Raw genomic sequence first — 69763 nt, forward strand, 5'->3', positions numbered from 1 at the left:
TTTGCTTATGCATACACCCATCACTGGACATGGGTTGCTTCCACATTCTACCTATTGTGACTAATGCCACCAAGAACATGAGTGTACAAATATCTCCTTAAGACCCTATTTTCAATTCTTTGGGGTATATACCCAGAAGTGGAATTGCTGGATCATATGGTAAATCTGTTTTCAGTGTTTTGAGAAACAACCAAACTGTTTTCCACAGTATGTATACCATTTAACATTCCCATCAACAGTACACAAGGGTTCCAGTTTCTGCATATCTTTGCCAACACTTGTTTTCTGGTTCTTTGATAGTAGCCATCCTAATGGGAGTGAGGTGGTATCTCAGTAGTTTTGATTTGTTTCCCTAATGGTTAGTGATCTCTTCATGTGCTACTGGTCATTTGTATGTCTTAGGAAAAATGTATAGTCACGTCCTTTGGACATTTTTGAATACTGTTTTTTTGTTGTTGTTGAGTTTTATGGTTTCTCTGTGTATTCTGGATATCAGTTCCTTATCAGATATATGATTTGCAGATATTTTCTCCCATTCTATGGGTTGCCTTTTTACTCTATGGGTAGTTTCTTTTTATGCACAAAATTTTTAAATTTTCATCATGCCAATTGTGTTTCCAGGAATTTGTCCATTTCATGTAGGTTATTCAAATTTTTGGTGTACAGTTATTCATAATACTCTTACAATTCTTTTTATTTCTGTGGAATCCATAGTAATAGCCCCACTTTCATTTCTGATTTTAATAATTTGAGTCTTCTCTTCTTTTTTTGAAGTCCATCTGCTAAAATTTTGTCAATTTTGTTGATGATTTTGAAGAACCAACTTTTTGTTTTATTGATTTTTCTCTATTGTTTTTCTATTCTCTTATTTATCTTTTCTCTAAGCTTTATTATTTCCTTCCTTCTGCTAGCTTTGGGTTTAATTTGTTTTTCTTTTTCTAGTTATTTAAGTCAGATTTTGGATTTGAGACCTTTCTTGTTTTTTAAATGCAAGTGCTTATAGCTATAAAATTGCCATTAGCATTGCTTTCACTGCACCCCATAAGTTTAAATATTTTGGGGTTTTGTTTTCATTCATTTCTCAGTATTTTGTAATGTAACCTTGTGATTTCTGCTTCCATCTATTGGTTGTTTAAAAGTGTACTGTTTAATTTCCACAGTTCAGTAAATTTTCCAGCTTTACTTTTGTCATTGATTTGTAGCTTCATTCTATTGTGGTTAAAGAAGATATTTTGTATGATACCTATCTTTTTAAATCTGTTGAGACTTAAATGTGTTGCCTAACATGATCTATCCTGGAAAATGTCCCACGTGCCCTTGAGAGAAAGGTGTTTGCTGTTGTTGTTGAGTAGAGTGTTCTGTGTCTGTTAGGTCTAGTTGGCTTATTGTGTTGTTTAAGTTCTCTTTTTCCTTACTTATCTTTTATCTGGTTCTATCCATTATTGTGAATAGGGTATTGAAATATCCAACTATTATCATGGAATTATTTCTCCCTTCAATTTTGTCAGTTTTTTCTTCATATATTTTGATGATCTTCATTAGGTGTATAAATGTTTATAATTATTATAGCTTCTTACTGTATTGGAACTATTATTAATATATAATGTCCTTTGTCTATTTTAAACTTGTTTTAATTTAAAATCTATTTTGTCTGATGTTAGTATAGCCACCTCTCTCTTTTGGTTACTATTTGTATGGAATATCTTGTCCATCCTTTCACTTTCAACCTGCTTGTATCTTTGGATCTCAAGTGAGTCTCTTATAGACAAGGTATAGTCAGGTCATGTGTTTCTATCCATTCTGCCAACATCTGTCTATTGATTAGGGAATTTAACCCATTTACATTAAAAGTATTACTTATAAGGAAGGACTTAATTCTGTTACTGTGCTGTTTGTTTTCCATATGTCCTGTAGCTTTTTTTTTTTTGGTCCCTCGTTACTTTCTTCTTTACTGTTCAGTTGATTCTTGTGGTGAACTCTTAATTTTCTTTTCATTTCCTTTTGTCTATACTGTAATAGCTGTTTTCTTAGTGATTATCATGAGATTACATTTAACATCCTAAAGTTATAGTACTCTAATTTGAATTCATACCTTCAAAAACAAAACAAAACAAAAAACTATGCTTCTTTACAGCTCTGTGCTCACCCTTTTTGTTGTTAATGTCACAAAACATCATCTTTATACATTGTGCATCCCAAAATATAAACTAATAATTATTTTAAATGCATTAGTCTCATAAATCATATAAAACAAGATGTGTTACAAACCAGTTACAGTAATACTAGTTTTTTTTACTAACACTTTTTTCTTTTAATATATTAGTCTCTTAAATTACATAGAAAACAAAAAGTACAAATATAAACCATTGTTATAATAATAACTATCTTTTATAATTGCCCACCTATTTACCTTCATTGAGATCTTAATTTCTTCATATAGCTACAGTATTGTGACCAGAAACAGCAGCCTGTGACCAGAAGCAGCAGTCAATGATCAGAGCACAGATCCCCAATATTTGGAGAACAGGGTTCTTTTTGCCCACCCTGAAGCAATGCTCAATGTGCTCCATGCTGTGTGCAGAGCTGCCTGCCCCATGGCTAGGGGTGAAGGGTGGATAGCTGCTACTGTGCCAAAAGATGAAATTGACTGTAATGAACCACAATTTACCTTCCAAGTCTTCCTCTGGAAGTTGTAAGCTTTCACCAGACTCCAGAGTTCCAAAATAGTTACATCAAACTATTCTGCCAGTGCAATTGTTGTCTAGGTGGGGTACCAGATTCCTGGTGCTTCCTACCCCATTATCTCTCCAGAATCCTCTCCCACAATTCCTACCATTTTACCACTTAAATGTCATTTGAATATAGCCCACCAACTCCCCCATCCCCAAGCCAAGCCTCCAGATGAGACTACAGCCCTGGCCAACAGCTTGACTGTGACTTCATGAGAGACCTTGACAAAGGCTCTACCTGACCAAACTTTATTCGGGCTCCTCTGAGCCTTCTTGACTAGGCCTTACCTTGGCCCCCATCCTTGCTGGGCCTGCATACCCAATTGTAGCAAGAATCCCCTCACCCCTGGTATATGTTTGCCCTTGATACCTGATCATACCCCTCATCCCCTACCCATGATATCTGATCACCCTGGCAGGCCTTCAGCCAGAATCCTATTGTCAGTTAAGCAAGAACCCCCCTAGCCCTGATGTCTCCTCTTAGTAATTTTTCATCCACTGACCCCCTCACTCCACTTATTGGCTACAAATCCCTAGCTGTCTTTTTTGTATTTGGAGTTGACCCCAAACTCTCTCACCTATTGCAATAGCCTTGACACCTATCACAATAGTCCTGAATAAAGGCTTCCTTTCCACTTTAACAAGCGTCAGAATAATTTTTTTCTTTAACAACCTTGAGCTAGAGGAACCTAGCTAAGCCAACTTGATTCTTGACCCATAGAAACTACAGGATAATAAATGTTTGTTGTTTTAATCCTTTAAGTGTTAGGTGGTTTGCTACACAGAACTAGAAACTAATGCATGATGTATCATGGCTATTGTGATGTACTGCTCAAATTCCCCCTCCAGGATTGCGGCCCTCATTCTTCTACTGCCAGGAAAGCTGGCTGCTGGTAGTTTGCAGCTAAGTCCTTCTCCAGTTGTTGCCCTTAGTAAAGAAAGTTACCTTGCACAAAGATATGTCCCTTCCCCCAGAGACAGCCTGCCACCCAAAGATCTGTCCATGCAGGAGTATTAAATCCTGGCCCCTTGATCTCCAGCTTGGGCAACTCTGAAGGATCATCTCAGTTCTAGAGTGCCCTGGGGACCCACTGCAACCTCTGCTGCAACTGTGTCACAGTTCAACTTCTCCTTCTACCCAACCCTGTTTCTCTCATGTCCTCACAGATGTTGTTACCAAAGACTCAGGGACAGTCCCCAACACACCTCTAAAATGCAAATCTCTGCCTGAGAGCATGCTTTCTGGGGACCCTGACCTAAGACACTATGTGACCTGCAGCAAATACTTTACCTGTCTGTGTCTTGGTCTCTTCATCTGCAGAATGGGAGAAACACCAGTGTTCATCCCATAGGACTGTTGGGAGGATTCAATGAGTTTAAGCCCTTGGCATGGTGCCTGCCACACAGTAAGCACACATAAATACTTGCTGCTGTTATGATTACTATCTATCATATCTATAGTATTCCAGGCTTCTCTTTCCCCCATTCCTGCCACCACCCTCAGAAAACCAGCGAGTGCAAAGGTCTTGAGATAGCAGCAAGGTTGGTATGTTAGAGAAATAGGATGGAGGGCATGAGGCTAAAGGAGGAGAGTGTAGGAGATGAGGTCAGAGAAGCAGGCAGATCCCTGTTGGGCCCACGCGGGCCTTGTATGTTGGGGTAGAGTTAGGATTTAAGTCTAAATGAGGTGGGAAACCATGGCAGATTGAGAGCAAGTGAGTGATGTGAGTTGGTACATGATTCTAAAAGCTCTGGCTTCAGGGATAACCAGTTGAAGGGCAGCAGGAGAGTAACTGGGGAAGGCTAGCGTGGTGAGGATCATGAATAGGGAGCTCCAGGACATGTTTTGGTCAAAGAGTTATTGGTGGACTAGATGTGAGGGGTCAGGAAGAGAGGAATTAAAAGAGAGAGAGAGAGAGGAATTAAGGATGTCTTCCAGGTTTTGACTTGAGAAAAATGGGTGGTTGGTAATAACACTGATTTAGATAAGGAAAAGCAGAAGAGCAGGTTTGGGGCAAGAAAGGGAGAACCCAGAGTTCTGTGTGTAACATGTTAAGGGTGAAGTGCTTTTTGGGCATCCAAGTGAGATGTCAAATCAGACCCTGGATGTGTGTTTGGATCCTCTTCTGACTGAGCCATACTGAACATAAGAAGCCTAGGAGGTTAACCACTATACATAAAAGTAGATTAAAAAAACAGATTTCTTCTGTATAGGGAACTATATTTAATGTTTTGTAATAACCTGTAATGAAAAAGAATATGTAAATGAATATATGTGTATATATATATGCATGACTGACATTATGCTGCACAGCAGAAATTGATATATTGTAACTTACTATACTCCAATTAAAAAAAAAAAAGAAGGCTAGGAAGTTATAAATTAATTTAACCTGAGATAGAGTTAAGCTAACTGATTCCTTTGGAAGGTAAGGTTAATATTATTTGCCTTATTTATTAATGACTAACTAAAACATTATAAATCTTTTCCTCTTCTCATAGTCATTGATGAAGAGAACTCCACGTGGCACTGCAGCTAGAGGTTAAAATCTGGCCCAAAGATATCCTAGGGGTCATGACTTTAACACTGAGCATTTCAGTGGCTTAATCTGAGCTAAGATGGAAACTGCCAGAAACAGGTTTATTTTGCCTCCCAGCATGCACTTAGGGATGGATGGATGTGAAGCATCTTGCCCAGTACCTGATACCCTATAGGCACACAGTATGTGCCAATTTTCCTCTACAGAGCCCAGCTGGAACAACTACCACGTTTTGGTACAGCCCCTGCAATGCTATGATGGCTCAAATATGAAATTGTATTTCCTCTAGTCTCTTGAACTATGACTGCTTCTGGCAAAGGAAGGGCCTTCTTACTATAGTCTTCACCTCTTTGTAATAATAATAATTCTCTTTTTAAAAGCAAACATGTATACTTTTTAATATGATTTCAGATAAATTAGCTCATTTAGTCCATAGCCTTAAAGAGAGATGGGATTATCCTCATTTTACAGACGAGAAAAGAAGACAGAAAAGAGAAATGCATGAAATATCTTCTGCAACTTCCACCCCATCCTGGGTTGTGCTTTTCTGAAAGTTTCTTAGCCAGTGGAGGGGAGTGAGTTCACCAGCTGGACTTAAGCTTTCTGACATCTGGGATTCTTTTTCCTACCTGATGCCACATGGAGTTGAAGGGCTTTTTGCCAGGGTGAAGTGAGGACTCTCTGGAACTCAAAATTTGTGCCAAGTTAAGTATTTAACTCTCCTATCTAGAATTCTTGAGCTCATCACAGCTTGGAGACACTGCATTTCATTCAGGAAAGATTCCCAGACGAGCTGAGACAATTCTTATAAAAAGAAAAGAAAAGAAGTCTTGTTACTTTTCAATATTAAGTTTGAACAAGCAAGAACAATTGGAAACAACCGACATGTCTATCAACAAGTAACTGGATACACAATGGAATACTATTTATATACTATTGCTATCATGCAACAAGATGGATGAATTTCAAAGTAATTATGTTAAGTGAAAGAATTCAGACAAAAAAGAATACATATTGCATGATTCTGTTATTGTAAAACTGTAGAAGATACAAACATACCTATGATGTCAGAAAGCTTAATAGTGGTTACCTGGAATGGGAGAGAGGCACAGTAATGAGTGGAGAGACGATTACTAAGGGGCACAAGAAAACTTTTTGAGGTGATGGGTTTATTCATTATCTTGATTGTGCTGATGAATTATGGTGCTTGTATATATGTCAAAACATATCAAATTGTATGCTTTGGACATGTACAGTTTATTGTATGTGAATTATACCTCAATAAGAATAGCACATTGATTATAAAATTTTCAAAAACAGAAAAGTATAAAGAAGGAAATGAAAATAACCTGTGTTTCCACTATCCAGAAATAAAACCTGCTAAGATTCTGGTATATTTCCTTCCAATCTTTTTTCTACACACACACACACACACACACACATTGAGAAGCAATTGTATGTTCAATTATATCATAAGCATTTCTCCATGCCACTAAAAATTCTTCTTAATATTAAACACAAATATTAACAGCTTCTCTATATTCAATCTTTTGCATCCCCCATTATTTAGTTAGCCATTTTCTTATTGGCTATTTCTCAAATTAGCCTGGTCCTAACTTTACACTATTGAAAATACCACTGCCTGGAACATCACCATACTATACCTTTGTCTAAATCTTTGATTATGTCCTTAGAATCTATCACTAGAAATGGAATTACTGAACCAAAACATACTTTATTCTGAATGTAGCTGAAACAGTGTACTGTGTTTAAAGGTCTAAATTTTTGCCCAGGTGATAGAGCTTGTGGTCAATCAGTCTTAGAACTTGACCAAACTGTAGCCACTGAAACTAGATATCAAGTGTGTGTTGGGTTGTGTGGGATTTGCTGATTTTATCTAAGAAGCCTGCCAGCATTAGTCCTTTTCCTGCAAATTCCCTAGTTTTTCTGACTAGCTTGACCTAGCCCAGCTTGGATGAAATGCTAGTTTTTAAAGTATATTATGGGATTTGAAAAGGAACAGGGGCAAAGGACAGGAAGATTGGTAGAAGGAAGTAGCAACACAGTGGCTTTGAATTTATTCATTATTTGGCAACAAAGATTTTTAAAGCACCTACTAGGTGGGACCTTGGTAGAAATCATGCAAGAGTTGCATCACAATGACTTTCTGAGAACTGAGCTAGGGGTGTGGAGCAGCAAAGATGTAGTTTGGAGAGAGAAAGATGAAAAAAATGCCTTTAAGAATTTCACAACACAGTAAAGGTAATTATTACACATCACTTCTAAGATGTCAAAAGGGCATCTCAAACATGACATGTCTTGATCTTCCCCCTAAACCCGTTTTTCTTTCTCCCAGACTTCTCTATTTTAATAAACAATACAACACACTCAGTTGCTCAAATCAAAGATCTAGGACACATCCTTTATTCCTCCCTATCCTGCTGACAGGATTCCAGTCTTTCAGTAAATCCTGTTGAATCTACCTACACAATATAGAAATACCCTATCAACCCAACACTCCACCCTGGTGTAAGCCACCATCGTTTCCATCTATATAGTCTCCTAACCTGTCTACACTCAGCTACTTTTGCAGCTCCTCAGTCCCTTCTCCAAAAGCAGCCAGATTGGTCTTTAAAGCATCAAGCCATGGCAGCTTCCTGGTTAACGCCTTCTGATGGTTTTCCATTTCATTTAGAATAAAATTCAAACTGCTTTCCATGCCCTTCAAGGCCGTATATTTATCTGGCTTCTGCATTTACCTGGCCCTCATCTCCTACTATTCTCCTCCTGGCTCACTGAGTTGCTGCCATGCTAACCTCAGAGGCTCTGCAGTTTGTTGGCCCCTCTGCCTGTATTGCCCGCATGGATCTTGCATGGCTCTCCCTCACTTTCAGAACGCATTAAAAAATTTCACTCTCAGGCCAGCCTTCCGTGAGCAGTCTACCTAATATAGCCATGCTTAACCTCCCCGGTCCCCATCACTGCCACCTTTGAAGGTCTTACACTCTTTTTTGCTTCTTCTCAGCATTTATTTGTCTAATATATTCGTGTGCACATTGTTTGTCTCTCCCACTTAGGCACTATGTTATGTACCATTAGTGCAGGAACCTGATTTTGTTCCCCATTCTATCGCACTGGCTGGAGCGTAAGAAATATTCATTAAATGTTTGTTGAATAAGTGATTAATGAATATCATAACTATAATTGTTTTATTCATTTGTTGATTTGTTTCGCACATCTCTCCCCTCGTGAATGTAAACTCCATGAAGACTGGGATCCATTTTGTTCACCACTAACTATACCCCACTAAGTTCTGAATCAGGACTGTAACGGTGACAAGAGCAAAGCGATCTTAAAGGAAGGTGGGGGGGCGGGGCACTAAAACTGATGGGCAAAGGGAGGTTTCACAGACTAAACGACCTATAAGCTGGAACAGAAACAGAGTAGAAACTGAAAGAACAGAGATTTCAAACAAAATAAAATTTCAAACAGAGGTAATCTCGCGAGGTGTTGGGCAGCCAAGATGGCTTCCGGAACCTGCCGCCACACTTAATATGGCGACCAGAGAGCGTTCCCGGAGGAAGTCACGCGAGAGTTGGATCACAGACAATGTCCGTGAATTGAGCCGGGGGTGTGGAGCACCCAAGATGGAGCCGGCAGCCGGCGGTCCCGGCCCGCTGATCTTGAACAACAAGCAGCCCCAGCCGCCGCCACCTCCGCCGCCGGCAACCGCACAGCCTCCACCTGGCTCACCGCGGACCGGCGGGGGCCTCCTGCCTGGGGGAAAAACCCGAGAGTTCAACCGCAACCAGCGCAAAGACTCGGAGGTCAGGAGCTTCAGGGGGCGAGGCTAGCACCAGGCGGGCGGCGGCTGGGGGCCCGAGCCCGGGGCCACTCTCGGGTCCAAGCTGGGTTTCCTGGAGGGTTCGGCAGGGAGGTTGTCATTTAAAACCAAAGGGAGCAGGAAGCAAGGCTGGCATCCCGGGGCCGAAGGCGTGAAGGCTGGGTCCCCGCCCCGAGTTCCGCCGCCCAGCAGAACCTCCCAGAGCCGGTGTCCGCTCGTTTGCCCCTCTGTGGCCTGGGCTGTGAGCGCGGCCTTGGGTCCCAGCCCTTGGGGAATCTGCTCCCTGCCCCACTTAAGGGGTGAAGAGTCAGTGGTCTGCGTGCGCTCCAGAGGGCGGGAGGCTGCACCCCTGACCCCGAATCATCTTTTGCTTCTAGCCCTGTGGGTTCCGCAGCGCTCGGCGGACGGCGTGTGTGGGCAGGGAAGGGACTGGAGAGGGTTGAAAGGCACCTCGAAGACAGAGCTAATTTGCACTAATAGTACTACCCGCTCCCAAGGTTGCGAGGGGAGGGGGGAGGAAACAGCCCTTTCCACTCTGACCTTAACCACTGCAGATTCAGGCCATGGTTTGACAGTGCCATGGTTTGACAGTGCCTGGTGTTGATGTGCCCAATGCGCCGATGCTGAACTGTTAAAGATCAGAAATATACATTTAAACATGCGTTAGGGCCCAGCAGTCCCTCTTTTCTTGCTAGAGCTGTTCCTCCCGTTCCGTAGACACCGTAGTCTGGAGCTGCCTCGTCACCTCACCCCGAGTTAAAGAATTACTCCCACTGCTTCCCATTGTAGAATTCATGAATGAAGACACACACGTCGCAGCGTTTTAGGGCTTCTTAATCAGCAAGTTCCCAGAGCACTTACTGTGAGGTCTCCTTCATCTGAGACAACCCCGAGGCTGACCAGCAGTCAGGTGCTTACTGAGAGGGAATTCCTCCTTGTCCAGGCATAACGTACCAGGTCATACCAGAGAGTGATGATACTATCTTTAGACACGTGAAATCAGCTTCTCTCAAGCTTTTGTTTTTGTTGGCAAGAGCAGACCTCTGGTAAAACATCAAAATTTGGCAAGTTCCAATCAGATGCACTTTGAGCTTGAAGTGAATTACTTGAAAAAGCAACAAAACTACTCTTTAAGTAGCCCTTGCTTGGTGGACTGATTGGACCGCAGTGGTGACTTCTTAATTTTTCAAGTATGGAGGATTATGAAAATGGTAGGGGTGAATCCACCTTCATCATGAGAGGAGTTCTACTTTTAAAATAAACATTTTCCTAAGTGACTATTAAGTGCATTTTGATGCATTTAAATATCACTTTCTATCCATTAATTTCCATGTAGACGCGACACGTAGAAGGCCACTTCTATTTAACACAGTTAAGCTGAGAGACCTGTGTAAATCCATTTTCTTAAGAGATACTGATGCGGCTCTTTTTTGAGTCATTGCTGAAATCAGTAGGCGGGGAGCCTGAGGAATGCCTGGAGGACAGGGAGGCATATATTTGATGAGAGCTCACTGTGTACTCCATAACTGATTAGTCCTTAAAAAACCTTCAGGATAGATTTTTGTCATCCTCATTCCATAAATGAAGAAACTGAAGCTCAGTAACTTATGGAAGTGTCACTCTATTACCTCTGAATAAGGAGTAGAGTTCTTTGTGATATTCGCTGTTTGTGGCTATATTATATCATTTTGCGGGTGGTCTTTGTCTCCCCAGGCAGATTGTAATTAAGCCCGAGGACTACCTTTGTCTCACCTCTTCTCTTTTCCCAGAATAAGGCTTCCAAGATGGTGTGTCCTTAGTAATCACCTATCCCCAGCAGTAAAAAGATTCTCTTTGTCATTCTCTCTTGTGTGTGGGAGGGAAGCCATTTCTGTTCAGCTACTGCCTTCTCTGTCTGGTAATTCTCACTGCAGTTTGAGAGGAGGGCGGGAAGGCTGAGGGTGTCAATACTCATTTTATCCTGAGCTCTTGATAGCCCTCTAACCAGAAAGAAATGAGGCTTCCAAAATCTCAGCACCATATGAAATGGTCATTTCACTGCACAGAATTCAGAGAAGCTTTAGTGTTCATTCATCCAACAAGTATTTGAGTCTAAACTATTCATTCATTCAGCCATTCATGCCAATTAGTGTGTTGGGCATTGTGAAATCATTGGTGAGCAAATGTTCACTCTCAGGGAACTTAACAGTCTCATGGGGAAGAGGCAGACACTAAATAAATACATGTGTGCATATATAATTATGAATTATGATAAGTGCTCTGAAGGAATAGTGCAAGATACCCTGAGAGGGCTTATTAGGCAGACTTGAGCTCCCCCAGGAGAAAAAATATTGTGACAAAACATCAGAAAAGTGAAGACAATGACGTCCCATAACACAACAGTGTCTCTGGAAACATATGTGTTTGTCCCTTTGGAAAACACTCACAGTTATCTTTTGCATAACTCTCCTGTCCTCAACAGGGCTATTCAGAGTCTCCAGACCTCGAGTTTGAGTATGCTGACACGGACAAGTGGGCTGCCGAGCTCTCGGGTAAAGCACAGCCTTCCTATTATTTGGGAATACCTTTTTCCTTATTGGTCTTTAATAAAATTAAGAGTGAATGTCGTTTTGGAGTTAATCCCCCCCCCCCCCAGTTAGTCCTAGTAGTGATATGTATATATAAAACATGTTCATTATTGGAGTCAAGCCCTGTGTATCTCATAACTTTGGCTTGTCCTTGACTTTTATGAAGCACCTCTGTGTGGTCAGCTCACTTGGCTGTGGCCCAGTCCCAGCGTGGACACTGATATTCCTTGGCCATACACAATCCCCCTGACAGTGGTCTCTCCTGGAACAGGGGGTCATGAGGAATGCCAGGAGGTGTGCTTGCATCTGTGCACGTTTGTCGCTGCTACTGCTGCTCACGTGTAATATGAAGTCAGCCTGAGCTGCTTCTCTAGCCTCCACAGTACAAGGCCTATTCTCGGGCCGCTTGAGAGACACATGTTCATGGTGGCGGGCAGCCTTTGGCATGGCATGGTGGGCTCGATGTGCTTCAGACTGGAAATGCCCGGGTTTGTGCCTAGCTGGCATTCTGGCTATCAGCTACAGGGGAAGTCAGCATTCTCTCCTTTGTGCACATCAGGGCACTAAGACCCCCTTAGTAATTAGATAGTGTAGTCCAGGGGTCACTGCAACTCAGGGACAGCCTAGAAGCAAACACCTTCCCCTCTCTGCTTCATGTGACACCTGCTGTGGGACATGGACCTGGAGATGATGAGACTTTGTTCTTAACAGAGCTTTACAGCTACACGGAAGGACCAGAATTCCTGATGAATCGAAAATGCTTTGAGGAGGACTTCCGGTTCCATGGTGAGATGATTTCCCCCACTTCTTGGCTCCTTTCCCTTTGCATCATGAGAGCTGCAGGGCTTCTCTTAGTCAGCTGAATGACCTAAGTCATCCTGGAGAGACCTGAGAATCCTGCTGAACCATGACTATTCAAGGCCAGTTGTGACATTTAGAGTGGGCTTGTAGGTACTCTGGTGGTGGCTTTTCAGAATGTGAGTATTGGGGGGAAAACCACGTGATTAAAATTGCACCCAAAGTAGCTTTGTTTCAGTCTGGAAATTCAGATTCATAGAACAGTGTGACCTCATCCCGTACATAGAGAGTAATTTATCTTCCTGAGTGTTCTGGTCCTGTGGCAGTCCTGAATTTTATGGGTTAACATGGTGTCCATTCCACTGTGAGGATGTTTCCAGGCTCCAGTATAAATGGTTTCTCACTCGGCAGTGACAGATAAGAAGTGGACCGAGCTGGACACCAACCAGCACCGCACCCATGCCATGAGGCTCCTAGATGGCTTGGAGGTCACTGCCAGGGAGAGGAGGCTGAAGGTGGCTCGAGCAATTCTCTACGTTGCCCAAGGTACTGAGTGGACACCCTGGTACCCCCTTCAGTCATGTTGCCTAGTCAGATACGGGCAGGGACTTAGTGAGCTGTGCCCTGTGTTTGCAGGCACCTTCGGGGAGTGTAGCTCAGAGGCGGAGGTGCAGTCCTGGATGCGCTACAACATCTTTCTGCTCCTGGAGGTTGGCACATTCAACGCTCTGGTGGAGCTTCTGAATATGGAAATAGAGTGAGTTCTTCTGAGGGACTTGAGTGGAGAGAGGGAGGCCAGGGGCAGAGGGACAGAGCTGGCAGAACTAACTAGTTTTGAGAGGGTTATATGGGCCACATGGGGCTGAGGGGCTGGTCCCAGGCTCTGTTCTGACCAGCCAGGTGGAATAACAGGGGAGATGCTCACCCAAACCTTGAAGACTAATGAGGGGTCTTGCAGCTCACTAACACCAGAGATCTCTCCAGACAGTGCAGGTCCTGCCCAGGCCTACAGTGCCCCTCAGAAGGAAGCCTCTTGTTTTGAACTCTCTTTTGAACCTGCAGACTCCATTGTGTTTGCTCTGCAGGTTTCCCCTCAGCAGGAAGCCAGGCACAAGTCTGACACATGGGCTCAAACAAAGCCTGCTCTAGCCTGTGTCTCCGTTAGTCTCTTGCTTGGTGGGCAGGTCAGCTGCTGCTGATCTGAGGAAAACACCATCAATTATAAAAGCCCTCTTGAGATGCTTATATGCCCCAGGCATTGTTCTAAGGACATTACACATACTAAGTTATGTTAATGACGGACGTGCTAGTACCATCTCCATATTACAGATGAGGAAGCAGAGAAGATTGAGTGTCTTGAGTGACAGAGAAGTTGAGTGTCTTGCCCAAGGGCACGTAACTATTAAGTGTTAGAACCAAGATTCAAACCTTGGCAGTCTGGTCTGGGGCCTGAGTCCTTACCCACTGAGTCCTGTGGGCTTTTGTGCAGTCTGGGTACATAGCATAGTGTTTAATTCCCCTGTTGGGCAGCACTTTGTCAGGGGAACCACTTCTCTTCCTTCCTGGGGGAAGGCACTGACTCTCACATCTCTCCTGCAGCAACAGTGCCGCCTGCAGCAGCGCGGTGAGGAAGCCAGCCATCTCCCTGGCTGACAGCACCGACCTCAGGTGAGGCGAGCGGCAAGCCTGGGCTCCCTGAGCTCTAGCCAGAGAACAAGATCAGAGCAGGGCATGGGAGGATGCCTTTGGGTTTCCTCGCTGTGTGTGTGTTCCTTCACACCCTAATCTGCACACACTATAATCTGCAGGTGCCATGTGCCTGGTGTGTGATCAGTAGGCCCTACTGAGGGCTCTCCCCTAGGTAGGACCCTGGGTTGAGACTCCCAAGGAAATCCAGGGTGAAGCCACTTAACAGAGCCACAGTGAGGTGAGGCCTCGTGCCCACACTGCTGCCAAGAAATCTGGTGCTGTAGCATTTTGCATCCGGATGAAACACATGATGTGGCTTCTTGTGCTCCCATGTTTTTGTGCACAGCTTGGCCCCTGTCTACGTAGGGCTAGTCCTGACAATTCCTGGTATTTCCTGGCTGCGCCGGAAGTGATAGCGACTGCTAAACAACAAGATCAGCTTCCCATTGTTGTGAGAATTAGAATCTGTCTCTTTTTGTGAATATGGAAGTTTTCAGACTAGATGTCCGTGGTGTTCCCCACACTGTAGTTAGGGTCCCTGGCCATTGCCCTGCTCCTGCTGATTTCTACTCCATCACTTCCTTGTTCTCACCCTGACCATCCTCTGCTTTTTCTGATCTGACACCCGCTTCCACGGCTCATTCCTGCCTCTGTGTTGTTCTCATTCTGGGAGGCTTAGGGTAGTAAGTGCTTTTGGCCGTTCCTGTTCGTATCCCCCCATTCAGCAGCCATTTATTAAGCACCCGCTTTGAGTAAGCGCTTTGCTTGACCCTAGAAACACAAAGTAGAAGACAATCTGGTCCCAACCTTTACACCACAGACAGAGAAGGAAGCACCACAAGGTGCTCTGTGGGACTCTGTTTTCAGTTTTGACTATTTTGTAGCCCTCCCCCAGCACTCAGCCTTTGTGCACAGGCTTTTCTCACGTAAGCAGGGATGTGAGGAAACCAGGGGTGCTCCCTTGATCCCCCATCCTGTTCTGTTATGAGCTGGCTCTTGTGTCCAGGGTCTTGCTCAACATCATGTACCTGATTGTGGAGACTGTTCATCAGGAGTGTGAGGGTGATAAGGCCGAGTGGAGGACCATGCGACAGACCTTCAGGGCCGAGCTGGGTAGGACTCTGGGGACCCTGACTCGAGGCCCTGCCTGGGAGTTGAGACTGGGAGGCTTTGGGAGGGTCCTGTTCCTGCCTGTGATCCTGACACCTTTCGGCCGCCTCCAGGTTCCCCGCTGTACAACAATGAGCCATTTGCCATCATGCTGTTTGGGATGGTGACCAAATTTTGCAGCGGCCATGCCCCTCACTTCCCCATGAAGAAAGTTCTCTTGCTGCTCTGGAAGACAGTACTGGTGAGCACTTCCGTGTAGGGGCAGGAGGGAGACTTCTCACTGTATATTCTTTTGAATATTGAATTATATGGATACATAACTGCTTTGGTTTAAAAAACATTCTAAGAGAAGCTTCCTGAAAGGAAGTGACAAAAAAGTGTCACTTTTGGCTCACTGCAGCCAAAGAGGACTTGGCCTTTGAGTCAGAATAGACTGTTGGCTCCCTGATTCCTGGAAGCTGTTTTCTGCAGTCATAGAAAACCTTCTCCCAGACAGCTACTCCTGGACCTGGAGTTTGTGAAGTGATTTGAGGTGGGATTAGAGCTGATATAATTGGGGCCCCTTAGTCAGAAGTCCTTTGAAAGAGGCAAGAATGAGTCCTGAGCCTGCATTTCCCTCAGGGTCTACTGTGAAACCTGACTCTTTTTCTAGGTAGAGAAGGGCTGGGTCTGGGAGAGCAGGCTGACCAGCGCCCTTGGCCAAACCAGGAGCCCTTCCCCTCCAGGAGGAGCGACCTGGGAAGAAAGTGGAGCTGGAGTCTGGACTCCTGCTCTCCCTAGGACTCGCCTTCCCTTTCAGAATGGGCCAGCTCTGCAGAGCCAGGGCTCAGTGAGGTTAGGCCCTCTTTAGAGTGGTCTACATGTTTGATCTTGGCCAGATAGCCTGTTGGTTTCTCACGAAGCCTCACTGAAGCCAGAGAGGAAAGCTGAATTGCTCAGAAACAGTGAACTAAGCAGCCTAAAATTGCTGAACCCTACTGGGATTTTGCTTCTAGGGTGATATTTAAAGGAAAGTTTTTTGGTTTTGTTTTTAAATTTGAGCATCCAACAATTTGACTTTGAAAGACTGACATGTACAGCTTTTGAAGTATTTGTGTGTCACCTACTTTTTTAGGTACTTGAAGCGTCAAGCATTCCAGGCCTTTTTTTTTTTAAATTTTTTTTTACATTTTTTAATTGAGTTATAGTCATTTTATAATGTTGTGTCAAATTCCAGGGTAGAGCACAATTTTTCAGTTACACATGAACAGACACATTCATTGTCAAATTTTTTTTTCGCTGTGAGCTACCACAAGATCTTATATATATTACCCTGTGCTATACACAGGCCTTTTTTTTCTTGAAGAGTTTGCCGTACATACAGAGCTAAGTGTGTCTGTGCGCTAGGGCTCAGCCAGCCTGTGTGTCTCCCCTCCTTGCTCCCTTTCCTCCTCTCCCATGCTGATGTCGCTCGAGTCTCCTGTGGGTGGATTTAGTCCCCTTGTTCAAAGGTTGTGTAGGTCTCTGCAAAGATGTGGGTCATGGTGTCATGAATGCTTTGGAGCCTGTCACAGACAGGGACCTGCTTACCCCGGTTCTGCACCCGTCTGTGATGCAGTGCACGCTGGGCGGCTTTGAGGAGCTGCAGAGCATGAAGGCCGAGAAGCGCGCCATCCTGGGCCTCCCCCCACTGCCTGAGGACAGCATCAAAGTGATCCGCAACATGAGGGCTGCCTCTCCACCAGCCTCTGCCTCCGACCTGATCGAGCAGCAGCAGAAGCGGGGCCGTCGGGAGCACAAGGTGAGGGCAGCAAGGTCCTTACAACTCCTGAGGGTTCTAAGGTGCACATGTGTGGTGGCATGGTCCCTGGACAAGTGATGTTGTTGGAAGTCCCCTCTGATCAGCAAGGCAGAATGAATGCCTTTAGGACAGGGACACTGTGCCCAGCCCAGGGCCCAGTTTGTAGTGGGTACTTGGGATGTGACACTTTGGAGGGACTTGGGTAAGAACTGATGTGTCACTTGGGCCCATCCTTGACTTCCTTTCTGGTTTTTCCGCTGCTCCTGGCTCTCTTCCTGCCACCTTTCTGTGTGATCGCTTCTCTAGCCTCCTTGCCCCCTTCCTGGTTCATCAGTTGGCTCTTGGGGTCTGATCTCCCTTCCTTCTGCTCTCAGGCTCTGATAAAGCAGGACAACTTGGATGCCTTCAACGAGCGGGATCCCTACAAGGCTGATGACCCTCGAGAAGAGGAAGAGGAGAATGATGACGACAACAGTCTGGAGGGGGAGACGTTCCCCCTTGAGCGGGATGAGGTGATGCCTCCCCCACTGCAGCACCCCCAGACCGAGAGGCTTACCTGCCCAAAGGGGCTCCCATGGGCTCCCAAGGTCAGGTGAGTCTCTGACCTCCCAAACGCTCTTAGCTCCTAAAACCAGAGCCCTCACACCCCTAGGCCTGGGACCTGGCCTGAGTCACCACGTGAGGTCCTGTGTAGGGCCAGGCTGACCTTGGCTCTGGGATGAGCCTCTCTTAAAGTGTCCAGTGCTGGCCCGCGGATGTCGGGGTGCTGGCCTTGCACAGAGAGGCCCTTGTGTGGCTCTTGAGTCAGTAGTGTGGGTTAGTTCTTGGTTAGACGTGATGCTAGTGAAGGGGAAATACGAAAACATTAAAACAAGGTTATTGAAGCAAATCCATCTCCACTCACCCTGGGGTTGTGTATAGTTATTAAAAGAAAATGATAGATTACAGAAGAATTTCTTGAGAACCGTAATTAAGATGTTTGAGGTACATGTGTGAATCAGTGGATGTGAAGGTACCTGGATGTACAGAAATTGTATCTGTTTGAAAGGGGACCAAGTTAAGAAATAGGTGAACATATGAAAGGTTGGAGAAGTCATTTTCTTGATCTGTGTTGGGAATACAGAGCAGGTCATCAGAAAATGCAAGATAGGCCGATTATTTGAGACAGGAAAATATGACTCATATGAAAAAAATCAGTAGCTTATAGCTCTAATTGTAAAAGTGTTAAATATTTGAGAAATTCTTTTGACAAACTTGTTATTAATATCTGAATAGAGTAAGCTTTTAAGCTTTATGTGTCACCTTAAGTTTTTGGGTAAACTGTTTACAGATATTTTCAGATTATTGATCCAACAACATTATGAAGAGTAGCCTGAAGATTTCAGTTCTTTTTCTTCCTTTCAAAAAAAAAAAAAACAATTGTGGGAGACCTTTCTCTTCTGGCTTTACAATTTCTGGACAGGCTATGTTTTATTAACCATGAGACCTTGAAATAACATTTAAGAAAGCCGCACTCTGTTCCTTTGGCAGAGAGAAAGACATTGAGATGTTCCTTGAGTCCAGCCGCAGCAAGTTCATAGGGTACACTCTAGGCAGGTGAGTGTGATCTGAGTTCCTTTTGAAGAAAGGGAGCAGGAAGTTCACTCTCCCGGCCTTTGGTGTTTGGGGACCCAGGCTTAACACAGGGCCATTGTTGTTCTCCAGTGACACCAACACCGTGGTGGGGCTGCCCAGGCCAATCCACGAAAGCATCAAGACTCTGAAACAGGTAGGTGGCTCTGGGTGAGCTTTGGGCCTAGTTTGGTCCCCAGGGAGTAAAGTGAGAGCAGCCCTTTGGGAGAAGCCTTTTTAGACTGTTGCCTGCCTGAAGGAAGCTAGGGTGGAGGAATAGGCAGACTGGCAGTACCCTTTAAAACAGTTCTTTATACGTTTTACTTACTTTAGCTGAGCTTTGTGGGGTACTTACTGGGGGTTCATTAAAGATTACATTACCTGCCAATCGGAGTTTTAAGGAGCCTAGTAAATAGCCTCCCGTTTCCTTGCCCAAGTTCTAAGGCAACTGAGTTAGAGGAGTAGGCAGATGGAGGTTGAAATGTCAGCTTTATTGCCCATATAGTGGTTGGAGAATGGGGCATAAGAACACAGCAGCAACAGGTGTCCTGATAGCTTACTTCAGAATTAGGCAGACTCACCTACCCAGACCCAGGCAGTGCTGGGACCCTGCTAAGCCTGGTCAAGGAGCAGAAGAAGGCACAGGCTTTTCTTTTTCCTTAAGAGAGAAGAGAGAGAGAGACTGGGCCGGATGTCCCGTTCCTGCTCCCACAGTCACCAGTCAGCGAGGGGGAGGAGAGAGTGGGAAGGGGCAGGGAGAGGTTGGGAGTGTTTTGTACTTGGATGTCCCTCCACATGGGAGGGACCATCACGAGCAGAGAAGAGGTGTCTCCTCTAACAGCATGTCTGGAGTGTTAATGTTTTTGAAATATATTTTTGAAATTTGTAGGACTAAGTGGGCCTTGTGCAGCTAGGCTCTTTGAATACCTGATTCTGAGTACTTGACTGCTTGATTCTGCTTATAAGTTTTTCTCCTGTCACTGTAGCTCTCTGAAAGCCCCTTTCTCTCCTTTAATTTGCTTTTTTCCTAATCCGTGTGTGTGGTTTTTTACACTGGTTTTAAGAGGTGGGTGCCCACATAGGAAAGTATTTTGGGTTTGGGACTTTAGTTCAGGATCTGTGTGGTGACTTAGTCCTCTCTGAGTAGGTGGTGTTTCAAGGAAATTGTGTGGGGACTTTGCCAGGTGTGGGTGTCTGGCAGGAGAATGAAGGATGCTTTCTCCAGCGCCTCTCTCCCTCTCTCTCCAGCACAAGTACACGTCGATCGCAGAGGTGCAGGCGCAGATGGAGGAGGAGTACCTTCGCTCTCCTCTCTCGGGGGTGAGTTGGCGGCCTTCCTCAGCCCACAGGATCTCACAAAGTGCCCCAGGACTACCTTCAAAAAGCTCCCAGTCTAGCTCCCGCTGCAGGGGCAGCGTGTGTCAGGTGCAGGGCTAAAGAGCAGGACTCTGAGCCAGCCACCTGCCTCTGAATCCCAGCTCCACCACTTGGTGGGCGGTGACCTATATGAGGGCCTGGATCTCTTTCTGCTTTCATTTCCTTGCCTGCTCAATGGGAATGACTGGAACCTTCTTCGTAGAATTGTGGTAAGGATTAAATGAGTTTTTACAAGTGCCAGGCATGTTGTCTTAGTCGTTTGCCATCATTACCAACATCATCACTGGCATCCACACTCAGACATTCTCCTCCAGTCAGCTGGCGAGCTAGCTGGCTCATGAGATCGTTGTCAGGACCAGGCTTTGTGCTTGTACCCATTGTGCCCATTGCGTTGAAAGGGAGAAGAAGAAGTCGAACAAGTCCCTGCAGAAACCCTCTACCAAGGCTTGCTCCCCAGCTTGCCGCAGTACATGGTGAGTGCTCGTCCTCTGAGTACCCTCCTTGAGGGTGCTCTGTCTCGGCCCCTTCGGGGGGTTGTCAGTAGGTGCCTGCCATGGGATCAGCCTCCCCCCTACACTGGCCTTGAGAGCGTGCCTGCCGGTGTCCCTAAACCCCTCCTGCTGCCTGAGCACCTCCAGAAGGACCAGCTCTTAGGGCTTACTTCAGACCCTGGGCTCATACGTGCTATCTCGGTGGTCTGCTCCTCCCCAGATCGCACTGCTGAAGATCCTGCTGGCTGCAGCTCCCACCTCAAAGGCCAAAACAGACTCAATCAACATCCTAGCAGACGTCCTGCCTGAGGAGATGCCGTGAGTATCAAGTCTCAAGTATTGTACAGAGTACGTGTGGTTCCTGTGAAAAGGAGCAGGGCAGGGTGGAGGGGAAAGGGGAAATGTTTTCCTTTCAGTCCCAGTGTTTGCTAGATTTTTTTTGCTGTTGCTATTCTTTGTTTTGTTTTGTTTTTGTTGTTGTTTTGGCTTAACTTCTCTGCAGGTTAAGTTTAAGGTATTCCTGGCTCAGAAGGAGGAAAATTTACTGGGTTAAATATTTAGTTTTACTACTTAGGGAAATGGCTTAATCTAGTTGGCTTGGATTCTAGTGTAGACTCTGCCACTGAGTGAACCCCTGAATGAACTGGGGAAAGGCATTTGCTCCTCTGTAAAATGAATTGGGGTGTGTTTGACATTTCCCCAAATGTTCCCTCAAAAGCTATGTGTTAGGGACATCCAGGATGTATAGTTTTAGCTTCTGGACAAAAATCAGCCAAACTTGAGCTGGGTGTAGATTCTTTCCTATTTGCCGGTGAACTGGCATCCATAATATTTCTGAATGTCTCAGGGTGATAGTGAAATCCTTAGGGGTTCTTCCTCCCTGGTGCACTGACCTCATCTTTTTGATGTGAGTACAAACCAAGATCATGTTCTACTTTGAGAAAGACCTGGGCCTTGACCCACTCTCTTATCAGTCTGGCATTACCACCTAGCTCTGAGCCCAGCTCCCTGGTGGCTGGGCCCCTGGAGTCTGGCGATGATAGCCAAGTGAGGGAGGAGGCAGGGATTGGCTTAACACCAAAGGGAGTATCATAGAGCACCAGGCCATTGTGATAGTCCTTGGAAAGAGGATTCCAGAGTCAAATTGTATCTCCTCTTAGAAAGATTTATAGTAAGAACTCCTAAATTAAGAAACTGATTTAACTCAATGCTTCCTAAATTTATATGACTCCAAAACCCTTTTTCCCCTTAATATGAAACATCTCAATACACTGAGAGTCTATAGAATATACTTTGAGGAACACAAGTTCATATGGTGGCAGAAGCTTAGGGGAGATCTTGAAATGAGAAGTTCATTTTTGGAGGAAAAGCAGGGAAGTAGGCCCAGAATGTGTTTGGGGCATCACAAGGAAGAAATAAATTGTGCTGAGCTGGATTGCTTGGGATGTGGGTGGGAGGAGCCTGGCCTAACCTCTGAGATGTCCGTAGGGTGGGTGGTGAGGTGGGTGCTTTGCCCAGAGAAGGCTCAGGAGCCCTATCTCTCCTGGGAGCACCCTGAGAGGGCTGCTGCACATGCCGCTGGCTCACCCGGGGGATTGTGCTTCCAGCACCACAGTGTTGCAGAGCATGAAGCTGGGAGTGGATGTGAACCGCCACAAAGAGGTCATTGTTAAGGCCATTTCTGCCGTCCTGCTGCTGCTGCTCAAGCACTTTAAGTTGAACCACGTCTACCAGGTACCTGCAGCATCTTCCTCCTGCCCGCTGGGCCAGGGCCTCAGGCAGGGCTGCTCCTCCAGCCCCAAGGAACAGAGGCCTTGGCCTTCAAACCCCCTTGAGCTCTGCCTGAATGTTCTAAGACACAGTCCTCCAGCCAAGGTCTTTTTATCACTGGAGGAAGGAGGGTGCATCCCAAGGGGCATGCTGATTTTTTTTCTTGTTGGTTTCAGTTTGAATACATGGCCCAGCACCTGGTGTTTGCCAACTGCATCCCTTTGATCCTCAAGTTCTTCAATCAAAACATCATGTCCTACATCACTGCCAAGAACAGGTGATAAGGACCAGGGATCAGGAAGGGGTGGGTTTGGCCAGATGGCTGGGCTCCCAGCTGGCCTCTCCCACTGAGCGCATTCAGCACCCACAAGCCAAGTGTTAGGACACAGAGATGAATGACGCACAGTCTCTGCCTGTGGAGGACGCCAGTTTGTCAAACTGAGTCTAGCTATTAGTGACAAGTGACTCATCTGTCTGTGCCTGGGTGGAAGGGGGCTCATCCTGGGCTCCAGTACTGCCGTGCTGCCCTCACTGTCCTGTGCTTTTTTTTCCCTTTCCTTTCTTTTTTTTCTTTCTCTCTCTCTTTTTTTTTCCAAGGAGGAGACTGGTGGGGCTGCCTGCTCTCTCAGAGGAGCTTGGCCATGTGCACTGTATATAATGCCTTGTCTGCTGACTCTTACCCTCCACCCCCTCACCTGGGGCCAGCTGTACTTGACAGTGACCGCTCATCAGTGTGATACACCATGGGCTGAGCTGTTAGCCAGACACAGTCTCCAGGAGGGGCTTGGCATAAATTAAGTGCCTTGAGAAATCTCCCTCTCCAGCCCCAGATTTATTGCTGTGAGGGAAGCAGCGTCTCTATCCCTCACAAGAATACAAGCTTGTCTCTGGCTACAGAGGAACCTCACAAGTTCTGTTGTAGCAGGTATTTCGCTGACTTATAGCTGGGGAAACCAGGGTAGTGCAGACAAGGTAGATTCCTTTTTCTGCTCCAACAAGTGAGGCAGAAAGGCAGGAGCCAGCTGTTGCTCATGGTGGGCACCTGGGTTCTCTTGCCCTCTGCAGCATCTCTGTCCTGGACTACCCTCACTGCGTGGTGCATGAGCTGCCAGAGCTGACTGCCGAGAGTCTGGTGAGTAGCTAGGCTCTTCCCTGGTAGTCCCTTTGGCATGAGAATTGGTGGTGGAGAGCCTGCCCCGACCCACACAGCAATAGAGGTGTCTTCACAGGTGAAGTCACTGTCAAGTGCTTGGCATTTAAAGCACTGTAATCGCAGAGAAGGGTTGAGGGAGGGACCTTGCAGAACAGAAAGATTTGGTTTAGGGATTTTTTCTAAACCTAGGAATGTGGTCTTCGGGCTGCGTCTGACCCAGAGCTCACCTGCTCGAGTTGTTTCCCTCTGCCCACTCTGTAATTCTTTGGGGCCACAGCTCTGAGGGAGCCTGGGTGCCCCAGGTAGTGGGGCCTGAAGCCACAGCCCCCAATATCATGCTCCATGTTCCCTGCAAGAAAATTCTAGGGAGCGCCCTCTGCCCTCTGCCAGCTTCTGGGATGGAGATCCCCCTGGGCCAAGAAGAGGAGAGGAGAGGGTTGCTGGTCCAGGCATGGAGAGACCCAGCAGTGCTGAGATGATACATGTGAGGGCCTCTGAAACTGCTGAGCACCTGCAGCTGTGCAGGTGATGGTTGTTCTTGGGTTTTCCCTGCAGGAAGCAGGTGACAATAACCAGTTTTGCTGGAGGAACCTCTTTTCTTGTATCAATCTGCTTCGGATCTTGAACAAGCTGACAAAATGGAAGCATTCAAGGACGATGGTGAGTCAGTGCAGTCAGCAGGTGTGACACCTGGAGCTCAAAGCAGAGCACCGCATGCTATCCTGTCCCCTTCATGTGGGGAGCTTGCTGCTATAGCCGCATCTTTCTCACCTCACTTTCCTGTAGCTACATCCTTGCATTTTAAGGGCTGATCCCTGGTTCCTTGATGAGTTGAACTGGAAGCTGGAAGCAGCTCAGTCATCCACTGAAACAAATCCACATGTGCAGAAGGAATTATCTGTATCCTCTTAATTTCCACTGGTAACAAGCCAGGGTTCTGCAAGGCTGCTTAACCCTGAGTCTTTGGGGTGGGGTGGCCCATGAATTCTCTGAAATTGTACGTATATGTACATAGGGATATTTCTGGTGAGGGTATTCATAGCTTTCTTCAGATCCCAGAGTGACCTGTAATTAGAGTGACCAACCATCTAGATTTGACTAGGACTGTCCTGGGTTTAGCAGTGGAAGCGCCCTGTCCCAGGAAACTCCTCTGTCTGGGGAAAACTGCGACAGCTGGTGACTCTGCTCATAACCCCAAAAGGGGTTGCAGCAGGGTGGCAGTGCCAGCATTTGTGTCTGCCCTCAGCGTGGGCCTCCCTTGTGCCCCTTCCCAGATGCTGGTGGTGTTCAAGTCAGCCCCCATCTTGAAGCGGGCCCTGAAGGTGAAACAGGCCATGATGCAGCTCTATGTGCTGAAGCTGCTTAAGGTGCAGACCAAGTATCTGGGGCGGCAGTGGCGAAAGAGCAACATGAAGACAATGTCCGCCATCTACCAGAAGGTGCGGCATCGGCTGAACGACGACTGGGCTTACGGCAACGGTGAGGCTCCGTGCCAGGCGGCTGGAGGTGGAGGGGACGAGGTGACAGCTTTCTCTCTCTGCTCTAAGCTTCCCTCTGAGGAACCTGGAAGAGCCCAGCTTCTGCTTTTGTAGCATCAGGATGGGAGCTCTGGGAAGGACTTGGAGAAGCTGCCCAGGCTTGGCGTCTGTGATCACCCCTCATTCCTCTTGGTGCCTCCCCTTGAAGTCATTGCTTTTCCAGAAATTGTCACAAGACTTTTTCTGTCCTCTCATCCTTTCTCCTTCCCCCCCGCAGTTGCCTTGGTTCAGCATTCTCGCAGCTCCTGATGGCTTCACTGCCTCCAGTTGCTTTCTCTCCGTCAGGGCTTCAGACTTTGCCCTAGTCATCTTTTTAAAATGCAGAGCTGCTGGTGGTACCTCCCTGAGTAAAATCCTTCATTACCTTCTGATTTCCCTTAGAATTAGAACCAAACCCTTAAAGCATTTAAGGCCCACACATCGTCCCTTCCTGTCCTCAGCCCAGCCTCTGTCACACCCAGGGCTCTGGGCATATGGGGCGCTCAGTGCATATTGGCCACATTGTCCCCCACTTTTGTTCCTTCTCCCGGCAGGATGCCTCCCCTACCCCCTCAAACTGTTCTGTATTCGCATGTGTTCCTCGTCTTCCCCCACCCCCGGCAGCCACCTTGGCTTCCCGGGCAATGTGGGTCTTCCCGGGGCTCCCTGAGCATGCTGCCTCACCCTCACAGTTCCTGGCCCCAGCACCAGGGCCACGGGGCTGCGTCTGCACTCCCAGCACCCTGTGAGTTTATGTGGAGTCAAGGTGGCCCACAGCACCTGGTCAGGGCATTGAGAGAATGAGCAAACACAGGAATCTGCAGGTTCCTGCTCTGAGAACCAGAGAACCAGGGAGACCGTGACTTTCAGGGAAGCATGTTGTCCCTGTGGCTTTTCTTCACCGGCTCCATGTAAACTGCAGCGTAGCCTGTTTCTCCATAGATCTGGCTTTTCCCCTTTGACCTGACTTTCCTTTGTATCTAGGAAAGAAGTCCTGTCAGTCTTCCTGAGGATGGGGCTTGGGGGGTTCTTGCTCCCAGTTGACAGTCAACATTCCAGGCGCAGGCCAGCCTGGCCCTGAGCTGCAGTCCACCCAAGGGGAGCTGCCACAAGGGCTTGGCTCCTAACCATGTCTTCCTGCTTTGTCCCAGATCTTGATGCCCGGCCTTGGGACTTCCAGGCAGAGGAGTGTGCCCTCCGTGCCAACATCGAGCGCTTCAACGCCCGGCGCTACGACCGGGCCCACAGCAACCCCGACTTTCTACCTGTGGACAACTGCCTGCAGAGTGTCCTGGGCCAGCGCGTGGACCTCCCTGAGGACTTCCAGATGAACTATGACCTCTGGTTAGAAAGGGAGGTCTTCTCCAAGCCCATTTCCTGGGAAGAGCTGCTGCAGTGAGGCTCCAGAGTGGGAGACTGGAAATGAAAGAAGGGGTGATCTCAAGGTACCCCAGGGGCTATCCTGGTTCCTTGCTGCAGTGCTCCCATTGCCCTCCAGGTGGCGGCACAGCCCCACCGTGCCCTCCTGAGCCAGCCGTGGGCTGGTGGGCCAGTCTGGATCTGGCCTTTTGTTGATTCCCAGTGTCCTGTTCAGGAGCGGTCATCTCTCTGCTTGGGATCCTCTCTTTCTTCACTCCTCCCCAGGCTCTTCTCTTGGACATGATTGGTTGCAGCTAATTTGTCATTTGGCCTAAGGCTGGGAAAAGCTGGGTGGACTGGGAGTGCATTACATCTGAGTATCAGGGGTCATGCTGACTCTTCCTGAGACATGCAAATCCTTGGCATGTCAGCTTGCCACGGCCAGGGCTTAGGGTGAGAGCCAGGACCAGAAAGTCAGAATCTTGGTTTTGCTTTGGGGGGTTTCTTATGTCATTCCAGCCTTCTGCTAAGTTTCATCCAGAAGCAATTGCAAAGGCTCCTGCAGCTGCCTCAGTACTTTTTTGGACAAGGTTGGGGTAGGAAGAGAAGCTTCCCTTAACCAGAGGTGCCATTTACTTTTTTTTTTTTGGTTTGCAGGGGTCTGTAAATACCTATATATAAATCTGTGTGTGTTCTCTTGTGTCCTGTTGGGGAGTTTTTAATGTGTTTGTGTATTCCGTTTACATTAAAAGGAAGCAAAAACAATGTCCATTGCCTTGTCTGTGGGAAGTATGACCCCTGAATATCTCCTCCAGGTCTAGAAAGTGGGGTTTTTTGCCAGCATTGATAGGTCACCTTCTTGTCCCCTGCCAAGCTGCCCACCTCTCCTGTTTGAAGGGGAAGGGGAGGGGGAGTTGGCACTTATCCAGAGTGTTCTTTCCACACACGTCTGGTATCACTCCAGGGCTCCCAGCCCCCAGGGCTCTGGGTTGCTGGAGTGGTAAGTTGTCTGCACTCCTGGGTTTGATGTAATTGCAGTAGGAGCCCCGGGTTTCTCTGGATCACACCCCTGAGCTGGCCTCAGCCAAACCAATTTCAGTGTTATTGAGAGAGAGACCAGGTCAGAGAGAGGATCGACTGTTCTGGGCCCTCACTGGGGCAGGTATTTGGGACTGAAAGGAAACTTAAGTGCCCAGGGCCTGGGGAAGCCGGCCATCAGGAGTCCTAGGAAAGAGAGTGTCGGAAGGCCCAGGAGCCCTCATGGCGGAGAGAGAAGCCAGGAACACCCTGTGGTCGGTGTCAGTTTGAGGCCCCCTGGAGCCTGCACCTGGCCTTCAGATCCCTGGACATGTCTGCTGCCACCTAGCTCGATCCTGAGGCTCTGCTTCTGAGGATCTTACCATTCTGATGCTGGGAAAAGGCATGTTCCCTTTTCAGAATTGCTTAAAATTCCCTTATCTTACCCATAGGCCAGGTATAGGGGGTTTTAAGTCTCCAAGGGATCTTGACTTACATTCTGGGGGAAATCTTCCCTTTGTTGGCTCCTGCCTGCAGTGTCTGCCTGAGGAACCTCAGTCCAGGCTTGGAGCTGGACCTCCAGCACAGGCCTTGATGTGCCAGCTTGATTAAGAGCAGCCTGGACAGCAGCCAGCAGTGTGCTCCTTATGTAAGTCACATGGCCTGTGAGATGGGACGGCCCTGTGATTGGCCATTTCCCACAAAGTGACTTGCACAGGACGAGGGAATTTGACACAATTCGTGTGTGCATGATGGATTCTTTGCTGTTTCTTACTAGGATTGATAAGAAGTACTAACCTTGAGATTGCAATTTGGGTAAGATGGATTTTCATGTTCTTATGCCACCAGGCTGTCTGGCTCACGGAACCTATCTGGCTGAGGCTTTGTCCTCCTTCCCCATTTTTGATTTCCCTAGTCTTTCTTCTCAAGCTTCATTTTAATCAGAGGTGCCATTTTCCTTCTTGTTTTGCAAAGGTCTTTACATATCTCTGTATAAATCTGGGCAAAATGAACACAGAATATCAAAGCTACAAGGGCCACAAAGCCTGGGCAGGTGAGTCCTGCGTCCCTGGGCCCAGGGCTGGCCCGGGAGGGCAAGTGCTTTACCCCGGCCACAAAGTATGCTCGGAGCAGATTGGTTGTTCAAAGCCAGGCCTTTGTGCAGAAATATCTTTGGAGTAATAGCCCTGGCATCACACCTGGGAGGCCCTTCTGGCCAGGCCCTGTTCTTGGTGCCCTGAGTGTCCAGGGGAACAGGACCCCATACTTGCACTTTCCTTGACACGCTCAGTCAATGGAGAGCTGGACGTAAAAGTAAGAGCAATAGTGTGGCAGTACCCAGACAGACATCTGCAGGGCCACACAGGTCCCATTGGTCCCAGCCAGTGCCCTCCTACTGGAGAAAGTGCTGGTGGGGGGTGGGCCTGCAGTTGTTGAGGGGGAGTCCTGGGGGTGGGGGTGGGCGTCCAGCATTAAGAACAAGGGCTCCAAGAGCAGATGCTTTGTGCTCATGTCCAGGATGAGCCTGTGGCTGAGGCTGGAGCAGGGGTGAGGTATGTTCTCCCTTTGCTGGATACAGGAAATGCCCAGTTCCTGGTGATGCTGGGCTGTTCCTGTCTGGGGCTGCAGAGGGTCTGCACTTTGGGGTTGTAATTCAGGCTGATGTGTAAATGGTTGGGGAGGCGGGGAATGAAGACTGTATGCCTCTAATGAGAAGCATTTCCTGATGTGGACTGAAGCTGGAAGCCTGGACTGAGGGTGAGCTGGCTAAGACCCTCCTCTTGCAGTCTGGTGTCCAGGCCCCTGCCAGGACCAAGTGTTAGGACTTCTCTGGGTAGGCCTCACTGGAGCCGAGGAGCCTTAGCAAAGGGAGACCGAGCCTAGCACCTCTCTTAAGTTGAGATTCCAAGTAGGCCCACTTCCCTTTTCCTTTTCCAGAAGGGCTGCCCAGAGCCCCAGCCTGGTGTTGGGGAAACATTGGGCCTACGCTGAGGGCTGAGGTCGCCTCTGGAGTGAGGCTGGGGGCAGGGGCATCTGGAGACCTGGGGGCTGTGTCTTAGGGGTGAGATGCCTAGGGTGTGGAGGAGGAGGGGAGGATGGGAGGACAGCTAATGGGAAGCAGGTGGAAGGGCTGCCCTAGTCCCAGCCGGGGGACAGGTCGGCTGGGATGGCCCAGTCAGTGGGAGAACCCATCAACTCACAGATAATCCTGGGGAACAGGCTCCGGGATGCCCATTCATATTCATTATGTGTGAAGTGGGCGGTTGTAAAGTTAGCTTTCTCTTCATTTAGCTGTCACTGGACACAAAAATATGAGCTGTGGGCAGATGCCCCTGGATGGGAGCCAGTAGCTGGTCCCTGGCCTCCCTGTGCCCTCCCCCACCAGGGCCTCCCTCCGGCACAGGGCCTGCTCCCGGCCTCTGTCCGCCTCTCCTGCCCCTGCCTCTGCGCGTTACTCTCTGACTTGACTTTGTTTTCATCTCTTGCCTGTCTCTTCCCCAGTGCTGCTTCCTTTGCTTTCACAGCTCCTTCCCTCTTCCCTCTTTCTAAGCTGTGGGAGAGGGGGAATCACGGTTGTTCTTGAACTTCTATCTCTGGCACCCAGAACAATGCCTGGCACAGGAGGCACTCTATTTGTAGAACAAACTAATCTTTCTCTCTGCATCTAACTTTTGTGAGAAAATGCAAAATTTTGCCGGCCACTCCTTACATCAAGAAACTTCTAGTGCAGTGGTCTTAGCCCTGGAATTAGAAGCGTGGGTTTGCACCACAGTTCATTATTGACCAGCTGGGTGAAGGTGGTTCTGCTCATCAGTGGTAGCTAGGTCTGCCTCTCCCTGCTACCCAGACTCTTCCCTTCCTAATGGACATGGGCTCACATCTGGACCTCAGAGCCTCCGATAGAGGAGAGAAATCACCAGAAGCCAGGCCCTCAAATGAGGGAAGGGAAGAGAAGGAAGACACTGGTTTCCTCTAGGGGATGCTTGAGTCTTGTCACAGTGACTATTTTGGCCGGAAAAATCCCACGTGATGGGGGACTTACGCCCTCCTTGGAAATAAGCATGGTGCTGGCGTCTTTGTGTGCTTGGGTTTCTCTGTGCCTGAAGGAGGAGGCCCAGGCTTGGGGGGCCTGGGCTGCTAGCTGAGGCTGAGCTGCTCTGAGCAATGTGGTTGTGTTTACTGGGAGGGTGGGAAGGTGGGAGGGTCAGGCCTGCTTTTTTCCTGCCTTCCAGGAAGATAAGGCAGAAAGCGCGGATGAAGGATAGAATGGGTAATACTCTGAAACCACAAGAAAGAGTCCTGGCTTTCGTCTCTGCCCTACTGCTCAGACGTGCTCCTGGGGCGTCTGAGAGCAGGGAACGGCCCCACCCCCACTACTCCAGGGTCCCGGCCAGGGTAATTCAGAGCCCTCCGTGGGCTCCCCGGACTTCATCCCATCTCCTCTCCGATGTCAGTCCAGCTGCAAGCTTCTTTCAGCTTTCTCACTCCCCTTCCCACCCCCAGTTCTTCCAAATGAGTCCAGCAGCCCTAGAACCAGGCTTTCCTCCCTGTCTCCTGATACCACTTGACCCCGGGCAGGTGACAGAGCCAGGCATGGCATGCATGGGCTTCGAGGGCTGGTGACAGGCCCATCTTCCCCTAGCCTCTGGGATCCCTGCCTGGACCCTGTCACAGACCAGCCCTGGAGCAACCACGTGCCAAACCCTGAGGAGACACAATCACTTGGTATAAAAAATACTGCCACCTTTATTATAATGCTGGGCAGCACATTTTTTACAAAAGTATCTTTACAAAAGTGGGGGTTGGGATCTCAGGGGCTGAGTCTGTAGAAATCTGTTTTACCCTTACCAACATCCATATAGTAAACCAAGGGATCCTACAGTTTCCATGACATTGCTCTGGCCTGCTCTCATGGAAGAGAATCCAAGTATTTGGTGGTTTCTGGTGGAATTTCTGCCCCTTGGAGGGGGAGGAGGACTCCATAGCATGTTGCTGGAGGGAGCACAGGACAGGAGTAGAGATGGCTGAGCAGGGGAGAAAGGGGCACCTTTTACAGGGACCTCATTTCCAGGTCTTTGACGCTGGGTGCACGCCCCCTTGTGGTGGGAGGGGCCAGTGAAGCCGGCCCTAGTGATCATGCAAGGCCCTGGTTTCCCCTAAGTGGCAAGGAGCTCCTATTTCAACCTGTGTCCTCCTCTTCTCATCTTCCTGCATTCCCTGAATGAGGAGTCAGTTAAGCTGTTTCAGCTGGAGGGATGACAGGTGAAGTCTGAAGGAAGCAGGGCAGTATCTTCCTCCTCCAGCCCAGAGTTTGGGTGAGGGGACCCACTCTATGGTAGGAAGAATCCTACCCGTTTGAAGCCTGCTCTCTCCTGGACAGCCCCACCTTATTCTAAGAGAAAAGACTCTGTAGCTTTTCCCTGCGGAAGCCTGAGGGTCCCAGCTGCTCTGCCCGGGCCTCCAGGAACCATCTGGGGCTTGGAGGCAGAGGTGTGTCCTCTCTGGCATCCAGGCCGGGGTGGGGTGGGAGCAGCTAGGAACAGAAATGGGGTTGGGCAGCTCAGTCTGCATGTCCACGCAACAGATCACGTGGTCCAGTTCAGCAGGCTGGGCGGCTCCTTGGGCTTCACCCTGAGTGAGATGAGGCTTGGAGACTTATAGTCGTCATCTGGGGAGGGCTCAAAGCTGTGGCCCCCTAGAGCGGGGGAAAAGCTGTGGATGGAATAGATACCAGGGTGGGCTCCAGGAGAGGCTGGCACACCCATGAAGCCAGCCACATTCCCATGAGAGTGGGAGTACGGAGACATACATGGGGAGGGGATGCCCTCTGGAGACACGAGGCAGGGCCCCCCAGGGCTCCCAGACCCTGGACTGGGCCACAGGGAGTTCTGCAGCTGAAAAGAGAGAAAAAAGAAGGCCCATGAATCAGGAGTCCCAGGGGCCACCTTCCTTACCTAGAGACCCCCTCTTTGTCCTCAGGGCTTCAGAAACTTTCCAAGAAAAGTCCACTTGGTCCAGGTCTAGTATCTGCTCGCTCCTACCCCCACTTCTCCCAGTGGCATCTCAGGAGGCCCCTGCCATTGCTTCTCAAAATAGGAGTTCCTTCAGTGATTCCTTTGTACCAGCTGCTCTGCACACATCATTCATGAGACTGGTAAGAGCCCATTTTGCGGAGGAAGAAGTGATTTACCCACAGTCACATGCAGCCCTAATGCTGCTCCAGGTCTCCCCAGGGCCAGAGCTCATACGTTTGCTGGCCTCCTCACAGAACCGTCAGGCCCTGACCCTAGTGCAGAGGGGGTCTCACCTGGGGATGGCTGTCGGTTCGAGGCAGCACAGAGATGTCATAGGCAGACGTGAAGGGGTTCCGCCCCTCCTGGATCTTCCCATAACGTTCACGCTTCCGCCACTTGGCTCTGCGGTTCTGAAACCAGACCTGGGGGCCGGTTGGGGGAGGTTAAGGGGGTGACTGATAAAGCAGCCCTGAGGCATGGAGCCTACTGGGGAGAAAGCTGACGGTTGTGTCCTCCTGTGGGGAGGTGGGGAGCTGGCTCAAGGCTGGAGGATCTTGAGTTGCAGGAACTTGTAAATTCACATCATTCTCATGGCCCCGGGGGGTTGCTTGGGATGGGGCCTAAGAGAGGCCCAAGCCCAGAGGGGGTTTATTGGCCCCATGGGCCCTCCCCAGATCCCCAAGCTGAGTCACTCTCTGATTCTCCAGCCTGGCTGTGTCTGGTAAGGGTGTTATTGGAGTCCGTGGCCTCTGGGCACTTCCTGGGTGTACCAGTGCACAGATGTTGTGTTTCTAGCCTCCCCACCTCATCTCCTTTCCCAATATACCCACCTCACCGCATCTGAGAAATCTTAAAGATATTTCTGTTCAGGTCCTAGTCCTGCTTAAATCCTCAGTGGTTCCCTGGAGACATCAGCCTAGACAAGGCCCTTGGCGATGACCCCTGCTCCTTTCCTTAACAAGGCCCCTTGGCACTGACCCCTGTTCCTCTCCACAGCCTCATCTCCTGCCAGGTCACAACACTCGATTCTTCATAGCTGCCTCCCACCCCAGTTCCCCTCTGAAACACTGCTACATCTTGCCTCCCTGCCTTTGTTCTACCCATCCCCTCCACACGTCTGAAATGGGCACCTTCCACTGGACTTTGAAATACCCCAGCATTGTTCTCATTGTACTTACCACATTCTAGTAGCATTATCTGCTTTGGAATCTGTCTTTCCCATTCACTTGTGAGCTCCTGGCAGGTGTGGGTGGCATATCTGTGTGCTGTGCACGTATCTGGGATGGATTTGTCGTCTGGTATATGCCCTATGTGTGTTGGTGCACGCATTTTGCATTTCTATCATCTAATAAACTTTTATGTGTCAGGCTCTAGGCTAGACATTGGCAATATCAAAACCAAACCAAACCAAAAAGGCACCTGATTTCCAGGGATTTAGCTGGGAGCCACAGCAAAAGAAGCTGTGTACGTGTGTGTGTAAGTAACCCCATCTGAGTCCCTCACTCCACACGCTGCCTCTCATGCAGGCAGGAAAGGCCTGACAGTTCAGAAGCTGGGTGCTCTCTCAGCCCCTAACCCGGGTTGCAGATCCAGGAGCAGGCCTGGGCTGGAAAAGGGCACACCACCTACCCAGCTGCCTGGCTCTCCTTCCTCTGTTCTCTCTCCCTGCAGGCAGATGAAGGAGCCTGCAGCTGCTGATCACTTTCCTGGGAATTCTTCCCTGTCACCACCAGCTCTCCCCTCTGTGCCCTGAACCTGCCCCTGCACTGTCCCAAGTGGTCCTGTCACACCTCTCCATGGGTGAGGTCTATGGGTGGCGTCCGGCTCTTGTCAAGCTCCCTATTCTTGGGCCTCAATCATGGGGGAAGCTTCTGGACTAGGTCTGGGGGCCTTGTGGCCACCACTCCACCCTTTCAGGGTTGAAAAGGCCTAGAAGAGCAGTGGGGCGTGTGCTCCGCTGCCCCAGGGCACTTCCATAGGGGCAGCTATTCAGAACCAGCTCCCTCACCCTGTTTCCCTCCCCTTCCCCCTCTCTTCCCTGGCTGAGGCTTGCTGGGCTGTCTAGAGATGCGACATTTGGACTTCCATGGCTTATGTAATCTGGGGTTGTCCCAGTGCTGGGCCTCTTACCCTCATGGCCCCAGGCCCTGAGGAACCCTGGGGAGGAAGTCTGTTTTGGGTGCCACCTGGTAGGAACATGGGAGCAGGAAGACCCAGCAGAGAAGGGGAAACAGCGCAAGCTCCTCTGGTGCTATGTTGGATCCAGCTGTAGGGCCTTCTCTGCTAGACTGTTGGTCCCCACATTCTGCCAGTGCTGGCTCCTACCTCACCCTGAGAGCCTCTGGAGGGCCCCACCCCATGCAAGGTGTGATAAGAATGAGTGCTGCCCCTACTCAGTCTCCTCTGCTGGGAGAGGGACTGTCCTCTGCTTAAAGTTCGCCTCCTCACCTTTCCTGAGAAGTCCAAAGCTAACCCCTCTCCCGGCGCCTCCTGCTTGGCATCAGGGAGCCTGCTGCGTATCAAGCTGGTTCAGAGCAAGGCAGCAATGACCATCTACCTGTTGGGCCAGACTCTTACTGAAGCCTCCTTTTCCAGCCCCATCTCCTGCCTGCCACCTTTCTCACTTCCAGCATGCCTTGGACATGGAGTCCCTTCTCTTCTCCCTGTCCTAGCATCCCTTCATCCTCCCACCCCATCCAGCAGTGGAGCAGGCTGGGCTCCACCCTAGTGAAGCTGGCGACAGCCTCATTCAGGAAGCCCTGGGGCCTGATCTCTGTTGGGGAGCGTTTGTCATGGGCACGGGCTCCTGACCAGACTCTCCGAGCCACGGTCTGGGAGTTGGCAGGACTGAGGTCACTGGCTCGGGGTGGCTTTAAGCATCACTGATCCTGAGACCCCTGACAGGGACCCTCCCAATTTCCAGTAGCTACCTCTGGAGCAGCCCTGATATTTGTTTAGCATTTCGCTGCTTCCAAAATGCTGTCACATCTGTGATTCTCAAAGGTACTCCTTATGTAGGTATTACTATCATTCTCTTTTCCTAAATTGGGAAGCCAAGACTGAGCCAAGTCACCTGTCAGCTAGTAAGTGGCAGAGTTAGGACTCCCACACAAGTCTTTTGACTCCAGGAGGCTGTCACCCCCCCTCCCATGCAGAAGCCTCAACTTGGGCTGCAAGCCTGTGGCTGCAGCAGAGCCAGGCGTGGAGGGGAGCCCAGGAGGGCCAGCGGGGGCAGGCACTGGGAAAGGCAGCTCTGTGTGGTGCCAGCGTCCACCTCTCCCAGCCTTTCCATGGCCTGTCTCAGTCTGGATGGTCGAGTCAGCCAGAGAACCCTGTGGCCGGGGTGCCCTCACCTGTACCCGGGCCTCGGTTAGGTCCGTGCGCAGAGCCAGCTGCTCCCGGGCATACACATCAGGGTAGTGGGTTTTCTGGAAGACTTTCTCCAGCTCCTCCAGCTGGAATGTGCTGAAGGTCGTACGGTTACGGCGCTTCTTGCTCTTGTTCTTGGCTAACTCCATGGAGTCAGGGAGTCCTGGGGACAGAGGGACACGTAGGCTGGCCAGGCAGGGGCCTGGGGAGCTTGGCGCGTTAGAGGGCCTGTCTCTGGGGTCCCCTCGGCAGTCCAAGGGCAGCTGGGGGAAGCTGGCAGCTTTGGAGGCCTTCTCCTCAGCTGCAATGGAAAACACAAAAAGGAGGATGGAAACCGAACCAGGGGGTTTTGTGGGTGGAATAGAGGGAGGGGGAAGAACGTTGACGCTTCAGTCCCCGCCTCCCCCTTCCTTTTTCCTCCAAGCAGCCACCCTCCAAGGGAGCCTGGCATTTGGAGGCCTGCCTTTGGAGCCTCCAGCTGGGGAGGGGGCCCTGGGGAAGGCTATGCTCTGTGGTCTGGGTGGATCTGCTGGGGCCGGAGGGGGGATTCATTTCGGGGAAGCACTCTGTGGTGGCGTGTCCCACAGGGTGTGGAGGTGCCAGGATTGGTGCCATGGCAGGGCCTAGCATGGGGGTAGGAAGAAGGGATGGGGATGGGGTGGTTGACACTCCCTGCCTCTACCAGGAAGTGCCTCCTTGTCCCTGACTCTGCAGGTCCTGGTTCCCATGCCTCTGCTCCAGGACTGGGCAAGGGACAGGGATGTTCAGACCACCTATGGCTGATCTGGCTATGCCTTATCCTCTGAACCCCAAGTTTCAGGACAATGTCAAATTCCCCTGCCCTGGGGTATGAGGGGCAAGATGGGGCAAAGAAGCTTCAAGAGGGATTATCAAATTCCTATGAAAATGTAGAGTAGAGGACAGGAGACAGACTGTGCTCGGAGAAGGAGAGATGGGGGACAGTGTGGAAACAGGGCACAGCTCCATAGCCCATCATCCTCGTCATTGTCTACCCCCTCCCTTCCCGGGAGTTTATGACGGCTCTCTCAGTGCCCACAATTAGCAAGCAGCCCTGCTCTGACGTGCTAGCTCTCACTCAGGAAGCTAGGTGGAGCCCGCCATGACTGGGGCATGGTGAAAAATAGGTCACCCTGATCACCCCTCCCTCTCCCTCTGGCGAGGACCCCCAGCAGCGTAGCCATGAAATCTCTTCTCAACGGTCCCCTGGGATGGCAGGAGGGACGCCACAAAGACGGGCCACTGACTCACACAGCCCCTTCCCTGGCCCCAGGCCCATCCCCGGCGGGGGCCTGGCCCCCAGGAGGCCCAGTGAGCTGGCACCAAGAGGCAGTTTCTTTCCCAGGACTCGGTGTTGGGATCACAGCTGTGGCCGGTGGTGGGGAGGCCAGGACCGGAGAGATGAGCTCTGGGGTTCTGGGTCTGATGAGTCCCTGCCTGCATTGTGGTGGACTAGTCAGGCAATGTTCCCCTCGGTTGGAAGATGGTTGGTGACCTCCCAGGACCACCCAGGCTGTGAAATAAGCTCGGCTTCCTGAGTGTGTCCTGGAAGTCAGGGAGAGTCAGGCAGTGCCTGTCCTCAGACCGGTGCATAGTGACAGCCCAGACGCCAGGCTTCTTTCATAACTCAGGTGGAGCATGGGGGAGAAAATGCATCAGTCCCTGACTTCTATTCCTGGGTAACACATTTCCGTCCTAGGGGTAGTTTCCTCTGGTAGGACCTGAGTAAGGAAGACTGATTGGAAGTTGAACCAAATAATTTTAAACGGTCAGAAGGCCGGGGAGACTGGAAGGAGACACTGCACACATAGCAGGCCTGAGAGGGAGGGGTCTTGGTATCTTGAATTCAGAGGGAGAGGCTGCAGGGCTCTAGGCAGAAGCAAGCAAGGGTGGCTCAGGGATGGGGGTCAGAGGGGCACGGACATCACCACAATAGGCTCCCCAAAGCTCTGGGCTTGCTTATCTGCCTCTTGGGCCCTCCATCTCTGTCTCAATAGGAACTGCCCAGAGTAAGTGACCAGATTTGGGGCTCTGGGACTTGCCTTCCTGACCTTAAGCCACCTAGCTACCAGGGTAAGGGATGACAGTGGAGCAGGACTTCTCGGAATAGCCATCCCCAAAAGGGCCAAGCCTTCCAGCCCCTGCTGACCACCTGTGCCTGCACATTCTACAGCCCTCTCCAGGGATCACAGAACTTCTCCCCTCTTCATTGCCATTGCCCTGAAACAACCTCCATCTGCCTGGACTCCAGCATGAGGGCAGCATTCCCCATCTAGGGGGACAGGGGCATGCCTCATTGAACAAGCAGCCTCTTGAGGAGCAAGGCCCAGAAGAGAAAAGAGATGGAGGTGGGATAAATGGAGGGCAGCAATCAAAGAAAGGCAGCGCAGGAACAGAAGCTGGCAGTTTTAATCTATGCTTGTCAGGCAGAGGCCGCACTGCAAGGCCGGGAGCGTGTTTCAGGCACGCACAGGCTGTGTGTGGGAGTCACTTGCACCTGGTGGGCACATTGGGTCGTTAACGGGGTAGTGCTCACGTTGGAAACTGGAAGCCTGGAGCTCAGCACTGCGGTATCCACGGCCTGGACAAATGCAGAACCACAGCAGCAGTCTGTCAGGACTCAAAGACAGGAGTAAGGACAAGCATCAGCGGAAATCTGTCCCTGACTCCACTCCCAGGCCCGGTGCACTTCCTTACACCCAGGCTGCCAGGGCCTTCAGCGGTGGCGGCCCCAAAGCGGCACCACTCCGCCGCCAACTGGGGGCCCCATTGTCCCCCATGAATGGTGTCCATTGACGTCGCAGGACCAGCCATCCGGCTTTCAGCTTTCGCAGCAGCCTTGCTCCACGCACGCCCTTTCCCAAGCGACCCGCGCTCGCTGAGGCCTGGGCTTCCGCAAAGCGCCAGAGCTGGTGTGGGCATACGCTTCCCTTGTAAACCCCAGCGGGGCCTTGGTGCTCTCTTCCTAGAGGTTCCCAGCCTTGGTCTAGAGGCCTCAGACGGGACTGACGACTTGGGACTCTCCTCTAAGTCCGCAGCGGCACCGGGGAGCGCGGCCCGCCGGGTTATTCGTCTTAGGGCTTCAGCGGCGGGCGCGCTCGAGATCAAGTAGCCAAGCTAGGGGGCAGACTGGACGGCCCCCGGCAAAGCAGGAAGGAACGGCCAAACACTTCTCCCGCCCTCTGAGCAGCCACGCGCAGAGGGCGCGAGGGTGGCTGGCATCGCCAGGACGCGACCGGGATCCAGACCAGAGCTGGCGCTCTCTGCAAAGGGCGGCCGCAAAGGGCTCGAGAAGAGCGCGGTGCGCCAAGCTCTCAAACGCGCAATTGCTCAGCCTCGGAAAGATCGCGCCGCAGCTGGGGAGCAGCTGCGCGCTCACTGGTCTGAACTGGAAACGCTCAGAGCTCGTTATTTTAGAAGCCGGGAAATAAGGCGGAATACCCCTTTGACCAACATTACCCACCAAGCAGACTGGGCAGCCCGAGTCCCCGGAGCCGGCCCTCCCTAGCAGCGCGGCCGCGCCGCAGGGACACAGGCCCCTCGGCCCGCCCGCCGAGTTCCGGCCAGGGCACCCGGGAGGCCAGCGGCGGCTGGGGTCTCTACCCAGGCTCCGCTCGCACCCGCCGAGCCTTCTTTTCGTTTGGTCTGTTTGAATCATTAATTTCTTTCTCCCGGTTGTTCCATTTTATTATTTTCTACTCTTTTTGGATGTCCCTTTTTTCTTTCCTTTTGTCTGCTGCTCCTCTTTTCGTCCGTTCCCTCCTTCTCCATTTACCCGCTTCGTTCGATCCTCCACTTTTTTTTTTTTCGTTCGTTCTTCATTTATTCCTTTCCGTTCTGTCCAGCTCGCCGATTGCCTTTTACCTCCTCTTCTTGCCTTTCTCCTCCGTTGTTTTGTTCAATTTCCTTTTCCTCTTTTTGGTTGTTTACACTCTGATTTTCTTTCTACGCATTTCGTTGTTGTCACCCTTGCCGTCGCCAGGTTCCTCCAGCCGCTCGTTCTGTTTCAGCGCTCTCCGCAGTTTGCGCGGTGCCGGGGCAGGTCCGGCTTTCAGTGTCCCGGCGGTCTGTCGCTCCCAGCAGGGACTGAGACCCGCGAGGTGGGTCGTGCCCGACGCTGCGCGCCGAGCAAGGCTGAGTACCTGTTCTCGGCGGTGCTCAGGGCGCTGCGCGTTCGCCGCCGTCTGGCTGGGATCAGAGGAGCCAGACCAACTGCTTCTCATTAAGTCCCAACTGTGGTTTTTATCAGGAGAACCTTTTTCAAAGGGCACAGACACGAAGCTCCGCGGACTCGTTCATTTCCTCGCTGACCCCCACATACCTCCCCTACACATTCCCACCGCCCCGACTAGGCGAAGGCCCGAGCTGCCCGCGAGGCGCCAGTGGGGCGGAGGCGGGTTGGGGCCGATCTCGGAGGATCAGGCTCTGGGCCTAAACTGAGGGATGCGGCAGCAGCAGAGATGAGGCGGGCGCGAGCGCGGACACTTCCACGGGTCAGCGGATGCAGCGGGCTGCGGACCCGCCCGCCAGGTCCCTGCATTCAGGCGCGTTCTTGGAAACCGCGCCGTCCAACTGGCCTTAACGATTAGGGCACCGGCCCAGAAGCCGACGGTGCCCAGTGTTTAGGCCCGCTCCCGACGGCCCCCGCGGTGACAATCCAGTGAGAGGAAACCAAGACCGCAAGAAGAGTGGCCATCGCCGTCCGTAACGACGGGGAGCCCAGGTTAGTCTGGGAAATAAGGAAACAGTTATTCCGTATTGAGAATGGCCTCGGCACTGCAGGACCAGCCGCAGCCATTGCGCCGAGCGCCTAAGGCGTAGGCAGTAGCGCCTTTCCCGGGGGAGGGCAGGCCGCAGCCCTCGGCTGAGTTCAGCTTGGCTAGTGAAGGTCGGGGCCCACCTCGGGGCCCTCAGCGGGCGCCAGACACAAAAGCCGCGCTTCTCTCCCCGCATCGGGGCCAAGAGTTCAGTGTGGCTCCCAGGCCCTGGGCCGGGTCCGGGCTTCTGTGTCGGTGGCAGTTCCAGCCCAACTCTGGCCAAGCATGATGTCTCCTTCCCGGTTCCAGCCGCTTTCGGGCCCGACTGGGCCCCGGGCAGTCGCCGCTCCACCCTCTCTCGACCTCCCGCCTCCCGTTCCAGGCCGCCAGAGGCACGGATGGCTCTGACACCCGCACCGCTCTGGCTTTCGCCCGGGACCAGCGCTGGTCTGGCTTCAGAGGGAGCCGTGGCGAGAAGCGAGAGGAGTAAAAAGTTAAGAAATAGGCAAGCGGGAGAGGGGAGCGAGGAGGCCCCGGCGGGCCCGGGGAAGGAAGTGGGAGAGTGGGTCGAGGCTGCGCGCTACGCCCCGCGCCGCGCGTTACCTTCCGCGGGTCCCTCGTAGAAGTGGCCGCCGTTGAGCGCCGGGCCCGGTCCGAGGTCCTGCAGGTACTTGGCGGGCGGCTTGGCCGGCTCCGGGAGGTAGGGCTCTAGGGGTCCGCAGGCCGGAAAGCGGGTCAGCCGCGGGCCGCGGGGCGGCGCGGGGTGCAGGTGAGGCGCGGAGGAGGGGGTTCCCTGTGGGCCTGGAGGCTCGTCCCCGGCGGCCGCGTAGGGGCCAGGCCCGGGCCCCACGCCGAAAGGCGCGCAGCGCTCGGGGTCCATGCCGGCTCGGGGCGCACAGGCCGCCGGGGTTTCGGGGCTCGCGCTGCCCGCGCGGCCTGTGAGCACCCGCCAAGGGGGAGGGACCTGGGCGCGGGGGCGCGGAGCCCCCGGGAGCGGCGCGCGCCGCGGGGGGCGGGGGACCGGGGAGGGGGCCTCGCTCTGACTTAATGCTGGAACCATCCACGTCACGTGCGGCCCGCGCAGGTTAACCCCTCGGATCCCGGGAGCCCCCAGATTCACTCCAGTCCCCGTATCAGAGGAAGTTCGAGAAGAGGGGGAGGGAGCCACCCCCTCTGGAGGGCAGGGTCCCTTTTGTCTATCCATCTTGGTGAGTCCCTTGTTTAGAGCTGCCCCCTTAGCCCTGATAGCTAGAGGCTCTTGCTTCTGGATGCGGGAGGCTGTTCGGGGTAGAGTCCCCCTCCACTCGCAGCAAATACTTTTAGGCCTGGTCTCTAGACATTGCCTGGGATGGTGGCCAGGGAGCAGGTAGGGGCCGGGCTGGGATTTTACCTAACTCTTTTCTGGGAGTAGGAAGAACGTTGCCTCCAGCAAAAACACCCCCGTTGGAAATCTCTGTTTCTCACCGGGAGAAGTGTCATTGGGAGTGTTGTGTGGAAGCAGCTCTAATCTGGCAATGGGGGCTGGGGAGGTGGGCACTCTCATTAAGTAGCTGTGGGACCTTGAACTAGCCACTTAGTGTCCTCATGTGACTGCGGAGGTTGGACACAGTCAATCCTCAGAGTCTTTCTATATATTCCTGGTGGGTTTCAGAAGCAGAGGCAGGGCCAGAGAAGACAGGGGTCTCGCAGGGGCAGTTCAGGACTGAACAGAGTCCAGCAGAGGTTACCACTGAAGCAGGTGGAAGAGTACCTAGAGGGTTTTGTGTTTGAACAGCAGGCATGGAGTGAATGCCTTTTAGTGGCAAATGAGCATGAAGTTCCTGGAGACCCACTGGAGAGAGTCTGTCTGCAGCTCAGACCTCAGGGCTCTATTGCCCCTGGCCTGCCATTTTGGAGGAGGATGAAGGTGGGACCATATCTCCTAAGTGTTGGGTCTCCCTAGCCAAAAGGAAGCATAGGACTAGGGCAGTAGCTTAGAATTTCTGACAAGTGAAACACCCTCCACCCTACTGGGAAGCTGCAGAAATACCCGAGGGCCCTAGGACCCTGCTCACTTCTGTGCATTGAGGGACCTCTAGGTCTGGGTTACACTGATTTTATTTTCAGTGCCTTCAGAGACTAGCGAGAGGGGTGGAGAGTCATCATTTGTATTTCATTTGAATTCTCAATTTTTAAAGGAATCCAAGAGGCCTGGTGTGAACACCTCCCTCTTCCGCTGGGGGCTTAGAGGGGGGTTTCTTGGCTGTCCTCAGCCAGAGCTGGGCTGTAAATCAAGGCCAAACAGGAACCAGAAGCCTTGCATCTCACAAGTAGTCATTAAGCCATTATTAAACATACCATAACTTCTCTGAAGCCTTATTGGTTTAAACACCACATTGGAGGCATTATGGCCATTAGGGCCCCTAATCACAGGCTGCAGACTGGCACAGTGAGATGGCAGCACCTGGGGCTGCTATTTCCAGCCAAGAGGGAGGCTTAGCTTGGAATCAAGCTTCCTCTGTGGACTCACCAGGGGGATCCATTCTCTTGGATCCAGTGGATCCCAGCTCTGTGAAACCAACCTGCAGTGGTTTCACTTTTGCCCATTGATAGGATTTTTCAATAGTTATTGTGTTAGTAAATCCACTATACTTCAATTTAAAAAAATAGTTATTGGGTTAGGGCTGTGATATCGTTGACTGTTTTAGGCATATGTTATGTCAGTTCAGGATCCCTCTTCTGTTCCACAAAGTAATCAAGCAGCTTATTGTGGAAGGTGGAAGTATGACACAGGAAAAACATCAACAGTTTAAACAAAGCAGCCTAGCTTAAATGCCAAGTGTTTTGCCTCAGGTGATAACCTTTCTGAGCCTCAATTTACTCATCATAAAAATGGGCCACACACATGGATGAGGGATATTGGAGAAGCACTTGTTTTGATGGATGTGATGAACTATGTTTACTTAAGAGATTATTATTATCATTAAGAGATCCAGAAACTGCAGCCCAGATTTCTGGGTTACATCACTGAATTGGTGGAAGGCTCCTGTCCCCAGACTGAATGGACCAGAATTTGGGGCTGAGCAGAGAGACTTAGGGACCCACACCCCTTCTCAAGCCCAGAAGGCCCTCCTGCCATTCTCCCACTCTTTGACCAGAATTAATTTCCATGCCGAGATGGTGTTGCCAACTGAGCTGAGGCAGCAGGAAACCACAGATTACATTTCAGTTGAGTAGGTAGATCGGGTTGCCCCTCTGAGAGGGTTTTCTACCAGGACCATGCAAAACAGGGTACTTAGAAGAGCCATTCTTGTTAGTGCAAACTCTTATCTTTATCCATATAAGGTCTGGGCAGTTTGATGGGGCAGGTGCATAGAAAAAACCAAAAATGAAACCTCAGAGTTACTTAGTTTTCTTTCTTAAGAGGGCTGAGAGAATCACAGAGGCCCTAATTTTACAAATAAAAATAATAGCTAAGACATAGTACTTACAGTATGCCAGGCACCATCTAATGTATTCTCTATGTGTTAATTTACTTAACCCTCACAACCATCCCAGGAAGGACGCACAATGATTACCCCCATTTTTACAGAGAGAGATTGAGGCCCCAGAAGGAAGCTGTTTGTCCAAGGTGAATACCACTTAGTGGCAGAACCAAAACTTATGCTCAGATTAATGGTCTCCCACCCGACACCGACAGTCTCTGTCACATAACAAAGCTGAGATCATTTGGTGCACCTCCTTCTTCTCCCAGAGGAAGGTCAGAATTTCTTCCTGAGAGGGAAGTTGAGACCAGAGTGGATGGGGACACAGTTGGTCCTAGGTGGAGCTGAACCATGGCCTTTCTGATCATCAAGTGACAGTTTACCAAGACTCGCCACGCCCAGCTGTGGTGGAGGGTGGTTTCTGCTAAGCCGAGACCAAATGAAACAGAGCGTCTTAACACCTGAGAGGTTTTATGACCCCCAGATGTGGGGCAGAGTTTTAAGAGGATATGTGAGTTGGTGCTGTTTAATAACCAGTTGAATTACAAAAGCGTTTTGTCACTGATGTTGTGTCCAGAGACTCAGTAAGATGGACCGATAGAATGATCCAGATAATCCTAGGTCCCATCATGAAAAAAAAAAAAAACAAAAACCTAAAAACTTTCCACCTGCTGAGAAAAATTACTTTTAAAATGGAAATGATACTTACTGGCTGTTTCTCTGCAACCGTTTTACACTGGCTGATTGTTTCATTCGTTCATTAAGTAGGAAGACCCACGATGTGACAGACATTTGCTGGTAGTCGAATACAGTAGAGAGCAAGTCAGATGTGACCCCTGCCTTCATGGAGTGTACACTTTGCTGGGATGGAAATATCTCCTTCACAGTGGAAAAAAAAAGTTTGGATATGAATTAGAATGGAATCTGGTCTCCAGAGCAGAGTTCTGGTTTCTAGCCTCAACTGTAAGTTCATTTCTTGAATTAGGGAGACATCAGTCTGAACTATAGCTTTCCTTTCCTTTCCAACTTCCCTCAGCCTACACTACACCACCCGAAGGCAAATGTGCTCCTTTCTCTCCCGGTGGATGTCCAAAGGGGTCGGAACAACGGGAAAGATGAAACCTCAGATCTGATATTTGTTTGACATATACGAAACTTCCTTCCAGACAGGAAGAACAGTTGCTTTTTTTTTTTCTTTGAAGGCAAGACAGTCGGGACTACTCTTGTCCTGTTTAGACTCTTAAATCCTAAATTGATCCCTATGAAAATTCTGGGTTGGGGAGCCCAAGTAGATTGTTTCTCATTAGTGACATTCTTCCTGGAAGGTCAGGCTGAGGAATGGTAAATAAACCTTCAGATCCGGAGCTTCCTCCTCACCCATGATATTTGAAAGAAAGGGGTGGGGGGTGTTTGAAAAAAGCAGCTTTGTGCTGTGGATACCCACAATTCTTGGCTATGATTCTGACAATCCAGCCTGAAGTCTGTGCTTTGGGGTTAAATTTCTGGGAAGTTAGGGGGCTATTTTTTCTCTTCCATTGATTTGATCCGTTTCATTGGGAGATCGACTTAACCTGTCTGTACCTCAGTTTCTCCCCTAGAAAACTGAGAGGAATGATTCTGTAGTTCAGCTCTTCTGGCATGAATGAGACAGTGTTCACAGCGATGTTTCTTGAGCCTGACCACACCCCCCTCCGCCCGAACCTGTATTTCTCTGCTCATTCTCTCCACCCGCCTACCTAGGGTTGGGTTGGTTTGGAACAGGGGCCAGAGAGGTCGAGCTTTGCCTGGGATGTGGCAGTGTCCTGAGGGCCTGATTCACCCTGATGTCTGCCTTACAGCCTTTGGGTGAAGGTTAATGGGTTCTGTGGGAAGTGCAGGCATGGGTCAGGAATAGTCATTTTGTGCGGGAATTTTTGATGAACTCTTTCTTAGTATAAAACAGAAGGGGGCAGTTTTAGACTTCCTGGCAGTTTTCACACTTTGATCAATTGATTTTATATGTTCATTCATTCAAGCACTTACTGAATGCCAGCCATGTGCCAGACAGTGGGGCTGTAACATTGGGAAGGGACTCAGAGACACAAACCACTTATTCTCAGGGCTTTTCTACACCAGCAGGAGAGACACAGAGCAACAGGCATGTATATAGCAGGGCGCGTTGTGCTGAGGCGGGAGAGCACAGGAAGCCGTGGGGGCCATGAGGCGGCACCTGTCCCAACCTTGGGCAGGGGCAGCTGACCATGGACCGCTCCCAGGTTGCATCCTGAGAGCTGAGTGGGGTGGGTGTGTGGAGGGGGGCGAGGGGAGAGGACAATTCCAGAGAGAACTGCCCAGAGCTGAGAAAGAGGAAGCCAAGTTGGGGAACTTGGATTTGTTGACTCTTGCTGGGGCCTGGGCAGTTTGGGGTGGGGCGGAGGAAGACAGACAAAGGCGGAGCAGTCCACAGGAATCAAGGGAAACTCCAAGGGGAGGGGAGGATGGCTCCACAGGCATCAGTCCCCAGCATCGCCCAGTCCAGCTGCAAGCACTGGATTCGCTAGTGGGAGATGTAGAGGAGGAGCCGCAGGCCCTAGAAGTCTCCCAACACTACGTGGGAACCCAGGACCCACACCCAGAGGGCAGATATTAAGAAAACATGACGACAATAACAGCAGAAAGGACATCTGCTCTTGGGAGCCATGAGGTGGAGAGCTGAGCGCGGAGGGGCAGGGGAGCTGCGGGATGTGGTGATGCGGGCAGGTGGGTGGTCTTGTGATGCAGGGCTTCGGCTCTTACCGGGAATGCTGGTCAGGGCACCCCTTGAACTCATTTCAGCAGGAAATCCATTGGTTCCAGAGGGTAGATTCCAGATTTGTTATTTTACAGGGCTAACAAGTATGTAATTATCACATTTGGGGCCCTTCAAAGGAAATGCAAACACACAGCCCTGAACACCCTTAGAAATGTGAGTGGGACCCACCCCAGAGTTCTGGATGGAGCTCATCACCACGTCACACGTACATCCATTCCAGCCTAGGGTCTGCTCCTGCCCTAGAGGAACAGAGAGGGAGGAAGTGAGGGAAGACTGGGCCTGAACCTTATAAGAGGCTGGGAGAAAAGCAAGCAAAGAGGGTGGAGGGCCTCTGCCCAGCCTTCTCTGAGTCCCTAGAGAAGGAAAGGGAGCAGGATGGTTAATAAAAATAGTACCCACCACCCAGAGAACACCTACAGCGTGCCAGGCAAGCACCATCTCATATCATCTTTACCGTGTTATAAAGTCGGTATGAATATTCCCATTTTACAAAATGAATAAACTGAGATTGGTCTGTGTATTAGTTGTTTAATGCTGCATAACAACTCACCCCCAAAATTAATAGAATAAAACAACAATAGTCAATGACTGTGGGTCAGGGATGCAGGAGCATCTTGGCTGAGTGTTCTGTCTTGGGTGCCTCATGACCCCAAGTCAGACATTGGCCGGGCTACAGTATTCTGAAGACTGACATGGCCTGGAGGGTTTGCTTCCAAGGTGGCCCACTCACATCGTTGGCAGGTTGGTGTTGGCTGTTGATGGGAGGCCTCAGTTCCTCCCCATGTGGGCTTCTCCCCGTGGCTGCTTGCGGGTCCTCATAACCTCCAGCTCACGGTAAGTGAGCAAATGACAAATGACCCAAGAGACCAAGGGGAAACTGAGGTGCTGTTTATGGCTCAGCCTGGGAACTCACATACCATTACTGCTGCCGTATTCTACTGCCATACAAATCAGTCCTTGTTTTGTGCAGGAGAGGATTCCACAGTGTGGCTCCTCAGGGGCTGCTCTGGAGGCTGGTGACCACAGACTGGTTCAGAGAACTGCCCATATCCCCCTATTGCTGAGTGCTGCTGGGATTCAAACCCAGTTTGCCTGACCCCAAAGGCAGGGCTTGAATGCCAGATGTTGGGTCTGGAGGAGTGGACACATTGGTGTGTTAAGAAGGGGAACTGAAGGGGCATGTCGGAGTGCCTGGCAGGCAAGTGGCAAGGCCCACTGGGCAGTGAGAGCCACACTGCCTGCCCTGAGGGACACTGGGGAGGTCCCCGAATGGGACAACACGTGCCCTGTTGTTTTCTGTATCCCAAGTGTTCAGTTGTCATGGCAGGCAAACTCCTAGGGCGCTCCATCAAAACAGTGAGCTGATATCCAGGCTCCACGGGGGCTCTTCATTCATGTGGGTGAAGGAAGAAAGCAGACTCACCTCTAATGTGAGAAGGGTATTCAGATTCCCTACTCACATTGCTGTCAGTGTAGCAGAGGGAACCCTGGCCTTAGACCTTGAACTGAGTGATGGGGAAGGGAGATGGTGTGGAGAGCCCACTGGGAGTTAGGTCTGAACTAGGCATCTACACTTTAAAATTTTGGATAATCTGCTCCGAGGGTAGCTATTATGATTTCTACTTTACAGAAGAGAATACAGAACTCAGAGAAAAGAAGTAAGTTGCCCAAGCTAACATATACTTCCTAAGTGATAGAACCAGGAGGGCCCCAGGCAGGTGGCCTGGTCAGCTTGCACCAGCTCCAGCACGCATGCTGCCTGGGTCTCAGACTCGCCTGCCCTCAGTCATTCAGGGGATCTGAGCACTCAGTGAGGCAGAGACCATGCTGGGAAGAATTGCGGGAGGAGAGGGAGTACAGCCCCACTCCAAGACTTCTTCTCCTGGAGAGACAAGATCTGGACATAGGAACAATGCTCAGTGTTCTAAGATGACCACTAAGGGTGACAGAGGCTGCACTTGCCAAGGAACAGATGTGAGAGGGAGGGGCTGGTGCACTCGGAGGTCACCTGCAGGTGCAGAAGGACACTGCTGGGTGGACATGAGTGCATCACCACCGATCCCTGGACTCCTCACTGCACACCCTGAGGACCAAGGTGAAGGGCCAGCAAAATGTGGGCCACTGGGGAAGAGGGCAGCTGCTGAGCCTGGGTCAAGGGGGCAGGGTGTGTCTGGGCACAGGGAGCTCGGCTGCCTCCTGCAGGAGGGTTTGGGGAAGGAGTAGCAGACAGGACAACAGATAGGCTGTGCTGGACCAGAAGGTGGCAGGTGCAGAAAACAGAGCCTACTTTCTTTTGGGCAACGGGGAGCCATTGGAGAGGATTGAGAGGCACTTGGAAGAAGGCCTGGCCCACAATAAGTGTTCAACAAGTGTTAGTCTTATTACTGTTGTTGTTGTTACTCAGCAGGAGAGTGAGAGCTGTGCTTTGGGAATACAGTTTAGGCAGCTTGAGCACAGTGATAGCAGTAATGATGGTACCTAACATTTGTTGAACACTTACTATGGGCCAGTTCTTGTAAGTATATTACCTTATGTACTTCCTTATGAGGGAGGTACCATTATTTCTCCAGACGAGAAAACTAGGGCACAGACAGAGTAAGTAACTTGCCCAAGGTAGCCAGGGGACACAGTCAGCGTACAGGAGAGTGGTCCAGGCATGAGGTGACTAAGGCGTGACTGGGGTGTGGCTGAGAAAATGAAGAGGGATGATGTATTTATTGGGAAGGAATGACCAGACTTACTGCCATATGGGGGGATGGGGTATAGGGACTGTCAGCAGCTCAGAGAATGCGGCTGCAGAGACAGACAGGGACAAGGCTTCAGGGAACATTTTGAACCTCTGAGCCAGATTTCCATCCAGAAAGGGATCCTTCCCTCAGTACATTTTGTCAACTGTAAAGTCAGGGTATCTGCAAAGTGCCAGGCTACTAGCTGGACTTTGGGGCTCTCCTTAAGGGGCTGAGGGAGGAGGGCTCTGTGTGGACTTCCCAGGCTCTGGAATTCTATGATCAGTGCCATCCTGGTGATGGCAGGGGGCATACCAGGTCCTGAGTGAGAGTGGGCCTGTCTGCTGGCTCTGTTGCCCTTCAGAGAGCCCTGGCTGTGAGACCTCATGTGGGGTTGGAGGTAGGGAGCAGAGCGCTGGAGTTGGGATGATTTCTGGGAAGCAAGAAAGATGCTTGGGGTAGTGGGGAGAGCAGCGGAGAAGACCTTGTTCTGAGTCCACCTGTGGAGATTAGGGAACGCTGGTCCCTTTAAATGAGTTGGAGGGGGCCTGAGTGCTCAGATGCAGGGGAGGTGGTTCTCTCCACAAAGCTCTCAAACTTTGGGATCAAGATGACGGTGATGATTTTAGAAGCTGCTCCTGCCTTTGGGGTGGGGGCACTATGCCAGGCTGGAGGACTGGGATGGGGTGTAGAGGGTTGTTTGTCTGCTGTGGGCATCTGAGGCTCTGTTGGTGGAGGGTGAACATAGTGTGTGCACGTGTGGAGTATGTGTGGCTGGGTCTCCTGATTCGGAAGACGCCTCAAAGCCCTGCATTTGCTTGGGGGGCCCCTTGCAGCATAAGTCAGCAAGCCCTGGATTTTGCGGGGTCCTCACGGGGGAGGATGTCTGTAACCACACGCAGACTCCAGGACGTCTAGGCAAAGGCATTTCTATAGGCACATTCACACCAGATCCATTGGACAAAGAGACCGGATATTTTGCTGCTTGATAAACTTCGTAAAACAGTGGAGCTGAGTGATTTTGCTGCTGCCTGAATGGAAGTATTCTAAGAACCCATGCCAAGAAGATAAATAAGGCCATGGCTCCAGGAGAGGAGCTGAAACAAATGTGCAGCGAGAGGTACATCAAAGTAAAACTAGTTCTCCTGACGACTGGGGCTCTGTGTGTGATGAAGCGCGTGCGCGGATGTTGGGGCAAGTGTTTAGCAGACACTAGGCTACACGGAGGGGCCAAAAGATGGACCCTGGGCTCTTGCCAACCCCTCGGAAAGCAGCCGTCTACACAGCAGGCCTGCTTGAGATTTAGCTAGGATTAGCCCCAGCCCTGCTTGGTACAAAGGGAAACCAGCATTAGCCACTGTTGGAGATTCAGGCCCTGTAGTCAGCCAGCTGGGGTTAACTCAAACTGGAGTACGTGTGCTGAGAGGGCAGGAATCCCTCAGTGGGCAGGGTGACCAGTCCCTGTTGGCCAACAAAAGATTTATCTGCACTGATGATGGGGTAAAGCTTGAGTGTAAAAACATCGGTCCTCTCACATTTGGTTCCAAACAGCTCAGGGGGTCAGGGGGAGATACAGGGCATGGAGATGGAACAGAATGTTAGATTTGGCATTTAAACACCATTTAGTCCAAAGGTTCTCTGATCCACAGGCTAGGAGCAGCAGAATCCAGGAAATTGTTAGAAAAGCAAATTATTGGCCCTGTCTTAGACCTACTGAGTCTTGGGAGAAACTCTTGGGGTGGGGCCAGCAATTTTTATTTTAATAATTTTTTCTTTTTTTCTGTGTGATACCAATGCAGTCTGCAGCTTGAGAAGCACTGATCGAGGCTGTCATCTTCATCTAGAAATGAGGGAATGGAGGCCTAGAGAGGGAACTTTTGCCAAGAGCATAGAGCTAATTAGGACACAGCCACTTCCCCCCTTACCCATATGGTCTCAGCTATTTATTTTGCAAATAACATGGGGGGGATTTTAATAAGTTTTTTCTTAGAGGCAATTGTTATGTGTTTATATATTTTCCATTTGTTAATAAACTATTTAGATCAGCAGTGTCTCTGGGGCCCAAACCATGGAGTTATTGGTTGTAAAGTTTAGGCTCGAGGAAGGAGACTTTTTTCCCAGTTTGGCCCCAAGTCCAGGCAGCCTGGTCACGTTCCTCCAGCTGCCCCTAGGTCACCAGCACCTTCTAGGTCGGTCTGTCAGTCGGTCATCTAGCCCAGCTGCTCTCTCTGTAAGGCACCACCAACCCCATCGGCCCCATAGGCTCCCTTCGTGCAGATGTTTTGGTCAGTAATCCCTCCCTCAGTTTGCCGTGCCAAGTGAGGGTGGACGTGGCGGGCTTAGTTTTGCCCACTGGCCTTCTCTGCCTTCCTGAGAAGACCTGCCTCTCCTTCCGGCTCTCACAGTGGGCCCAGCATGTTTCCAATATTGCAACAGTGTTTTCCCTAACAGCGTAATGCTTTAATGGGGCAGATTTGCTCTCTGTCCGGGAAACATGTGGGCCCTTGTCAGATGCCGTGGAAGCGAGTTGCCCTCCATCACGGCCATCTGGTCATCTCTTGGGGCTCCTGTCCCTGAGCTCAGGAGAAAGGCAGTTTCCTAGATCCGGTGGTGTGAGGAGAATGAGGGGCCCTCCGAGACTTTGGGGTGAGTAACTCTTCTGAAAGAGCAGAACCATGATAGATAGCATGTTTACATCAGCCCAGATTCCTGGAAAATTCATACAGAAATTCTGCTGTAACCTGAATTTCCTAGCAAAAGAGGAAGGAACCACTTTGCTTTGTCCAGTAAAAACTGGACCTTACTGAAGGATTTTAAATGGGAGAGAGGTGGGGTGGGAAGGGGGAAACCCATTCTCATCCTCCTCCAAGGCCTAGTTGGAAATGGCTGGCAAGAGGGTAGGGGGAGGAAGCCCAGGGCAGGACAGCGTCCCTGGCACCTCTTGTTAGACAGCTTTCCCTGTCCCCTAACCTCAATAAACCAAGCCCCTGCCCTCCTGGAAACTTGACTTTCTTTTCCTGAGCCCTGAAATTTCTGAAGCTGGTATTTCTCACCTTCAGAGAGCTGTGACATCCTGGGATGTCTTGTTTGATTCACCAACCTTTTCCTCCGCTTCTCCTGCCCAGTCAGGGGTCCATAACCTGCAGTTAAATAATTAAAGTTAATTAAAGTTTATTTCATTGTGAGCATTTCACAAAGACCTCGAGATAATTGGAGTTTCCCTAGAGCGTTGCAAAACCAGGTTTGGAAATGTCAGATCAAGAGGACATTGGGCAATGGATGATGGAAACAGGAGGAAGAAAGAGAGAAAGAGGTGGGAGGTGGGGGGTCGGGGTGGGGTGGGGGTGGGGGGAGAGACAGAAGCTTTTGTTTCCACTGGGTCTCCGGTCTGGGCTGGAGGACTCTAGCAAGTTTAACAGTGATTCAGTCCAAAAATGGTTGATTCCGTTCTGATGTACGGGTAACAGAGATAGAGACACAGCCAAGGAGAGACCGAAAGAGACACACAGAGAGGCTGTCCAGGTCCCCCAACGGGACCACTGATAGAATCATCCCAGAAAGAGACCTCTATGCTCTATTCTCGATTGTTTCTATCCCCTCTCCAGCTCCCCAATCATACAGGATTTTAGAGAAGCCCCTCTTTATGAACGCGAAGTCCTCTGATTTGAGTTAGGCCCCTCCTGCCCCCGGAAGATTTATTTTATTTAGTGGTCCACACCTGAAAGTAATTGAGTCTCTCGGCATGGATACAGGGGCTGCGGAGGGAGAACGGATTTGGGGCGGAGGCTCCCAGTTCCTCTGCCGCTCCGCGCCCTGCGCCTCCCGGAGCTCCTGTTTCCCGGTCGCTTCTCAACCTTGGCGCGGCCTCCCGCGCTGGCGTGGCGGAGAGAATGGCCTGGGGCGCGAGTGTGGGGAAGGAGGGATACGTGGGGCGAGCGGGGGCTGCGCGTGGATGTGGGTAGGTGGCAGCGCCCAGCGTCGCCCCCACCCCCCACTGTCATGCTACCGGGCCCGTTGATCCCGGTGCCTTCGCCATCCGTTAGAAATTGTCGCGCTGGCACAGGAATCCCCTCCCAAAATGGGAATGAGAGATTGAAATAGATAAAAGCATTCAAAGTTTAATGTCAACATCAAATCTCTATAAAACCAGATCAAAGGGAACAGGCGGTTGGTTTCTTCCCCGATTGCCGGGGACCTTGGGGCTCAGGGGCCCCGGGGGTCAAGCCCTCGGCCGTCCGCGCGTTCTTCTCTCCAACCGGGCCAAGTATTCCAACACCGCAGCGCGGGGCCTGAGACCCGCCGGGGCGCAGGCGAACGGAACCGGCGCGGTGCCCGTGAACCTAGGGCCTGCTGAATTGACAGCAGTCCGCAGGTTGTCTGCTGCGCAGCCAGGCTCTCCCGGAGCCGAGCCGGAGGCGGCGGGCAGAGAAAACGCGCGAGCCGGGAGCGCAGCGAGAAGGGTCCGCGACGGACCGAAAGCCCAACGGGCGGCGGACAGGCGGGCGGGTGCCGGCTGCTCCGAACCCACCGCTGCAGCGCGCGGCCCGCTCTGGTCCGGGCAGCGGGCCGGCCGTGGTGAGCTGCCCCACAGCGATTTGCCGCTTTCGGTCGTTTGCGCGCGCGGAGCCGCGCGGGCTTCCGCGCCTTCCCGGGGTTCTTGCCGCGCGGACCGTGCGTTTGCTTTCGTTTTCTCCTGCCCTTTCTCCATTCCTTTCTTCCATAAACATATATGTGTGTGCTTCCCCTTGCGTTTCCAGAACGATTCTTCTAAGATAAATGACTAAATGGAGCTTTCTTCTCGTGGTCACTGGCAATTTTTGCGGGGCGGAATGAAACTCCCGGGTGTTTCCAATGAGAGGTGAGAATTGAGCTCTTTTCTAATTATAAACCTTCAATCTAACAGAGCCATACGACCACAAGAAATATGAATGAAGATAAACCCTCACATCTTGAGGATAAATATGGTGAACTTTATTAGTAGCAAAATTATAGTCTCTTTCTCTCACTCCACATAAAAAAGAATTGTAAATTACCGACGTTCTCTGCGTGTATCAGTTTTATGTGCTGTAGCATTCCACCCTTCCAGACATAAATTTCCATGTCTGCAGAGCCTGCTCATAGGTAAAACCACATGTCCGTTTTGTGTGCCTGCGTACGCTGGCACAGTAATCTTGCCGCCACGGACAGTTCATGGTGATGGACTTTGGGACGAGAGTTCCTGGATGGGCACGCATGGAGGGCCGTTTGTGTTTGGACACCTGGGAGAAATACCCAGGACTCATAACGGTGCATAAACCAGCCAAGGAGGAGTTCACCTCATACATAGTCTGAAATTACAGGAAATTCAGAAGAAGAAAAAGGGCAGAAAAATTAAAGAAAGGCCAAGGAAAAGAGGTTGTTGCTGTGAAAGAAAGAAAGAAAGAAAGAAAGAGAGAAAGAGAAAGAGAGAAAGAAAGAGAGAGAGAAAGAAAGAGAGAAAGAAAAAGAGAGAAAGAAAGAAAGAGAGAAAGAAAGAGAATGAAAGAGAGAAAGAAGACAAAATGTAGAGAGACAGATGCAGTGCTGAAAGACACAAAAGGGATGGAAATTCACAACAAAGGGATGGAAATGTCACAAAAAGACAGATTAGGAGAGGGAAACAGGGAAAGGAGCGAGAGATAGAACAGTTAGGACAAGACATATATAAAGAGAGATGGAAGGAGAAGAAAGACAGATGGAAGGAGAAAGAGTCGGCACAAAAAGATGTAGAAGAAAGGCATCAGGAAGGATGGAGAGACAAAGAACTGGAGCCCAGACTGGGGGTGGGGTGGGGTGGGGTGGGGTGGGGAGGAGAAGATAGAAGCTTTGGAAGCTGGGAGCCTTCCCAGGGCTAGGCACCTCCCCAGGGCCTCACTTCTCAGATTTCCCCAACGCAAGGGAAATCCAGGGAAGCCTTTGTGGGCGCCGTTTGTTTGCTCCAGACCCGGATCTGATGATGCCGTTGATTTGGTTTTTAAACAGTGGGTTTGCAGCCTCGTGGGCTGGGGCAGGGATCTGCTAGCCATCCTTAAACCTGCAGATTGGATTGAATTTCGGCCACTTTGATGGTCCTGTAATCGTCTCCCAGTTTTTCAATTTCCAATCCCCTCCACCCGGCTGGGGGTTGAAAAGGGACTTTAAAGACGCCTTTGATAACGTCTCACGGTTACATATTTCCATAACAATTTTCTTTACCAGATCGTTATGTCTGATGCAGACCCAGATGTTCTGGGAGAGAAAAAGGGAACCAGTCCTCCTGTCCCAGCCTGCCTGGCACTGGAGACAGGCATGGGGAGGCAAACTCAAGTGCGGCAGGACCTGGGACCCTCCTCCAGCCCCTCTCTCTGCAAGAGCGCCCCCTTCCTCCAGGTCTTCCTTGGCCACACTTTCTGAATCCTCCCAGGGCCAGGGACACATAGCTCTGGCACTAGTGTGGCTTGAGATGTCTTTTTTCCACCCAAACTTCCCTGTTTTGGATCGCCTTCCATGCTCTCTGCTTGGTGACAGTTTGTGAAGTTGAGAAACCGCTCCACACTCATGTCTTAGTAGGGCAAATTGATTCCAGGTGCCCCTCTTAGAGAATTTTAACAGGCCCTTCTGGAGACACAGTGTCCTTGAGGGTATCAGGAGACTTTCCTTCCTCCTCAAACAAATATATTGAATATTACTGTTCGAATGCACTGTGATGGAAGCAAACCTCAATCTACTATGTTCTGCCTGTAAGGAGAGCAGCATCAGCGCTGTTGGGGAAATGGGACATGTATGCAAATAACTTGTGTTGAGGGCTGAGTGCATGTGAAGAATGCAAAAAAGAGGTGTAATAAAGTGGCCGCAGCAGTCAAAGGCAGCACGATGACGATGGCTGGGCACATCTGGGAAAGCTTCATGGAGGAGGTAGCATCTGGAGAATGTACAGGGTTAGACTGCCTGGTAATGGGGAACAGTAGGCACCGTGGTAGACTGACGAGGGAGAAGTTTGGAGGGAGAGGCAGTTTTTGGTGCCCTCTCCCCAAATCAGGCCTGGGTAGTTATTGGAGCAAGATTCTCTCATTCAATTCAGTTCACCCAACATTTGTTGAAACAGGGCACCAAACTGGGCATGTGCTGGGCACTGGGGCATAGGAATGGAGGAGACATGTTCCTGCCCTCCTGGGCCTAGAGCACAGTGGTATAGATCATTGTTCTGCAGAATTCTGAGGGGCTACTCAGGGGCACTGAGACAATGAAAGGGGAAGCCAAGCAGGCAGCAGCCAGCCCCCACCCCCTACTGCAGCCAGAGCTGTCCCACTTTTCATATACTGAGGTTCCTATGACATTTCCTTTAGAAGTAAAGCGGGGCTCTACTGCTTAGAACGAAAGAAAGAAAGAAAGAGTTCTGGTCAAGAGGGCGGAGCGGTAGGACCAGGAGCTTGCCTCTCCTCGCGACTACAACGAAACCACAACTGAAAGCTAAATAACCATTGAAAAAGACTGGAATCTAGCAAAAAAGATCTTCTGCAACTGGAAACATAAAAGAGGGAACCACAGCAGGACGGTAGGAGGGGTGTGCTCGCGATATAATTGAGCTCCATACCCCCGGGGTGGGCGACCCACAAGCTGAAGATTTGTTAAGTCATAGAGGCCCTCCCACAGGAGTGAGAGCTCTGAGCCCCACGTCAGGCTCCCTAGCTTCAGTCCTGGCATTGAGAAGAGAAGGAGACCCCAGGACATCTGGTTTTGAAGGCCATGGGGGCTTGGCTCTGGGAGCCTCACGGGACTGGGGGAAACAGAGACTTCATTCGCTTGAGAAGCGTACATGGAAACTCGTGTGTGCCAGATCCAAGGGCAGAGGCAGTGATTTCATAGGAACCTGGGCCAGACCTGCCTGCTGGATTTGGAGAGTCTCCTGGGGACATGGGGGATGGCTGCAGCTCACTCAGGGGACATAAAAGCTGGTGGCAGACATTCCGGGAATGTTCATCCACATGTGCTTTCCTGGAGGCTGACATCTTGATTGGATCATCAGCACCAAGACCCAGCCCCACCCAAAAGCCTGTAGGGAAGCCTCAGGCCAAACAACATACAGGGCAGAAGCATAGCTCCACCCATCAGCAGACTTCCTAAGCCACAAAGGCCGCTAGACACAGCCCTACCCACCAGAGGTCCAGGACCAAGCTTTACCCAGCAGTGGGCAGGCACTGGCTTCTCCTGCCAGGAAACCTGCATAAGCCTCTAGTCCAGCCTCATCCACCAGGGGCAGATACTAGAAATAAGAAAATAATAATCCCAAAGCCTGTGGAAGGAATCCACAAATACATAGAAAGATAGACGGTATGAGGCGGCAAAGGATTATCTCCCAGGCCAAGGTACAAGATAAAATCCCAGAAGAAGAAATAAGTGTTGAGGAGATGGGCAATTTCTCTGAGAAAGAGTTTAAAGTAATGATGGCCAAGATGTTCAAAGAACTCAAGAGGAGTATAGAGTGAAGTTTTTAGCAATGAGTTGGAAAATATAAAGAACACCCAATCAGAGTAGAAGAATAAAATCACTGAAATGAACAATACACTAGAAGGAACCAAGAATAGACTAAATAGACTAAATGAGGCAGAAGAATGGATCAGTGAGCTAGAAGACAGATTACTACTTCAGAACAGAAAAAAGAATAAAAAGGAATGAAGATAGTTTAAGAGAACTCTGGGACAACATGAAGTGCTCTAATATTCACATTATAGGGGTCCCAGAAAGAGAAGAGAGAGAGAAAAGACCTGAGAAAATTTTTGGAGAGATAATAACCCAAAACTTCCCCAACTGGGGAAAGGAAACAGTCACCCAAGTCCTGGAAGTGCAGAGAGAACTACACAGAATCAACCCAAAGAGGAACACACCAAGGCACATAGTCATGAAATTGACAACAATTAAGGATATGGAGAAAATATTAAAACTAGCAAGAGAAAAGCAACGAATAACATACAAGGGAACTCCCATAAGGTTATCAGCTGATTTCTCAGCAGAAACTCTACAGGACAGAAGGGAGTGGCACGATATATTTAAAGTGATGCAAAGGGGAAACTTACAACCAAGAATACTCTATCCAGCAAGGCTCTTGTTCAGACTTGATGGAGAAATCAAAAGCTTCACAGATAAACAGAAGCTAAAAGATTTCAGCATCACCAAACCAGCTTTACAACAAATGTTAAAGGATCTTCTCTAGTCATCAAACCATAGGAAAAGAGAACAAAAAGAAGAAAGAGAAAAAAAAAAAAAGAGTCCTACAAAAGACTGCTTTGGCTGTTTGGGGTCTTTTGTGGTTCCTTATAAATTTTGGAATTGTTTGTTTTAGTTCTGTGAGGAATGTCGTGAGTATTTTGATGGGGGTTGGGTTGGATCTGTGGATTGCTTTGGGTAGTGTGGCCATTTTGATAGTGTTGATTCTTCCACTCCAAGAGCACAAGAAATCTTTCCATTTCTTTGTGTCATTTCAGTTTTCAGAGGATAGGTAACCTCCTTGGTTAAGTTTATTTCTAGGTATTTTGTTGTTTTTGATGTAATGGAAAAAATGTCTCTGCCAGTTATAAAATTCTAGTTTTTGAAGTGAAAAAAAAATGAATGAAGGGCCGCAAATGGCAAAATAGGCTTCTTTTTTATGGGTGAGTTGTATTCCATTATATATATATGCTGCATCTTCATTATCTATTCAACTATTGATGTGCACTTAGGAAGCTTCCATATCCTGGCAGTTATAACTAATGTTGCTGTTAATAGCAGAGTGTATGTATCTTTTTGAATTAATTCTTATTTTGTGGTTGGCTTTATTCCTTTGATGACTGTGTAAATTTAACAAGCTAAAGCTCTAAACATTCCTAGAAACAATGAACAGTACATACACATAAATTTAAAAATATATATGCGGTAAAAAAAAAAAAGATCTATCAAGCCATGAAAGACATAGAAGAAACTTAAGAGACATATTACTAAATGAAAGAAGCCAGTCTGAAAAGGCTACAAACTGTACGATTCTAATCAAATGACATTCTGGAAAAGGCAAAGCTACAGAAACCATAAAAAGATCATGGTTTCCAGGGGTTTGGGGAGAGGGAGGGAGGGAGGAATGATAGATGGAGCACAAGGGATTTTTAGGGCAATGAAATTACTCTGTATGATACTATAGTGGTGGCTACATGTCATTATGCATGTCAAAACCCATAGAATGCACAACATCAAGAGTGAACCCTAATGTAAACGATGGACTTTGGTTGATAATAATGTGCCCGTGTTGGTTCATCAATTGTACCAAATGTGCCACACTGATGAGGAATGTTGAGGTTAGGAGAATATATATGTGTGGGTGGGGAGGGCTATGTGTGAACTCTGTATTTTCTGCTCAATTCTATTGTGAACCTGAAACTGCTCTAAAAGAATAAAGTCTATTAGAAATAAAAAAAGAAAGGAAGGAAGGAAGGTAGGAAGGAAGGAAATCCCTGGTTCATAGGTGCTTACGCATTATGAAAAATTAAGTGAATGATTAAATGAAAGCATGACAATGTGTCAGGAACCAAACACTGTGATGATCCAATTCTGGGCACCTGAGTTTCAATTGAAAAGATCCAAAGTCCTATGCCTTCCTGGTTTGTCTGTGGCCTGTGGATAGAGAGTGCATCAGGTCCCAGGCTACGACTTTCTCTAACATTGTTTTTCTAAACCCTGCTCTTTTCTCCCACTCCTCAGCTGGTTAGGAGTGGCTAGATTCCATCTGTTTCTAGAACACTCAGGGGCCTTATCTTAGTGATACCCAAGATCAGGCTGCCCAAATAGAGGGTATAGTGGGCTGAACTCAGCCAGTCAGAAATCCCACCCCTTGCTTTTTGAGTTGTATCTGTGAGTTGCAATATGATAAAATGCCACCAGGGGGCAGGACAGAAAAGTGGGGTGCCAATCTCTGACGGGCAGGCTTGATTTTGGCATCAACCAAATGTCTGGGGAGCGAGTCTAAGCACTGCCCTGAGGAATAGAAGAAGATGAGTGCACACAGCCCCTGCCTACAAGAAGCTTACAGTCCCATGGATGACTTCAGTGATACAGTTCCCTACTCCTTAAGTGGGCAGAGGAGTCTTTTGGAGTTGTAACTGGAACCCCTAGCCACTTTTGGCACCGCCCCCACCCCAGCAGTCCCTGCTGTACCCCAGACGCCTAGCCTCTGCTCAGAGTTCCCACTGGTTTCTCCAGCTCTGAGGACCAAGGCCAAGGGTGCCTTGGCTTGGCTCTTCCTCCCTATGAAGACCCCAGACATAACGCGGGATACATCGACTGCCATGAGCTCCTTGCAGGTGGGACTGCTGAGGAAACAGGATGCTGGAGCCTGAGGCCAAGACCTCACAGCCAGAGGAGAACAAGCCAGCTCTGGTCCCCCCTCATCTAGGGGACCACCGTTCCCTAGCCTAGGCTGGGATATGCCTATAGGCCCACCGTGTGTCCCCCTCCCACTCCAGCTGAGAAAGGTGGGTGCCCTTCTGTGCTGGGTCAGGAAGAATGTCACTCAAAGACTAGGTGTGCTCATGTGCCTATGTGTGTGCACATGGTGCTGTGCGTGAGGGGCAGTGAGTATTCACAGATTGCGGTGGTGTCCGCACTTCCAGCCTGCCCACAGTGCCTTAGCCCCTCAAGCCAAGGATATGTTCTAAGCACCTGTCCTGCTCAGGGCCCTGGGCCAACGCAGTGGGAGGTAGAGCTGTGAACTAGACACAGTCCCTACCCTCAGGGTTGGGTGGGGTAGACAAAAAAGAGCTTCCTAGAAATGTGCGCCAGAGGCACTGCACGGTGGGCTGGCTGGGTGGGGGTGCGGTAAGGATTCCGCCTGAGCTGTGAGGCGTGAGCAGTCTGCGGGCTCTGATGGCTGGGGCATGCCTGTCCTTTCACTGCTGAGCCCCCTGTGCCTGGCAGCAGGCCTGCCATAGCGTGGGCATTTCGTTATTTGTTGAATGAAGAGAGGGAGAGGGAGAAGTGGCATTCCATCAACGTGTGTGTGTGTGTGTGTGTGTGTGTGTGTGTGTGTGTGTGTGTGTATTGGTTCTGCTGGTCCTCTAGCCAGGACTGCTGCACGGGTGACCAACCATCCAGGATTTCAACCTGGAAGTCTTGTCCCCAGGAAGACCTTCAGTCCCAGGCAAACCTGGAGGGTTGGCCACCCTCGCTTCTGCCCCAACCTTGAGAAATGGCCAAACAGCTGGTTCCTCCCAGGCCCTCGCTCCAGTCCCCTACCCTTTCCTCTTTCTCCCCCATCCCAGCAGGGTCACCTCTTAGGTCTCCAGGGCCTTGCCCTGCCCCAGCCATGACCCCCAAGCCCGACCTCCAGGGCTGCCCACTTCCCTTTCCCTCAGCCTCTCCTGATAAGGAGACTAGAAGCAGGTTTGCCCTTTCACCTCTGCATATCTCTCCACAGAGTCTGCGGGTCCCGACATCCTAGGTCACATCCTCCCAGTCCCTGTGGCTTCCCCCCGGCTGCAGGCTTTAGGTAGGGGAGGACTGTGGGGATGAGGGGGCTGCAAAGGCCACAGCCCTTGGGACGTGAGCCTCTCCCTGTCCTGGCCGAGGACAGTCCAGGCGCCTGCTCTCAGGACACACAAGAGCTGCTGGACAGGATAGCTGAGCTGACCGAGTCCTGCCCTGCATTTTGACTGACATTCTTGATAGAATTGGCCGGATGTTTCTCCTTCACAAGAGACACAGCCTCGGGCAAGACAGCTGTGCCTCCCTCAGCCCAGCCGCAGCTGGAGGTGCTGAGAACCTAGGACCCACAGTTCCTACTTTGGGGATAACATCGCTGGGCCAAGAGGTCTCCAGGGAAGCGGCCTGGTAGCTTCTATGGGGTCCTAAGAGGTCAGCAGGACTTGTATCTAAATATCTTTTGTCCTTATTCTTCCCAAGCTCTAGTTTCTGCCTGGGTCTTTGGACCCCACATGGTCACTGTCATCTGACTCGGGCAGACACTGCTGTGCAGGGACCGTCTGATACACAGAGACCCTTGAGGTCTGGCCTAGGGCGGGCACTGCTCAAAGCCCTGAGTCATGCCCAAAGCCACTGCTTATTTTTGAGAAGTGCACCATTTGAGGACATTTGGGTCCAGACCCTCCATCTCCATAAATTAGAAATGTGATTAGGTGCAGCTCTTATTTAAAAGGAACATCTTAATCTTTGCTGATTCAGAAGACGTTTCGTGAATTTGCAGTGTTTGGGGGAATAGCATTGGTAACGTCAATTCTGTGACCTTGAGATGGTGAGAAATGTATATTCAGAGAAGTTTCCCCTTTGGTGAGACCTAGTCACAGCAAATACCAAAGGCAACATGGAAGAGGAAAAGTTATCCACCTGCGGCCTGCCAGGGCTATAAAGGGAAAGGAAAATGTTCCTGCCCTTGATCTTGGGTGGTTTGGGTGATTATGAGCTTCACGTATGAATATGAGGCTCAGGGCCCTTATTTCCATTTCTGCATCTTTTATAGCCATGGTTTTTCAGGCTTTAGTCACGTGAGTAGCACCTTCATGATTTTGGCCACATCTGAGCGTCACTTGGACTGTTAACATCTAACTTTAGATTAACACACACACACACGCACATACAGGCACTCAAATATCTTTTAGGAGGACATTGTGCATTCTTACCATGAATGGAACACCAGTAGCACTTGTCTTAAACAGAGAGTAGCTAGAAAAATAAATAAAACTTAAGTATAGAATGTGATTACATTGTAGCTAGAGTTGCCTTTGGAAGGCTTTGAGTCTAAGGTTTGCTTTCTTTCCTCAAACAGGAATGTCAGCTAGTGTTAGAGGATGTTAAAGTCCCATTGGCCACAGTTTTTAGTGACCAGATGCAGCTCTGATTCAAAGGGCACATTGTAATCAGGTGTGAGAGAGAATCAAACAGGAAAGATTTTCTCACTCTTTCTTCAGGACAGCATCTCATATTGTCTCCAGTTCTGCCTAGAGCACTAAGCGGTCCTGCCCAGGAGGCATTTTTCTCTGGCCCCCAGCCTAAAAGCATCCCTCTCAGCTGATTCCTGACCACATCTCTGTGGCTGTGGCCTCAGACATCTGCTCTACCCGCCCAGGGGGAGAGGACCCATGGAGTTGCTGGAGACCAGGGTGCCGGTCTCGCCTTCTCTGATGTTGCCCAGAATATTCCAACCTTAATGAGACAACCCTAGAAAGACTGTTTCCACTTTTCTTAGCAGAGCTACAGGGAATTTTCCATAATGATTTTAAGAAAACCCCAAGCGTGAGAACAAGCAGGGCGTTCGGGCCCTACTTCCTGCTGCTGACGATTCCCAGCGGTATTTTCAGCTCTGCCCACTCCCCTGAGGTCTACACTTGTATGTCCAGCTGTCCATTTGTCCTCTCCACTTGCAGGCCTAATAGATGTCTCAACTTAACACGTCTAAGCAAAGCAGAACTCTTGACTTTGCCACAAACCGGCTTTTCTTTAGGGTTCCCTGTCTCAGCTACAGACACTGCCCCTCTCCAGCTGCTCAGGCCAAAGACCCACGTGGCCCCTTTCCTTTCCCCACACCCCAGATCCAATCTGTCCTTCATCCAATTGGCTCCACCTTCCAACAGTATCCAGAATCCAATTCCCACCCCCACCCCCTGCCCTGCCTTCTGCCCCCATCCTGGTCCATGTCCCCACTGTCTCTGGCCTGGATTACACCTCATAGCTGGCCTCCCTGTGCCTCCCCATTCTCCACACACCAAAGCTAAGTGTGATCTTTGCGTAATAGAAGCCTGATTGCATCACACCTTGGGTCAAACTACTCCAGTGGCCTCTCTTGACTCTCAGAACCAAACTCAAACTGCATCCAGGCCCCGGGCCCGTCCCTTCTTCACCTTCCCCTCTACCTCAGGCCCATCACACTCCAGCCTCTGGCTTCTTTCTACTCCTCTGACACCCACCCGCCTCAGGGCCTTTGTCCCTGCTGTTCCCTCCGCAGGGCACTCGCTTTCCTGATCCTCAGCCGGCCCCTGCTTTGCTCCTTCCCTTTATCCAAGTCTCCATGGAAACAGCACCTCCTTAGGGAGATGCCCTGACTTCCCCTTCCCCAAGCTGGCATCTTCCCTTGCCATTCTCCAACCCTTCACCCTGCTTGCTTTTTCCTCCAAGGATTTATCACTATTGACATTTCTTGCCTGAGAAGGTCTATTTCTCTTTCACTTTTGAGGGATAATTTCACTGGATAAGAATTCTTTCCTTCTTTTTAAAAAAATTTTTATTGAAGTACAGTCAGTTACAATGTATCAAATTCTGCTGTACAGCACAATGTCCCAGTCATGCATATGCATACATATATTCATTTTCATATTCATTTTCATTAAAGGTTATTACAAAATATTGAATATAGTTATCTCCATACAGAAGAAATTTGTTTTTTAAAATCTATTTTTATATATAGTAGCTAATATTTGCAAATCTCCAACTCCCAAGTTTATCCCTTCCCATCCTCTTTCCCTGGTAACCACAAAATTGTTTACTATGTTTGCGGGTCTGTTTCTGTTTTGTAGATGAGTTCATAGACCTTTTTTTTTTTTTAAGAATTCTTTCAACATTTTAAATATTTCACTCCACTTTCATCCTGCTTGCATGGTGTCTGAAGAGAAGTCTGATGTATTTCTCACGTTGTTCCTTTGTGGGCAAAGCAGTTGTTTTTTTTCCCCTCCTGACTTCTTTCGAGATTTGCTCTTTGTCTTGTTTTCTGCTGTTTCAATGGCTTGGTGTGGATTTTTTGGTCTTTATGCTGCCTTGTGTCCTCTGTTGACACTATAGTATCTATTTATTTGCTTATTTTTGTACTGACTGTCTCCCACATGAAAATGAAAATTCGTGAGGGTAGGGACTGTGTCTAATTCACTGCTTTATTCCACTGTCTGGAATAATTTTGGAAGCTAATGGTATTCCATAAATATTTGTTGAATAATGAATGAGTAATCAAATATAGAGCATCTGACTAATGAGTTTGTGTAAGAAAGCAATGTTGTATAATGCAATTCATACTATCAACTGTCATTTTAGGTTTTCTCTTCTTAATTTGAAGTCATTTAATCTATTTTTATATTTCAGTATAAAGTTGGCAGCTGCACTTTGTTGGAATAATATTATTAATGGCTACCACTTACTACACGGCAAACACTGTTGGGCTTCGCATGTATTGGCTTACTTAATCCTCCCAAGAACTCTTTGAGGTAAGTACAATTATTATCCTCACTTTAGATATGAGGAAACTGATGCACAGAGAGGTTAACTAGTTTGTTCAAAGTCACACAGATACCAAAAGGTAGAGCTAGAATTTGAATACATGAAGCGTGGCCATGAGCTTCCATGAGCCTAATGTCCAACTTCTGTCTCTATTTGCTGTTTTTCATTGAGATGTGACTTACATGAGCAAAGTGCACTAACCCAAGAGTACAGATCAGCACATTTCTATGTGCTCCCAGGACTGGAGACAGGACTTGACTCGAGCCCTGCAGGCCTCCTCGTGTCTCTTTGAGTCATTTTCCCCCAAAGTAACCCCGAGTTTAACCTCTGTCACTAATTGATGTTGGGAAGTACTGTCTTTTATGTTACCCTCTTTATTTTTTAAAAAAACATTAAAATACCTTTATTTTGTCTTTTCTTTAGTGGCCTTACTTGATTAAATGAAGGCTAAGAACATTAAATAATGGTTTTGTGGTCTGTTAATACGACATTTGGGAACCAGCAAGTTAGACACCCCGACGCCCACCCTCCGCTGTCCCTGCCTGGCCCTGCTCTGAGGTGCCTGCTGACTCTCCTAGATAGAGGGAGAGGTGGGCCTTTTGGGGAAAATTTGGTATGTTTGTCACAGTGTCAGGCTTGTGGCAGGTATTTAAAACACCTGCTGGTGGGTGGACAGATGGATTGGTTATCTGTGTAGATTCTCTATCCCCGCCCTTGAGGATTTCTTGGAGAGATGCTGGTCTTTGTCTGGGTTGCAGGCTCCTAGCTGCCGGCAGGTGAGGTCAGAGGCTGCCCGCCTGGTACCAGGAACTGTTCATCACCAGCTGGGGGCCCGTGGCTGGACTCTCCCACCCCCACCCCCACCCCATGCTCACACGATGCTCACCACCCTCCCTAGTCCTATCTCTTTCAGTCATTCCTCCTGGATGCCCTCCTGGCTTTCTTCCAGAAGGCCTGGCCCCTTCCTGAACTTCCACTGGGCCTGCTTCTACCTCTACTGTTCCTCTTCCTCCTGCCTGGGCGAGGGCGAGGGCTAGGGTAGGGCAGTCCAGGATCAAAGCCATGGTGGACGTCATATTCCAGGACTGAGGGCTTGCATCTGGGGAGAGAGGTATGGTGCACAGGGGAGAGAAACCCACAGACATTTATTTCTCTGCAAGTGGGTTGGGCCCAGCCTTCTGCAACTATTGCCCTTGAGAGCCCAGAGTGCTCTGTGCCCTGGTCATTCCATCCCCAACGTCCCCAACACACACATGCACATGCGCGTGCCTGCACGATTCCTAGCAGGGAACTGGAGGGGCAGCAGCAGTTGGAGGATCCCAACTCCCAGTCTGAGGGTTCCTCCCCCGTTCCTGCCATTTACCCCTGCCCTGTCCCCGTTTTCTCCCCAAGTCTTTGAAATACTCAGGAGCACCTGGGAGCCAACGGATGTTTTTATGTTAGTAAACGCAGCAGAGAGGAGAGAGGCAGCAGGGGAGCGAGAGAGAAAGGGGTGGCGTATAGACACAGGGGGAGGCTGCACAGTAAACTGCCCAGGACCTGAAGGGACAGGGGGACAGGGGAAAACCCAGGAGGAGGGGGATGTGATCCCTCTCCAGATTCAAGCACGTGGGGGTCCCCTCGGTGTACTGGGCAGGCAGCCTGGTAAGGATGGGGCGGCTGTGGCACCCCTCCTGGGGGGATGCTAAGGGGCAAGTTTGTACAACTTTAGGTGGGGGATACAGAGGGAGTCCTGTGACCCTTGCACAGTGCTGCCCCTTCCCCTCCATCCCACTCCACGTGGCCAGGCTGGCCACAAGCTCCAAGGTTCCCTGGCCTCCTGGGGAAGCCCAGGAAGGGCAGGAGTAGGATGGAGACTCAGGGCCCAGCCCTGCGTACCTAGAATCCCCCTCAAACCTACAGCTGTCTCCCCTGCTCCAGCCCTGTCTAGTGCTTGCTCAGAACTTACCGACTTCACAATCCCTGGCCGCCCCGCTCCCGGGGCCCTTCCCCGAGTGTCAGCAGCAATTTCCTGGCAGGCCTGGTGACAGTAGCCTGAGCCAGCCCAGGGGAAACCCAATGCCATGGTGTCAGCAGCGGGTGTCCCTTGGTGTCTGGGGAGCAGGGCTGAGACTGTGCAGAGCTGAGCCGCCCTAGGGGGTGGGAGGGCTGCCACCACCCCACCCCCGCAGCTCCCCGTCCCTTCCACACTCAGTGGAGGCAGTTGTGCCCACTGCCCCCCAAACCCAAGGACCCTGGCAAAGACACCTCATTCCTACTTCACAACTGGACAAAGGCTAAAAATTCACCCACACCCTGGAGACAGTGCTTGGGAAACAGTGCCCTGTTCTGGGCCGGCACAAGCCCTTTCTAATCTTGCTCCAGCATTCAGAGAGATATCTTTATCCCAGGCCCATCACGGGCCCGCAGTTTGCACCTTCTGCCTCTGCTTTTACCTTGTTGCTGGCTCTGTGCACGACGCCCACCTTTCCTGTCAGCCAGAATGCCTGCTAGGGGAGGAATGGGTCTCCTCTCTCCTCTGTATCCGCCTCAGGTCAGGGGCTCTGTCTTCCAAGGACTAGTTCTTGAGGGCAGAGACTGGTCATATTTTATTTAGTCTAATTGCTTCTTAACACACTCGGATACTTATGAATACATATATTCTAATTTTAACTGATGCGGCACTACTGTATGCACCGTTTTCCTGGGTAATGTGTGTTTGCCCCACCCTTGGCACAGAGCAGGGGCTAAGTCAAGCTTTGCTGCATCAAACTGGTTGCACTTGACCTACAGAGGGGTGGCAGGACTCACCGTGGAACGGAGGCTCTGAGCCCATCCAGGGGCGTGGGACAGTGAGTCAGTGGGGCATTAGTTTGATTTGGATCTAAGTCCTGCCTACTGTCCAGTTAAGCCTTTTTCTTATGGCCAGCAGACCGTTCGTTGTTGTTACTAGAACTTCTCTCGCACGGGCCAGCTGAGCAAGCCACCCCCCGCCCCCGCCATCCACTTTAGTCCTCTGCCTGGGCCACAGCTACGGACTCAGTGCTGGAGGCCTGGCGGGTCTCTTTTCCGGGCGCTCCTCCTCTGTTTCTTCCTCCGGAAGAGGAAACTGAGGCTGAAAATGGAGTAATGTGCTCAGGCCTGCCCAGCCATCTGAGGTGCTACGCCCCAGATCTCCCCATCAAGTCCCTGCTGACCCAAACGCTAAGAGGTCGCGTGAGCCACATATACTGAGCACTTGTAGTGTGCAGAGCTCTGCACTCTGTCTCAGGCTAGGTAAGAATGTCTCCAAATAAAATAATACAGTTGTTCCCAAACTTGTAGATTTTATGGACCAGTTAAAAATTAAGGGGATGGACATAGGTCTGACAGTTCTCACTTTGCCAAGAATCAGTTTTCTAAAGTCTTACTTTCATCATGTTTTGTAACAAGAAAGAAAGGGCATTTGCAGTCAGAAGAGGGATGATACCATTTTAAATCGAAAAACTGACTAAATGTTCCCATATGAGGAATTCATTATTGATTTTTCTTCTTCACCTCTGGCCGGTAAATGCATCATCATGGACCAAAACCCTCCCTTGGACCTGAATGAGAAGACCCAGGTCTGTCCCAACGGGCCCATGCTCTGGTCAAATGGGGAGTGGGCACTGGCCCAGATGTCCAGTTTTCACTTCACAGTCCCCTCCAGGCGAAGGTGGCCCAAAGTGTTGGAGTGTTGGAGTATGATGGGCAGAGCTAGTCCACCCTTCCCTAGTGCCCTGCTGTCGGGGAGCAGGACAGTTCTGGGAAGGGCCTCTGAGAGCTCTGCCCTCAACTGTCTGACACCCTTGTTTCCATCTGGATGCTTTGACCTAAGAACTAGCTGAGGCTGTTCCACCTGTGGGAGTTAGTTAGAACATAGGCCAGATATCCCAAGCCTTATGGGATTGTACCAGCTTCTTCTCTCACTGGCTGTGTGACCTTGGACCAGTCCCTGAACCTCTCTGGGCCCCTTTCCTAGGCTCACAGGGCTAATACACATACCACAACTCATACAGCAAGTGTACAATCATATGGCCA

General features: G+C 50.1%; 2 protein-coding genes across 2 annotated transcripts; one reads left to right on the forward strand and one right to left on the reverse strand.

Moving 5' to 3' along the window:
- The first annotated feature begins 8870 nt into the window (after positions 1 to 8870).
- On the forward strand, positions 8871 to 27100 carry STRIP1 (striatin interacting protein 1). The gene is made up of 21 exons (XM_010975928.3): positions 8871 to 9096; positions 11575 to 11644; positions 12392 to 12466; positions 12890 to 13024; positions 13115 to 13235; positions 14078 to 14146; positions 15174 to 15280; positions 15391 to 15518; positions 16875 to 17057; positions 17432 to 17649; positions 18588 to 18653; positions 18762 to 18825; positions 19917 to 19988; positions 20444 to 20518; positions 20757 to 20854; positions 22144 to 22270; positions 22483 to 22583; positions 23372 to 23438; positions 24015 to 24119; positions 24734 to 24938; positions 26128 to 27100. The coding sequence occupies exons 1-21, from the start codon at positions 8917 to 8919 to the stop codon at positions 26373 to 26375; spliced, it is 2514 nt and encodes an 837-aa protein (XP_010974230.2). The 5' UTR covers positions 8871 to 8916; the 3' UTR covers positions 26376 to 27100.
- Positions 27101 to 31114: 4014 nt separating this feature from the next.
- Positions 31115 to 41391, reverse strand: ALX3 (ALX homeobox 3). The gene is made up of 4 exons (XM_010975943.3): positions 41115 to 41391; positions 35721 to 36037; positions 32661 to 32789; positions 31115 to 32247 (listed from the first exon to the last, which is right to left on the reverse strand). The coding sequence occupies exons 1-4, from the start codon at positions 41389 to 41391 to the stop codon at positions 31939 to 31941; spliced, it is 1032 nt and encodes a 343-aa protein (XP_010974245.2). The 3' UTR covers positions 31115 to 31938.
- Between the last annotated feature and the right edge of the window lie 28372 nt (positions 41392 to 69763).

The sequence above is a fragment of the Camelus dromedarius genome, chromosome 9 (assembly GCF_036321535.1).
Source record: "Camelus dromedarius isolate mCamDro1 chromosome 9, mCamDro1.pat, whole genome shotgun sequence".
Lineage (NCBI taxonomy): Eukaryota > Metazoa > Chordata > Mammalia > Artiodactyla > Camelidae > Camelus > Camelus dromedarius.

What these genes read in the sequence shown, in the direction of transcription:
- STRIP1 (XM_010975928.3), top strand. Translation starts at nt 8,917, where the DNA reads ATGGAGCCGGCAGCCGGCGGTCCCGGCCCGCTGATCTTGAACAACAAG. An exon ending in CTTCTGAATATGGAAATAGA is followed by an intron (nt 13,236 to 14,077) that starts GTGAGTTCTTCT and finishes TCTCTCCTGCAG; the next exon opens with CAACAGTGCCGCCTGCAGCA. An exon ending in AGCTGACTGCCGAGAGTCTG is followed by an intron (nt 23,439 to 24,014) that starts GTGAGTAGCTAG and finishes TTTTCCCTGCAG; the next exon opens with GAAGCAGGTGACAATAACCA.
- ALX3 (XM_010975943.3), bottom strand. Translation starts at nt 41,391, where the DNA reads ATGGACCCCGAGCGCTGCGCGCCTTTCGGCGTGGGGCCCGGGCCTGGC. An exon ending in TAACCGAGGCCCGGGTACAG is followed by an intron (nt 32,790 to 35,720) that starts GTGAGGGCACCC and finishes ACCGGCCCCCAG; the next exon opens with GTCTGGTTTCAGAACCGCAG. An exon ending in GAACCGACAGCCATCCCCAG is followed by an intron (nt 32,248 to 32,660) that starts GTGAGACCCCCT and finishes CTCTCTTTTCAG; the next exon opens with CTGCAGAACTCCCTGTGGCC.